The sequence below is a fragment of the Aythya marila genome (assembly GCF_965140915.1).
Source record: "Aythya marila genome assembly, chromosome: Z".
NCBI lineage: Eukaryota > Metazoa > Chordata > Aves > Anseriformes > Anatidae > Aythya > Aythya marila.
The window spans coordinates 88,704,383-88,775,878 of record NC_139080.1 but is presented as its reverse complement, the minus strand read 5'-3'; the positions used below and the strand labels follow the sequence as shown (position 1 = coordinate 88,775,878).

At 48.3% G+C, this 71,496-nt stretch overlaps 2 pseudogenes across 2 annotated transcripts in view; both read right to left on the bottom strand.

The window, feature by feature from the left end:
- LOC309890282 (delta-1-pyrroline-5-carboxylate synthase-like) overlaps window positions 1-3,266 on the bottom strand; it is an 18,066-nt pseudogene extending 14,800 nt beyond the window's left edge. The window contains exons 1-3 of the transcript in view: window positions 3,168-3,266; window positions 2,555-2,699; window positions 230-303 (exon numbers count right to left, since the gene is read on the bottom strand). The product of the transcript in view is annotated as a delta-1-pyrroline-5-carboxylate synthase-like (transcript). The remainder of the gene's footprint in view (window positions 1-229; window positions 304-2,554; window positions 2,700-3,167) is intronic.
- Window positions 3,267-39,333: 36,067 nt separating this feature from the next.
- Window positions 39,334-57,400, bottom strand: LOC309890281 (delta-1-pyrroline-5-carboxylate synthase-like; annotated as a pseudogene). The gene is made up of 11 exons: window positions 57,302-57,400; window positions 56,689-56,833; window positions 54,364-54,437; window positions 54,029-54,131; window positions 52,701-52,927; window positions 44,546-44,683; window positions 44,241-44,436; window positions 43,761-43,882; window positions 41,786-41,972; window positions 40,154-40,240; window positions 39,334-39,536 (listed from the first exon to the last, which is right to left on the bottom strand). The product of its transcript is annotated as a delta-1-pyrroline-5-carboxylate synthase-like (transcript).
- Between the last annotated feature and the right edge of the window lie 14,096 nt (window positions 57,401-71,496).

The window sequence follows — 71,496 nt, the reverse complement described above, 5'->3', positions numbered from 1 at the left end:
CTCTCTGAAAGAGAAAAGTGTCTGAACTGCATTCTTACACGAACTCCATGGTGTTTGACATCTGGCTCACTTCAGCTCATTCCTACTGACACATCTTCTCACTGGCTTGATGCCCTGAATACTTGGAGCCAGCTGATTTTTTCCAGGACCCGTTTGTGTTATAAACCTGTATTTTAAAACTTGCCACATGTTCACAGCCTTAAAGAGCGAGAACATACTGTTCTCTCACCTGCTCAGGCTGCAGAGCTGCCAGCGTCCTGCTACCGGCTCGAGACATTCCACCCTGCTGCTCTACTGTAGGGCCTGCCAAAACAAACACACACACGCAACCACAAGACATGCAGACAAAGGTGGAAGGAAATGAACACTAACCTTTCAACTTTCAACTCCTTACTCAAAGCAGAAAAACAGGTACGGTCTTAAGAGACATATCAAAGAAGTTTACTGTATGCCACAACAGGAAAATTTGTATCAGATACCAAAATGCTGCCACGGTCCCCGAGCATAGCCCTTTTCAAGGCATCACAGAGATTCAGTAAGATCATCCATGTCGTAGGGGACAAACAAGTATACAACCTGTATCAAGAAGACTTGACAAAGAGCAAAAGAATACAAGGACAGCTACATCTCAGGGAGTGGGAGGCTACTGCAAAAAAAGGAAGGCATCCTTTGAAAAAGTTTAATTACATAACTACTGAAAAGAGAAAAGATTGCAAAACAACCTGGGAATGTGCAAACAATACAGGAAGCCAAAACCAGCCTCAGCAACAGCTTGCACAATAGCTGCTCTCTCTCTGCTCTGTGTACGTTGAAGGGCTCCTACAGAGGAGAGGTTTTTTTCTTGGCACGGATGTCAAAGAATCCATCTCAAACTGAAATGATACAGAACAAGTTTTGAAACAGAAACTGAAGTAACAAGTCAAAAGGCTCAGGCAGCATTTCACTAAGGAGTTCTCAAGGAGCTCCTGGATAAGCTACGTTTTCACTTTTAACTCTTGAAATTGTCTGTAGAACAGATGACTTGGCATGTGACTAATATGCCCGGACTTCTATTCAAGAAGTGTCCTACAGAAATTGCCAGAGCAGGAATTCCCACGGTAAGGAAAATAACAGGAGGTATAGTGGGAAGCGTAAGAAAAGAACTAGGGGACACTTGATTAATAAGACTTAATGAAGGACTGTTAAAACAGCTTTTTAAAGCAAGGTCATACTTTATAATGTGGCGTGTATTTTTGTGTTCTTTGAACACAAAAGGGGTGTTGGACCACGTGACCTCTGGAGGTCCTTTCAACCTCAACCAGCCTGTGATTCCTTTGCAGCCACTATGCAACAAAATAGCAAGTACAATTCACAGCAGATAAACATGAAGCAACGCAGAGACAAAAGGGGAAATCAGGCCTTGGTAGTGCACATAATCCTACGAAAACATCACTTCAATGCTCATCAGCGTTGAACAGCAACTTCCCTGTTTAAGCTTTTGGAGAAGGCCTAGGAAAGGCAACAAAAACCATCCACAATCTAATCAAAACTCAAAGTTAGCCTTGCTATCTCATAAACTGAAGGTTCACTTGCATCTCGGACGCTACACAAACTTTTATTTTCGCTCACCTTGAAAAGGTCACAGTAGAATAAAAACCATTTCAGCCAAGAGAAACAGGGATCGACAGATCTTTGGAACAGTTTCTGTAGAAAAGGACTAAGAAAACACCTTTTTCATGTGAAAAAGCAATGAGAGAAAAGACAATGTCTCATCATAGAAGTTGAACAGAGATCGATCACCCACGTTCTCTTTCCATACAGAAGGTGGGGGCATCAAAAGCTAGCAGGAAGCAACTTTCACTCCTCCTGCCCACAAGCACACACAAAGTAAAGCAAGCAGTTCTTCACATAGTGCTAGCTCCAGAGTTTACACACAATACCTGGTTAAGGCTCGTGACTCCTGTGACCCATGAATGCTAAGTGTTTACCTCGGTCCAAAGGATATGGCCAATTTTTACAAGAAATCCATTTAGCATTTTTATACTCCAAGGCGTTTGCTTGTCTTACAGTGCAAGTCACGAGTATCACTCTATACTTGTTCTATTCTGCTAAGATCACAGATCTTTGGTCTGACTTTCTGCGGCCCTTGTTACATTGTCACAGCAACACACAGGCAGGAAAACATTGCTACATACAGTAACAAAAGACTGAGTCATAAGAAGAACCTAGGATAAAAAATGAAACCGCACACTATCTTAGTTCAGCACTACATTCTATATGCATGCTTTCAGCCTGAAATCATCAATAAGAGACGATAACCTCTAAGACTGAAAACAAGACAAATTCTACTTAGTTCTCTGAATGCAAGGCTGATGCAGCAAGTCATCAGCTGGAAGGAACCCAAGCAGAGGATTCAAGATGTTCCATTCCAACATTGAAACTTACCTTTCCAAAGCCGCTTGTCAAGCAGAGCATAGTTTCCCATTTGTTGAACAGGCAGGCCTAGCCAAATTTCAACCCTAAACTTCCAGGGAATCTCTACTGCTCCCAGCGTACATATTACTTCCGTACTCACCTGCAGGTCTTACCTGTGAAAACAAAGTTCCAACTTTCTTCCCTTCTACAATATCTGTGATGACATGACCCGAGATTTTCGGGTGGACTCCATTTGCAATCACTACAGAGGTGCCTCCTCGCAGGGCCCACAAAGCTGCTGTCACCTACAGTGAAGGAGAGAGCCAGTTCCCAAAAATGCACTTGTTAGTTGAATCCCCATCCTCCACAAGAATTCTTATGTTGGAAGAAGCCCTTAAGACCATCAAGTCCAAGCATCAACCTAATGCTACCACTAAATCATATCCCTAAGTGCTATGTCCACACGTCTCTTGAATACTTCTAAGGATGGGGACTCTACCACTTCCCCGGGCAGCCTGTTCTAATGCCTAACCACCCCTTCCATGAAGAAATGCTTATTTAGTACCCAGATATCTAGTGCTGCTCAATAGAGTTGTTCCTCCCTAGGGGTAGGGCTTGGCATTTCCCTCTCCTGAACTTCAAAAGGTTCCTGCCTGCCCCTATCTGCAGCCTGTCAAGGTTCCTCTGAATGCACCGCCCCCACCCCGCACAAGGGCCATTTCCACAGAAGCCACCAACCACCCGCCGCCTCGCCCCCTCCCTATCCAGCCCACCGTGGCGCGCCACCGACCACCAACCTCGTTGCGCCACCCCTCCTCGGCGTCCCGGCCTGCCCCGACAGCTTCTGCCCATGGCGCCGGCAAGCCCTGCATGCTGCTTCTGCCCTGGCTTCCTCCAAGCCAATCACACAGTGCTTCCGCCCTGATTGAAGACAGGCCCTGACATCACTTCCGCCCCAGGTTCCCAGCCAAGCACAGCGTGTCCCCACAGACACAGCAGAGCAAACACACAAACTAACATTGACATCCTACCCGTAAACATGCCGTAACAGTGACTCACCTGAGAAAGAACTGCGTGCAATAAAGGCACCTAGTACTACATTAGTTTATTCTAACAGATCCTACTAGCTGTCACCTCAAAAAGACGTGCGTACCGCTCTCTACTTGGAAACGCATCAGTCCGTCCGTAGACTCTGACCCACCTAAAGAGCCCTGCAACTGACTGAAGGAAAAACAAAGCACTTACCCCAAAGAGCAGCCCAGGCAGAAGGAGCTCTCTGATGGCATACCTGGGGCTCATATACCGTTTGGCCGCGCCCAGCACCCAAGCCCAATCACCTGGGAAAGGGAAGGGGCAAAGCACAAGAAAGTAGAAAGAGAGCACAGAAGGAGCAGCAGCTGTTGTTCTGTGGGCCTTTTTTTTTTTTTTTAAGTCTGATGGCACAATTTTGTGCAGCGCTGCCTGGGCACACATTTCAGATAGAGCTAATGAGCAGCTGAGGTAAAGGAGCTGGGAAGAGAGAGGTGTTGCAGCAGGTATGCTGTGGCTGTGAGGTGCCTCAGGGTGTGCTTTTTCTCTTGTTTCTACGGGTGCTTCTTTAGGCAGCTTGGAGTCTATGGATTTCTAGATTTTAAGTGCTTGGAATTCACTTAATAGAGGGATATTTAGCAGAGGTTGCTGGATCACTGGTTTTAGGGATGGTGGGATACACTTCTGGTTTTGAGTTATATTTTAATCACTTGTGTAACTCTCCAGAGAACTAAAAACAGCTTGATTACATGCTCCAAGAGGCTTGACCACGTAGGCACAGTATTACTAAGAGACTGAGCAGGGTCGTATCAGAGTTACCTTTTTTCATCTGTAAAGGGTCTGTGATTACCCCTGCCGGGCTGCTGTGTGTGCGTGGCTTTTTGGCATCTGTGGAGCTCAGTCGCTTTTGTGTGTGTATGTTCTTACTTTTTGTGGGTTTTTGTTTGTTTGTTTGTTTGTTGTTGTTGTTTTTGAGAGGCAAATAGTGCGTGTGCTGAGCGTGGTTGGCAGGAGGAGGTGGGGAGCTGTCTGGCAGGGAAGCTGTTCAGGACTGGTAGGTTTGGTTTCTAGGAGCATGCGGCATCCTTCCTGTGTGATGCGACTGATTCTTGGGCAGGAACGTTCCAGCTCGTGTGTCTTAAATAACGTAGCTTGTGTAGTGTGTGTTGTGTGGCCTGGGCAGAGTTTGCTTTGGCGCTGTGAGCCAAGAATCTCAGTTAAAGCTGGTGAGCAGCTGGAGTAACGGAGCTGGGAAGAGAGAGTATTGCAGCAGGTACACTCTGGCTGTGAGGTGCCTCAGGGTGTGCTTCTCTCTTGTCTCTGCAGGTGCTTCGTGCAGTCTTGGACAGGGAAGGGAAATCCCCATGTCACGGAGCAGTGAGGGAAGGTGAGAGTGTTTTCAGCCTGGTCATCTCTTATCCAAAGCGAACGGAAGACACTCAGGTGTTTCCCTCAGGGTCTGAGGTGAGGCTGTTTGGGATAGAGGAGCAGTGTGGCAGGTGGTTGTTTGCAAGCACAGTGGTCATTTTGTCCTTTTGTGTTCCCAGGTGGCATGGGTGATGCTGTCTACTCCTTCTGAGCTTGGACTTAATTTCCAGGTACAGAGGCAAGTGGACCGCTGTTTTGAAAGGATACAATTAAAGATGGAGTCGCTTGTGTTGATGAGGGATGGGTGCTAACGCTGGCAGCTGAAAGTTTGTCTTCTGGCTGTGTTTTCCTTTGTTCAGGCTGAAACTCAGTGTGCAGTCCAGGACGTCATGACCTGAGCTGCCTCTGGAGTGACTCTGGTGAGTGATGAACAGAGGTAGCAGTTGTTTTTGGGGTGCGGTTGTCACTGCAGTTATTTTCCTACATCCAATAGAGTAAAATTCCAGTTTGCCTTTTAGAGGTGCTTTAAGTGGCTTAAGAGAACAGGTGGAAGCATCTGCCACGTGGGGCAGGTAAGAGGCTGAGGTTAAGGAGGGGATGAGAGTAACTGTCCAAAGGCTGCTGTGGGTTTTGCTGCTGTGGTTGCTTTCTCCTCTGTTTATCAGGTGCCACAGGCAAGGTGGGCTGTGATAGCCCTTAGAACAGGAGCAAAGCAGGTCTCTGGAATGCTGCGTTGTTCCTGAGAAAGGTGTTGTAGAGGAAAAAGGTTGTCTTGCGTGGCGGTTCCTGATGGCGGTCTTCTTCCGTAGGGGAAGAGGTGCCTGAAGCCCCATGCTGTGTAGCCTGAGCACACCTCATTGAGGATGAAGCCTGCTTTCCAGCAGTTCCCAAAACTGTGTTGAGGCTGAAATGCTGTGTCTGTGTTTGGGTTGGGTTTCAAGTTTTCATGCTGTGTTAGGGATGGGTTTCAAGTCAGTGCAGCGGAGGGCCAGGACCCAGCGTCCTGTAGCGTGTTTTGACCCGTCAGCATGGCCTTTTGGTTCTCAGATAGCCTACTCAAGTATGTGATTTTTCCTGCAAGTGATAAAGTGATATTATTACATTGAATTGGTTTTCTTTGGCATGTTGTGCTGTGCTTTTTTTTTTTTTTTTTTTTTTTTTTTAATGCTCCTGGATTTTTCTTTCTATGTAAAGAAAGGTTTGAGCTAATTTCAGTTGAAAAAAATCCAGTTACTTGCTTGGTCATATTGTCCTTTCAAGATTAAAAGCTGCAGCCTAAGCATGCGGAACGTAGCTTCTAGAAACAGCCCGATTCTCTTGTCTGCACTCTGCTTGCTGTTGAGCTAAATCAGATTAAAAACAAACAAACGAACAAAAACACGCCAGCTGCTGCTTCTCCTTCTGCTCTCTTTCTACTTTCTTGTGCTTTGCCCCTTCCCTTTCCCAGGTGATTGGGCTTGGGTGCTGGGCGCGGCCAAACGGTATATGAGCCCCAGGTATGCCATCAGAGAGCTCCTTCTGCCTGGGCTGCTCTTTGGGGTAAGTGCTTTGTTTTTCCTTCAGTCAGTTGCAGGGCTCTTTAGGTGGGTCAGAGTCTACGGACGGACTGATGCGTTTCCAAGTAGAGAGCGGTACGCACATCTTTTTAAGGTAGCAACTAGTAGGATCTGGTAGAGTAAAGCAACTGATATAGTACTAGGTGCCTTTATTGCATGCAGTTCTTTCTCAGGTGAGTCACTGTTATGGCATGTTCATGGATAGGACAATAATGTTAGTTTGTGTGTTTGCTTAGTGGTTCTGGGTCCCTCAGGATTTTTGCAGGATTACGGGGCTTACTGTGAGTCTTTGCTTGTATGTCAAATACTATCAAAGTTACAACCTTGGTGGCAAAGTGAGGGAGCAGGGTTTAGGAGAAAGGTATTGTCGAAGCTCCCTGTGTAAGCATGTATCTGAAACCAGCAGCAGTAGGCATGTAAGGTGTAATCTTGTTCAGGGTTAGGGACAGTTTGTTATATTTCTGCAGCTTTTGCCTGTGGTTTTGCTGGCTGTTGAGTCTTTAGACCTTGCATCCTTCTAGATTTTAAGAGCTTGGAATTCACTTAGAAGAGGGATGCTTAGGAGGGGTTGCTGGCTAACTTGTTTTTGGGAAATCATGGGGTACGGTTCCTTTTTTTGGCGTTACATTTCAATCTTTAGGTATATCAAGCCATTTGTGTCACTGTCCAGAGGATTCACAAAGAGCTTCAGCGCGCATTGCAAGGGGCTCGACTGCATAAGCGCAGTAGTACGAAGAGACTGAGCAGGGTCACCTTTTTCATCTGTAAAGGATAAGTCTGTAATTACCCCTGCTGGGACTGCTGTGCATTCATGGCTTTTTGGCATTTGTGGACTTGAGGGTGTGTTTTTTTTTTTCTGGCTCTGGTCTCTGTGTTTGAGTCCTCTGCAAGAAGCTGTACTGTTTGCGTGTCCATCGTGGGCATGACCTTCTCTCTTTGTTTCTTGTAGCCCAGGGCATGGGCACGGAAACTTGAACGAAGCACGAGGGTGAGTGGACAGCAGTGTGGGCCCTGAGTTGGTCAGTGGACTGTGTTAGTCTGCTTTGCCTGTTGGGCAAACTACCTTGCGACAGCAGAGTACGTCTCCTGCCACGTTTCTGAGGCGCGCCAGACGTCAGCAGTTCTAGTTCCTGAAATGCTGGAGATGCATCTCTTTGGGGTGTTAGGTGGGCGAAGCGGTGATACTGGGCTGGGGAACACGGGTCTGGGGCTTCTTGGCTCTTGCGGTAGGGGATGAAAGAAGAGGAGTGGGTATAGACCGTTTTATGGATTGTCACGTTTGTCTGTTCTTTCTCCTTGATCTAAGCCCCGTGGGCTTGGCTTGGCACAGTGAATGGAAGCGCTGGGTGTGGGTTGGGAAGGTGAGTGGAGAAAAGTTGGAAAACAGGCATTGTTTTTGGTTTGGTAGTCTATTGGTCCACCTCTGGGTGACTCCTCTTTTCCAGGGATGAAGAAGGTACTGGGAACATCCTAGCTGGTCTCTGTGGTCCACACTGAGGATGGATTCTGAGCCCTGAGAATTAAGTTCAGGGGCAAATCTTGTGTGTTGGCAGGGGGAGGCAGGGAGTTGTCTAGGGGGTGTCTATCTGATTTCAGTAGCAGAGCAGGTCAGTTGACTACTGTTTTGTTTCTGAGGAGGGTGCTTCCCTGGAAGAAGTTTGGCTGGCGTGCTGGTGCCTGATGGCACTTTATTTCTGCAGGTGAAGAGGAGCCTTAGGCTTGAAGCAGTGTCCTGGCTAGCCTTTGTGTTCCTTGATGAGGATGGAACCTGCCTCCCAGCATTCCCAAGCTAAGCTGGGGGGGCAAGTGCTATGTTTGAGTTGGGGTTGTGAATGGACCCATAGGGCAAGGGTCTGTGCTTGTAAGTCATTGCAGCGGATGGGGCCTTTCAGGATTGATCAGGTCAGGCAGAGATGATGTGTGGGGAGTTCTGTCACGTACAGCGTGAACACGTGCCAGGCAGGGCAGTCCCAGCTTGTTGTCTGTGCTGTGCTGTTGCTCTTGGTGCTCGGCAGGCCCTGGGGAAGCCATCCTGAGAGTATTGAACACTTGACCTCATCGGAATAACGCTGATGTTCAACTGGGAGCTGAGCACCTCTTGTCTTGCAGTAGGAGCTTAAAGGGATCACTTCTTCCGTGCGTGTAACTTTTATTTTATATCGAATGTTTCCTGATATGATCATTATGTGTTACGCGCTCCTCAGGTTTTGATATCCTCATCGCCTTCTTCCACTGGACGGATTAGATGGGCAACTTGGTAGCCACACTAAAGGTCCTAAATGCTTGTTTCGTCATCAATTCTGTGATTCTGTGATCATAGGACTGATCCAAGCACTTCTTGTCTTGCAGTCACAGCTTAAAGAGCAGATGCATTTTGGGTCGTGTGCATATTTGGTTTCAGATTGTGTCTGTTTCCATCGTCACTGTTGTGGAAGTTATCTGGGCTTCACCAGGAGCTCAGGCTGGGGAATTCATTTCTGAAGCGTTATTCTTAAGGGGTTTGCACTGCCCATCCTTCCGGTCTCTTGTCTTAAAGGCAAGCATTCTATGCGTCCATCATCCCAGTTCTGGCGGTCACTTTCAGTCGCAGGTCATGGCATTTGAGTCTGTCCCTGGGGTAGCCACAGATCATCTGTTCTGACTCGCTGTCACTGTAGGGCTTCTCTCTGGGAGTTGTCATTCTGCCTGGTGTCATTCTGTTACGCTCCTAGATTTTTCTTTCTATGTAAAGAAAGGTTTGAGCTAATTCCAGCTGAAAAGAGTTTTTTGTTTGTTTGTTTTTATCTGAATAGAGTAAAACGATCTATTGATGCTTCCTTAGCTGGGCGTAGTGCCCAAGAATGGGGAGAGAATGAATGGCCTCCTGAAAGAATCATACAGCATTATGGACCAGCTACCTGGAACCTGAATGAGGTAGTATGGGGGCCCGAGAACCTATTTGTAATTTGAATTGAATAATTATGTTGCAAGCTGTCCTTGGAATTGTAACTATATATAGTTACAATATATATAATCGTAAACCATAAAATAGCTGAACTGGGAGCTGCAGGGTTGATGTGGGAATGTTGAGGTGAAACTCTGTGGTTTGTAGCACGCAGGAGGTCAAACGAATGTATTGAATGATCTTTGCTGGTCTAAAAGCACACCAATCCCAGCCATGTAAATCCCAGCTGAAGGTATAATAACATGGTAGAGTAGCATGGCTCTGCTCTGAGATGAGACATAATTTGTGGAAGCAGAGCCGAAAAGATGCTTGTGAGTAGATGAATTACTGATCGTTTTGACTCTAGGAATGGATGACTTCAAGGAGGGAGCTCCTTCAGATATCAAGACATTGCTCTCCGAAGTAAGACAAAGGTTTTGTCTGAGAAAAAGGGAACAAAAAGTTAACCATTCATGTGTTTGGGTTTCTGTGTGGTTTGTTGTTGTTTTTTTTTTTTTTTTTTTTTTTTTTATGCACATTTAAAATGAAGTGACTGTTTTTGTGCTGGTTACATGCGGTGTCTTTTATATCCATTTAAATTACGTTTACTCTGGGAAAATGTTAGGCAATAATGGAATAATGAAAGTTAAACTTGATTTTGTCATTACACCAGACTGAAGCATGATTTGAATCAAGTAATTGGAATTACAGTAGGCTAAAATTGCTGAAAAACGAGTTTGGAAAGTTGAAATGCATTTATTTGCTATTAAACCTTACTGAAAACATTTGGTTGTTTTCAGTTAAGAACTACTGGATTCATAAATGTAATACACAAATGAGAACATTTATGAAGTTTAATATTTAAACCATACCATTTTCAAAATACAGAATTGTTAATTTTATTGAACAAGTTTTCCAGTTTTCAAGCAGTGACCTTGCAAACAGTTCAGGTAATCGGTGACCCTTAAAAGCACAAGCCAGTGTTTTCAAAACAAAACAAATCTCCTACTTAAATATCTCTTTTCTAGTGATCTTCTAAGAGGTTAATTACTAACCACCGTTTGCTGCTTATGTTACCATCCTCATCCTCCATCCTTCACTCCTTATCTCTTCTTCTCTTAAACTTCACGTTGCCACTGTTGTTTTCAACCTTTCCTCTTGGATGGATGGAGCAACATGAAACAACTTTTCTAGCCAGAATAGAATAATTTCTGAATTTTATTTATGTGTTAGCATTCTTCATTCTGGTTGTGTCAGTGGTCCGCTGACTTAACTGACCAGCAGCCTGCATTCCCTGCCACCAGCCCCTAACCACCCCCCCAGAACAGAAGAACTGAGCAACCATTCTGGAAGGTTCTGGTGGTGAATGTTGTCATGAATATATGAATGTTCTTTACCCTCTTCCAGTCTTAATCCTATTTGTACTTTTTTTCCTTTTTTTTTTTAATAACCTCATTGGAAGAAGTAGCTCTATACATTTGTACGGGGTCACAGCGGCTGCTGCTCAGCAGGCATTGATCTATGGAGGATGGCACTGTTAGCCCACCGTGTTGCTGGAGGGCAGCCACTAAGCGATGACCTATGAACCAGGTCATCACCTACCAACCAGGTGATTGTGATGACCCATGGTGGCAGAGACCAAACTGTCCTTCAAGAAGGCCCCAGGCTCACTGCATCGTCCGGTGCTGAGGGGTCTTCATCTCCTCCCTCCCAGCTGGGCATGGTTGTCTTCTGCTGAGGTACCCCGGTACCACAGGGCACTGACCATAGCATCTGCCTGGGAGGGGAAGTACCCGTACTCTGAGATGGAGAACAGGAGCGTGCTCCTCCCCGATCTTCTTTCTGAGGACTTCACCTGGGACAGCCAGATCTCCAGGCTTATCGTGGGAGTGCTGTTCTTAGCGGATTTTTCAGGTGGGTTGGGCACGGTAGAGCCTCCCCGGAAACGAGCCATTGGGACACACCAGGCCCTCGGGGGCCCTGGCCCGTAGATGGCACAGCTATCTTGTCGCTCTTGAGGACTCCTGCTGTGATGGCTAAAGAGAGCACGGATTGGCTTCTCTTGCGATGCAGCGACTGACAGGCGCTTAGGCTTGGCAGCATGGGACTGGCTGCCAGGCCCTGTGGCCCACGTAGACATGTCCTGATTTCTGCCTGTTCTTCCTGCAGGTTTCACTTCTTTGTCAGAGAAGTGTGTCCAGCAGAGCGGCACAGACAGAGGTGCTGACGAGCTGGCACAAACACTCAATGACTACATGAGCGACGTTTTGGAGGGTAAGAGCCATGCTGCCAGGCTGTTGTATATGGGGCCCTGAGGTTGCTTGCGGAGGGCAGAGGCAGCCTTGCTGCACCAGCTGCTCCTGCCTCCTTGGAAGGGCTGTGGAGCTCACTGTGGCCTGGGGGGACAGTGGGAGCCGTGGGGCTCCCGTGGCAAGGGAGGAGCGCAGCAGGTCTCTTCTGCTGCCCACTGGGATGAGGGAGGCCCCAGTGGACTGCAGGCTGGCAGACGTGCCTCCAGGCAACAGGAAGGGCTGGAAGGACTTTGCAGGGAATTACAGGCCCGTCAGCCTGATGTCAGTATCAGGGCAGGTTACAGAGCTGTGTTTGGGATTTAGTATGAGACTAACGTTGGTATCACCCTGATGTTTTAATTGTTGCAGAGCAGTTCTTACACTAAGCCAAGGACTTCTCAGGTTCTTGCTCCGTCCTGCCAGCAGGCAGGCTGGGGTGAAGAAGAAGCTGGGAGGGGACAAACCCAGGACAGCTGACCCAAATTGGCCAAAGGGCTAATCCACACCATATGGCATCATGCTGAACAATTATATGGGGGGCTGGACGGGGTGGGGGGTCTGGCTGCTTAGGGATAGCCTGGGCATCAGTCAGCGGGTGCATTGTACATCACTTGTTTGTACACAGTATTATTAGTTTTCCTCTCCTGTCCCCTTTCTATTCCCTGTATCTTGCAGTTCACTCTCATTCCTTGTCAAGTTAGAACAGTTGGACCTTGGTGCTAATGACCTGGAATTACTGGTAGGTGAGGCATGGTGGGGAGGGAATATGGGTGGTTGGTAGGGGTAGCATCTGTACCTTTTTGGAAGTGTTTCTTGTTTTGTTTTGTCTGAAATGCAAAGAAGTAGACCCTCAGGTTGTTTGGGAAGATTCTGATCTGCCCAGGATGGCCTAGTCATTGTTCCCAGTGTAATGTTTTCTTTGCGTGTTGGCCCTGTTTCACTTTCTACTACCCTTATACACACCTTGCTCTGCTTTTTCCAAGCCCCTTTGCTCTGAGGCATTCTTTGTTGCTATCTAGCTGCCTAAAGATCTTTCCTTTCCAATGAAATTCTTGTCTGGTACTTTATTTCTCTGCTGTGTTTCACTGCCACCAGCTGTCGTTTTTCACTTCTGCTGGGCTGACTTTCTGCATTTCCCTTCGTAATTTATTTTCTCCTTTAGAAAGTACAGGACCATTCCATGTTGTTCCTGACAGTGATGTCAGCCTAGCATGTGGTGGGTGCCCTCTGGATCAGGGTGCCTCCATGGAGGGCTCTGAACCCAAGCCTAAACCTAAGTACGCTGAGAGCCAGTGCATAATCTTGAATTACAGCTCGTCTTGACACTGGGGGAAATCCAGTGATATTTACCTTTGCAGTTGTGGATCAAGTTGTTACTGAACCCTGTTCTTAATGTTCTGAAATGCTTTTTGGCAGAAAGCCAACTAAAATGGGAGACAGAAGAGATTTTGCAGCTTCCTATGCACAAAGCTGCAGCCTGCTTGTGAGAACAGTTGGCTGATGCTTGAACAGCACTCGAGTGGTGCTTTAACTCCTAAACCAAACACTCATCAGTGTGTGTTGTGTTTACAGGTAACAAAAGGAGCAATACTATGAACACGTCTACCGTTGCTGATAGCGCTGCTATATCATGTTGGGATTGTCAGTGTTAACCAAAAGCTTTTATTCATGTCCGGGAGGAGGGGGAGAAAGAAACATTTCTACTGTGGGTCCAGCATTTCCAAAACCTTGCTACTGGACAGTCCTTCCTGTTGTCTTCCATGTTTCCTGTTGGGAGCTTCCGCAGCCAGTATGCTAACCCAGACACTTCCAAACATATTTGCAGCAGTATTGTGGCACACCAAAATGTTAGTTTCATAAACCATTTGGTGAATGGTTGTAGGAGGTGTGAAAGCAGTAACATCGAGTTTTGCAGAGTTTTAGTGTGATTTGGAATATCCTAGAGCAGTTTCTCCCCTGGAAAGGACTGACACTGCTACTGCTGTGACACTGCTACTGCCCTGCTCTGTTACAGCCAGATAACTCTGGGAGTGCTACCAAACTTGTGCGAGCTTTGGTTAGACCAGAATGAAGTCCTGTACCCAGCTGCACACTGTAATAGCAGAGAAGTCCACATCAGATTCTGTGACGTTTTGTTCATGTCCAGCTTGGGCTCTAGTGGTCTGATAAAACATGTCATTTGAACTGATTCAATCTTGAGGTATGACACGTATTCCTCTGATTGTTAAATGTCATGCTCTGCATGAGTGCTTTTTCTTCGGTAGGGCCTACAGCGCAGAGAAACCCCTCATCCCAGTGAGCTGAAGGTTATGAAGAAAGTTGTTGAAGTTCCGTGCAATGAGGTACATGCTGCAAAACCTGGCACAGACCTGAATTCACCTAAGTCAGAAGCGAGCGCTGTTCACTAAGAAATGGATAACTGTACAGAACATGTTGCAGATGGGGGAAATGGAGAGGCAGTGTTTGTAAGCTGGGCAGAAAGAACTTAACTTTTGGGAAATGTGAGACTGGACTGAGCATGGATTGCTTGCATTTCATGAGTTATAAGCTACCTTGTGGTGTCTGCTAGGACCACTGAGACAGCACAAGATACAGCAAGGATACAGAAAAGGCCATAACGGGGAATGTGTGCCTCAATGCCGCTTCAGTCACAGAAGAGGGAGAGAAAAAGAAGGCTTTGGGAAATGGTGTCAAAAGCCTTGCTGAAGTCAAGGTAGACCACATCCACAGCCTTTCCCTCCTCCACTAAGCACGTCGCTTTGTCATAGAAGGAGATCAGGTTCGTCAAGGAGGACCTGCCTTTCATAAACCCATGCTGAGTGGGCCTGATCGCCTGGTTGCCCTGCAAGTGCTGCGTGAGGACTCTCAAGATAATCTGCTCCATGAGCTTCCCTGGCACTCAGGTCAAACTGACAGGCCTATAGTTCCCCGGGTCTGCCCTCCGGCCCTTCTTGTAGATGGGCGTCACGTTTGCTAGCTGCCAGTCAACTGGGACCTCCCCCGATAGCCAAGACTGCTGATAAATGATGGAAAGCGGCTTGGCCAGCTCCTCTGCCAGTTCTCTCAGTATCCTCGGGTGGATCCCATCCGGCCCCACTGACTTGCACACATCCAAGTGCCGTAGCAGGTCGCCAACCATTTCTTCATGGATAGTGAGGGCCACATTCTGCTCCCCATCCCCTTCCACCAGCTCAGGGTACTGGGTATCCAGAGAACGACCGATATTGCCGCTAAAGACTGAGGCAAAGCAGGCATTAAGCACCTCCGCCTTTTCCTCATCTTTTGTAACAAGGTTTCCCCCCGCATCCGGTAAAGGAAGTCCATTTTGCATTGATGGATTTAGCTACATATATGGTAAAATATCCTAATTATCTGGGATGTAGACGAGAACCTTATGAGCAGCAGATGTAAAAAGGAAGATATCGCTCAAGGCCAATGGGTGAGGGAAGGATGAACAACTTGTTGGCAGGAAACAAGGCAAAGACAAGCAAAAAAGGCCTAAACTGTCCAACAGAAGGTCAAAGTCCACAAAGGTCAAGAGAGCTTAACCTGCTCTTCCTCGTTGCCTTCATCCTGAAAGACCCCTGCCCACGACCACCAGGCTACATTGCGCAGGCGCAGCCGGAAGGAACTAAGGGCAGGCAGTATAGAAATGAGTACTTGGAAGAGGTCCGCCTTTTTGGGGAAATCAATGAATATGTATGAGAGCTCATGTAATATGTAACAGTATTCGTGTATAAAATTGTGAGAGACGAGCGGGCAGGCGCGCACCTTTTTCAGGGAAGCCATTCCCAGTGTGTCCGGTGCACCGCAATAAAGCGTACCTACTTTACAACCTTATGGTTGTGGAGTCTTTTCCGCGCGTCGGTTAGGGCTGTGCTTAGGGGAGAGAGAAAGCTCGGGCTCCCTTTGTAAGTGGAGCTGTGAAATGGCAGCTAAAGGAATTTGTGGACTATGAAAAGCCTTCTGTTGTGAGCACTGTTAACCGCCATCTAACAGTCACTCGCCTGAGGCGATCGGCTCTGGGGCAGATGTATTCCACAGTGGAGTGGGGATCACAGTGTGCAGCCATCAAAGTAGCTGAGGGAACCACCAGAAGCCGGCAGCCCTCACGAGGGCAGCTAATGAGGCTTTGCTGGAGCCAGGAGTGCCCCCCTAAGTCACACAAAGGCAGCCCCTGAGGACTGTGGCTCCTCACCTAAGGCTTGCTGGGCAGCACTTGACGGATGGGCATGAGGAGAAGCTAAAGAACATCATCGAGGGAAAGAAAAAGAGCATCATCACCAGCCTGGGAAGGGAGCCGCAGCCAGGGCAGGGGTCTGGCCCTGTGTCCGCGGTGGCGGGCTCTAGAGCCCAGGCCCTAGGGAACAGCCTGCTGGGGTCCCCGTGCGTGGTGTCCCTGGCTGCCTCCTGCCCTGGTGCCTCAGTGACTGCAGCGCTTCACCTGCCTGCTGGCCTTGGCTGCAGATGAGCAGCTCTGGGGGACCTCTGTCCTGCAGCCCCAGCAGCATGAAGTGCCAGAGCTGGTGGTTGCCCCACACCTCTGCCTGAGTACTGAACCCTCTGGCAGATGCCTTCCCCAGCTGCTGCACCTCCCCAGCAAGGGCCAGGTGCAGCACTGCTACCACTCCAGCCCCTGCGGCCACTCCAGCCCAGTACAGGCACCTGTGTGGTGCTTAGCTGCCAGCCGGGTTAAAGGATCGATGGGCCGAGTTCAATCTCGTGCCACTATACAAGGCTAAGTGCTGGCTCCTGCTCTTGGTTCACAGCAACCTAATGCAGCCGCCTAGGCCTGGGGAAGAGTGGCTGGAAGTGTGCCCAGCAGAAAAGGACGTGGGAATGCTGGTTGATGGCTGGCTGAACGTGAGCCAGCAGCGTGCCCAGGTGTCTCATCCTGGACGGCATGAGAACTAGCGTGGCCAGCAGGACTAGGCGGTGAGATCAGAGCACATGATGACACTAGTCACCCCAGGACTCTGAAAATGTGCCATTTCCAGTTCCAAAGCCAAAGTCGCAGGTGTTTTCTAATGTCTCCCTATGGGCAGGATTTTTGGATGTGCTCTAAATTGTGCTTGCTCTCTCTGTCTATTGGATGTGTGACCATGTTTTCAGAAGGACGGAAAATGCAATGTAGAGGCTTTTTTGCAAAGCACTTCCTGGCACTGAAAGAGATTTCAGCGTGAGGGAAAGGATGTAAATGTGATATGCCAAAAACTGCAGAAAGTGGGAGAGAGCATCTGCGCCTCACACACTCAGCGGTGTGGCCAGGGTAGTATTATCACAGGAAGGATTAATGATTAGCAAGAGATCACAAAAGAATTGGTAAGTTTTGATACCAACAAAAGAAGTTAGCTGTGATGGCAACACTTGGCAGGATACTAGGGTGCCATCGCCACATCTGCCTCCAAGCTGAAGGCTGACAGTGTTATTTACTTCTATGTGGCACTAGAGAACTTTCTAGATTGCTCAATAGCAACCAGAAGGCACCCTTGTGTGGAGATCACGTTCCTCACAGGCCAAACAACTCAAATTACAGAAGTTTCTCTGCAGACCCTGCAGACAGGGGCTTCTCCCTGTTCTAAAAGCTGTGGGGTCAGGGTAGAACAAGCAGGGAAAGTGGCCCAGAAGGTGTCCATGTCCATACTTTCCCAAAGTATATTCACCTTTTCAGACAATGAAGTGCTGTTAGAGCTCCTCCTTTTTGCCCTTATCAGTGGTCGCTCAGGAGGTTTCTGCTTCTTAGGTGCACAGCCAAAGTTCCAAGGGGCCACTTGGGCCTTCTCAAGGATTAGCAGTTTGCAGGCTGACTGGCAGTTGTGTCTGCCAGTGTTTTAGCAGACCTTTGCTGTCAGAATGTCTCCCAGGATTGCCAGGTCACATCCATGGCTGCTCTGGCCACTGAGTGGGAGAGGCAAGGCTCTGGTGTGCCCATGAAGACAAAGGGAGGTCCTTCAGGCACACTGGCGCTCTGGGACACGCCACAGAGCCACAGGGTGGTCCCAAGAGGGTGTGAGGGCACACAGGTGACGTGCGGAAAAGACTCCACAACCATAGGGTTGTAAAGTAGGTACACTTTATTGCGGTACACCAGGCGCACTTGGAATGGCTTCCCTGAAAAAGTGCACACCTGCCCGCTCCTCTCACAATTTTATACACGAATACTGTTACATATTACATGAGCTCTCATACATATTCATTGATTTCCCCAAAAGGCAGACCTCTTCCAAGTACTCATTTCCATACTCCCCGCCCTTAGCTCCTCCCGGTTGCACCTGCGCAGCGTAGCCTGGTGGTCGTGGGCAGAGGTCTTTCAGGTTGAACGCAGTGAGGAAGAGTAGGTTAAACTCTCTTTACCTTTCTGGACTTGGACCTGCTGCTGGACAGCATGTAGAAGTTTTTTGTTTATCTTTGCTTTCTTTCCTGCCAACAAGTTGTTCATCCTTCCCTAATGAGTTGTTCGTCCTTCCCTCACCCGTTGGCCTTGAGCAATATCTTCCTTTTTACATCTGCTGCTCATAAGGTTCTCATCTACATCCCTATAATTAGGATATTTTACCATATATGTAGCTAAATACTAATTTGGATAAGTTTTAGCATCTTCCCCATCTCACAGCGGCCTTGTGGCATCTGAGAGGAGTCAGGTGCCTGGGCCTCACGCCCTCCACCCTGGAGACAGCGTCCCCCTTCTGTCCTGGGTGACATCACAGCAGAGCCCTTTGTGACTCACCCCTGGGACAGCTACAACTACCCAGCACCAGCAGGGCAGCCCCACAGTGTCCACGAGGATTACAATGGGACAGTGCACGAGTTGTGCGGCTCCTTGCCAAAGGGGCACTGACGATTTTTCCCTGGCGGGGCTGCTATTACTTGTCCCCGAGATCCTGAACGCTGAGAAGGATAGCAGATCTGCTGCATATTCTACGTGGGAGACCCATGTGCTTCAGAGGGGTAAGTACGCAGGCACTGCTGGGCCCGTCCAGCCTGGCCCCAGGCTCCAGGCTCACCAGCAAGCTGGAGCCGGGGCTCCACCAGGGACGGGTGCCACAGCATGGCACTGCCATGCCACTGCCACAACTGAGGAAGCCAAGCGAGCGAGGGTCCCCAGCGGGCTGGACGAGACCAAAGTCAGCGAGTGCACGCTGTTCTGCAGCAGGAGCCCGTTTCCCTGGAACATCAGCAGAGGGGTACAGCTGGCAGGGGGCATGCCGGTTCCTGAAGGGCAGGGCAGCTGTGAGCCAGGAGCCAGCCCCAGCACAGCCTCCCCTGGCAGCAGGGGAGGCTCCCAGCGGGAGAAAGTGGAGGGGACCCAGCTCTTGCTGTGGGGACAGGCAGCAGAAGGCTGCTCACCTGGCAGGAGTGCTGCAGGACAGGGACCTTTCCTGCTCTGCTGCCAGCGGCAACCTTGAGGAAAGGGGGCATCAGTGCTCCGACCCAGGGCTTGCAGTCGGCAGGGCGGTGGGCACAGGGCTCAAGAAAGGACATGGCTCTTCCCTCTGCCTCCTGCCCCGCCTACAGCTCTGTCCATTCTTTTTTAATCAGATGATGCTTCTGCTGCCTCCGTCATGTCTCCGGAGCCCAAGGACGTGGAAGCCTGTGACTACTTCTGGGCTGTTCTCACTGGCACCAAAATGGTAACTGCAGACTTTGTCAGTGCGTGAGGCTCAGCCTGCTTCTCCCAGCTGGGGGCTGCCATGTTTGCTGCCCACACACAGGCTTTTGGAGGGCTGCTGGCTGTGCTGAGCTGCTGCCCTCCTGGCCCCTTGTGCCATCACTGCACCCCTGTGGTGCAGTGGCCCTGCTGGCCATGTCGCCGCCCTCTCACCCTCCCTATTTGTCTCTCTGCTCCCTGACTGTCAGGAAGAGGACTGGAAGCTGAAGTTTCTGGCCTCGATCCGCACCATCTGCAGCACCAGGATGGAGAGGACACACATGTACCTGCCCAGCGACGAGCTGGGAGTGGAGAAGAAGGTGAGGGGATACCCAGTGGGGCGGGGAGGGGGGAAGGGTGAGCTGTCCGGGCACCAGCCCAGCAGTCAGAACAGCACAGGGGTTTCTGCACACAGGGGAGGGTGGGACGGGCCTCTGTGGGAACAGAGCAGCCTGGCCTGTGCCCCCCTTAGCCCCCCGGTCTTGACGCCAATGCTGGTATAGTGCCAGCAATGCTCTGCCTGCCCTGCAGATCAGTGCCAGCCCCTGGCAGCTTCCCGTGTCCCATCCTGACCATGTTGTCTCTCTCCAGATGCAACTGCCTAAGTCTCCCTTCGACCACCTGCGCACTGTGATGCTCCTGGGCTGGCAAGCTGCGTATGCCATCAGTGAAAGGAGGTACCTGCCCCATACCCTGGCTCGGCCAGGGCCTCTCCACAGCATGGGCCTGACAGCAGCGGGCTTCCCCCACCCGGGCAGGACTTTGGTGCTCTGTCTTAGGGCCTCAGCTCTCCCCTGCACCAGATAGGAGGGCAGAGGGTGCCATGCCAGTAGAGCCAGCCGGCAGTGCCGGCAGGGGCTCTCCATTGTCTCCCTTCCCAGCTTTTTTCCCTGAAGGGAGAGAGGCAGGAGCTGGAAAGGGCTTTGTGCACTGCATGCCATGACTGCCCTCTATCCCTGGCTCAGCAGCACGGGAGAGGGAGAAGATGCCTCCACACAAGCCTTGCCCACCCAGTACGGGTCCCACCTGGTGACCCCAGGCCCTGACATCTACGGTCACCTTCCCAGGGCATCTGGGCACTGCTCCTAGTGCCAGCCTCCAACGGGCACCTTCTCTCCTCTCCTTGCAGCAAAGAGAACCTAGCACTGCTGTCACAGCACCTCGGCCCCTGCATCAACGCCATTGGCTCTCTTGCTTCAGAGACGGAGAGGGGCAAGTTGGATGCTTCACTTTATGCTGAGGTAAGCAGCGAGTGAGCTACAGAGAGCCTGCTGCCAGTCAGTTCCTGCGCACTTTTTCCTAGTTAGCTTTGGCTGCTGAAAGACCACGGGAGAAACAGAAAGACAACGGAGATCCTGAGACACCACTGGGCAGGTTGCTGGCACCACTGGGCAGCTGAGGCCTGCCTCAGGCAGCAGGCATTCAAGCCAGCTTCCCATGAGGAAGGACCAACAAAAAAGCACCACCCGCTCTGTCTTCCTTACAGATTCTGAAATCTCTGGACAACGTGCTGAAAGTGCTGGTGTGTACTTCATCGGACTACACTGCCACTATGCTGGAGATCATCTTGCAGGTCTGTCCCCAAGGCCGCGACGGGCTATACCCCTTTTCCAGGCTCTTCTCTTGTTCAGGAGAAGCCTGGGCACGCTGCGTAAACCCTGCCCGGCGCTTGGCAGAGCTGCCGCTACGGGAGCTGCCACTGCATCCCAAGGCAAACCAGCAGCTTTTCTCTTCTCAGGCCCTGCTGCCCCTCACAAGATCCGAGAAAGTGGCAAAGCGTCGGTATGCCGTGGGGAGGATTGCCAGTCTGAGCAAGGCCCTGATCCCCACTTCTCTGATGCAGGTAAGGAGCTGGTGGTTCAGGCAACCTCTAAGCACTCCCTCACCCCTTCCTGCTGTCTCAAGTGCACTAGCTCAGCCAAGCTGCCACTGTCCATCCTCTCAACCCCAGGACTCGTTCACAAACAGAGTGGGCACGGTCAGCGTTCGCACCTTCCAGACGAAGCCTGTGCCACTCCTGGGGCAGCTGATGGGGTGCCTCACCCTGTGCTGTGCCGAGGAGGACAAGAACATCAGCTGTGGGTCTGCAGAGGCTCTTCACGCCATCCACAGGATCGTGATGGTGCGACAGAGTAAGAGAGGCTGGGGTGGGCTAGCACCTTTCAGACACGAGGGCCCAGTCAAGACCAGGCATGGTGATACGCCGCTTTGTCCGCCCTCCCCAGCTAGAGGAAAGAGCAGCACATTCCTCCAAGGGTGGAGCAGGGGAGCAGCCGTGCTGCACCAACCCTAGGGGGCTCCCCCAGCCCCTATTGGAGCAGCAGGATGTCCCCTGGGGCAGTGGCTTAGTAGCACTCCTGAGAACCAGTGGACTGGAGAGCCTGTAGCAGTAGCAGCATCGTGGGGCTTCTCTCCTGCTTCAGAGCAGAAAGCCGGACCAAACTCTCTGGCCTTTCTGCAGACTGCGAGGCGGTTTGCCCTCCTCCCCCTTGCAACAGAAGACCCATTTCCTCCCTGGCATGTCTCCTGTCCCCACCCCCTACCCTCCACCCAACACAGAGTGCCCCTCTTTGACAGACACAGCGCCCTGCCACAATCAGAGCTCTGCTTGGTGTTCTCAGCTGTCTTCTCCAAGCAGCAGCTTCTGCATCATTCCTACCACTCACCCACTCTCTGTTTGCCTTGCTGCCCAGGCCACCTGATGACACCTACCTATCCGTATCTCTTGCTGGAGCGGGAATGCCCAAGCACCTTCCTGCCCAAGGACGCTGCTAACGAACCAACGGTAATGAGCCCCTCCCTTCCTGGGATTCTTGGCTGTGAGGTTGACAGGAGACCTGGATGAACCAGTGCCCCAAGAACTGCGGGCAGGAGGCAGGGTCCGTCACGGCCTCCCAGCAAGCCGGCTGCAGGGTCCCACCATATCTCAGCAGGGAGCAGCCAAAGGCTAATGTCAGTGGCCAGCGTCAGCACTGCAGGTCCAGCTGTCCTGGCCACCCACAAGGCCTGGCTGCCTACACACCACCAAGTGTGCCCTGACCCTGACCTCCACCACCTGCCTTCACCCTGCGGGGCAGTTCCCTCTCCGCAGCCACTGAGGCTACAGTCATCCCAGCCCAGGCCGGCCCTTGCAAGCCCACGCCAGTTCTTGCTCCTGCCTGTGCTGGGGGCACAGTGCCAGCACTGCCCTGGCTCTCTCTCCAGAGCTGCCCTCGCTGCTCAGCTGCAGCCCGCCACCAAGGCAGGCTGTGTGACATGTCTTCCCTCCTGCAGGTATTTGGCAGCTTCCTCTTCCCTGTCGAGAGGACGGACTTCATCCTCACCATCTTGGAGGGCATGACACACCCCAGGGTCTCTGACACAAAGGTGGTTGCTCGCATGTTGGATATGATCACAGACTCACAGATGGAGGAGGTTAGCAGTTTGCAGACAGATTGCCCTGTGCTGTTGCCCTCTCGGGGGCCGTTCTCCCTGGCCCGGGTCCAGGGCTTGGGAGTCCCCGACAGCCATTCGGGCTGGCAAAGAGCCACAGGAGGGAAGCATTTGCTGGTGGCAGCTGGGGCCATGGCTGTGCTCCGCTCCATTCTCCCTCGTCTCTCCTCCAGGTGCCACGGGTCATGCAGATCATCCATGACCGCCTGGCGTCGGTCAGCAAGGAATCACTCCTGGACATCCTGAAGAGGACCCTTTTCCAGATCACCTCCTTGCACCCTGAGCACGCGGTCCAGGGCCTGCTGGAGGTCTTCCCGTGGTGCGATAGGTACAGGGCCCCCCCACCCACCTCTGGCACAGCTCAGGACCCTCAGGGCCGGCACAGGCCAAGGGGCAGTGGCTGGGGTGGCCCCATCGACAGCATGCTTTGTCTCTGCAGGGTTGCCACGGCCATGTGGCAGACGATGGTCTCTGAGCCCTGCGTTGCAGAGGACGTGCTGAGAAAGCTGCTGATGCAACGCATAGGGCCTGGGCACGATGGCTTTGGCCCACACCACAACTGTGTCCGTTCCTGGGCTGTGAGTTCCTGGACCAGGCCTCGCTCACCCCCAGTGGGGCTGCACTCCCCTCCCCATCCCCTCCTCCCCTCTTCCTCTGTCCCCAAACGACAGCCTTCCCTGGGGCTCCCCAGTCAGGGGGGCTGGGAGCCAGAGCCCAGCAGGGCCACATGCACTGCTGGGGCCCCACTGCGCACAGGCACGCAGCCCACCCCTGCCCTGCCGCTCTCTGTCCTCCTCCCTCCCCGCCTGCTCCTGCCTTGCTGGGCAGCCCCGGGCAGGGCGGCTGCCTGGCCCAAGCAGGCTGCAAGGTTTGGCCCAGGGAGCTGAGGACAGCTGGCAAGACCCCCGGGGCCTGCTGGGCCCTTTGCTCTGGACACGAAAAGCTGGCTTGCCCATGCCACAAAGCAGAGACGAACCCAGGGAGCCGCTGGGGCTGGGCCCCAGGCCAGGCAGCCAGGCAGCGGGCTCTGGCCCGGTGCCTCCATCAGCTCAGAGCGACGCCTCACCCCCACCTCCCTCACCCCCCAACCCGCAAGCTCTGGCAGTGCTGCAGGGACACCTGTGCACTGAGAGCTGCACCTGACTGTTTTCTGCAGGTAACCAGTGCCATGAACAAGATCTTCCAGCTGCCCTCCAGCAAAAACATTGCGCACTCACTTTTCCACAAGCTCTACATTGCCGTGCTCTTCCAGATCTCCTTCATCCATGAGTGCACACTGCAGGACTTCAGCAGGAGCAGCAGTCAGATGGGGGAGTGCATGTGGCCTCCAGGCATCTTTCTCAGGTGCTCCATCCCCTCTGCCAGGTCTGTGCCCCAGGCCGGAGCCAGCGCTGGGGCGCCACATGTGACGCGCATTGTGCTCTGCATGCAGGACTGCGGTGATGACCATGAGAGCTCTTTTCCAACACGTGGGGGGTGCCACTTTGGTTGAAGACATCCAGACGCAGGGTGGCTGGTGCACGCTTTTAAGACATGAGACCTTCCACACAGGTGTTGCTGTGCTGACTAGGTGAGCGCCTCATCAGTTGTCCTTGTCTCCCCTGGCACTCTTCCCCCAGAGGTGGAGGGCCCCACGTGATCCCCTTCCTCGTGGCTGGTGAGGTGTCCCCAGGGGTCCGAGGGACAGCGTTGACCCTCAGTGCTGGTGACTGAGGGATCTCAGGAGAGACCGGCAGGGGAAGTGGCCTCTTTGATCTTTAAGGTCCCTTCCAACCCGAGCCATTCTACGATTCATTCTATGATTTCCATGCTGCTGCCTCTGAGAGCTCCTTGGTGAAGGGCTGCTCTTGCCCAGTGCAAGAGGAGGACTCGCAGGACCTGTCACCTTCCAATGCACTCCTTCCTCGGGGACCAGTGGTGCAGGAGAGTGCTGGGGCTGGCTCTGCAGGCAATGCCACAGCCTGCACTGGAGCTGTGTGGCAGAGCAGCCGGAAGGGTGGCCAGAGAGCGCGGGAAGGCTCAGTGGCCTGGGGATCCAAAGTGGTCAGGAAATGGCATCTGTTGGAAGGCCACAACTTGTGTGTAGGCAGGGCATCCCTCAGTGAATCGAGCACATCTGTGCTCGTCACCCTCCATGTTTGCAAAGGCAAGGTATGTGGTGAAGGGCGGGTGGCCTCTCCTCAAGTGGATGGCACCAGCTGCTGAAGCAGAGTGCAGAAATGCAAGCCTTGCCCTGGTCTGGCCCATGGGATAACAGCTAGCGCTGAAAGCACAGTCCCAAGGAGGTTTGTTTGCCCAGCTTGGTACTACCAATGCGTTCTTCCCCTGGCCAGGGCTCTGCGAAGCAAAGCACCGCTCTTCGGTGCCTCGGCGTTTGAAGAGGCAGTCATATGTCTCCGCCAGAGACAGAAGCACAAGGAGATCACCGCCATGGCTGTCTTCATGGAGGTAGGGCCTAGCAGCAAGCGGTGCCTCTCCAAGGTGCCTTGAAACTCTGGGCTCTCTGGCAGATTCAGCGTGCTGCCAGGAGTCCTGCCGGCTGGGCCAGGCTCTCACTGGGCTGCTGGGTGTCTTTCAGTTGCTGGACTGCGTAGACTTTGAGCAGCTTGTCAATGCCTGCATCCCAGACATTCTTCATTCACACCTGCGCAGTCAGTCCTCGGTGCTGCGTAGGATGGCGGTTACAAGCCTCGTCACGCTGTCTACGAGACCCAAGATGGTGAGTGGGGGCATCTGGGCCAAGTGGCGGCATCTGCCTGGGGCTGGGCTGCAGGTGCTGTTGCCCGCAGAGGCTTGCTTGGACTTTGCCAAGAATCGGGAGAGGCGGTAGTGGCTCCACTGCTCTCACTGCCTTCTTCATCAGCCCCTGAGCGCTTCTGGGCAGCCCCTGCCTGGACTGTGCAGCACGAGGCGAGCGGCACCAGTGTCCGCTCAAAGGCACCTCCTGCTGTGCCAGAAAGAGGTCAATGCCAGGCCCCAGGCCAGCCAGCGCAAGGCTGCCTCAGCTGCAGGAGCACTCTACCCAGAGCAGTCATCCTGCTGAGGTTGGGAAGATGAGGCCCCGCACGGGGCCAGGCTGACACAAGTGGCTACTTCTGCAACCCAAGGCAGCAGCCTTCTGTCTGAAGGGGCCTCAGCACGCTCCTGGAGACAGACCTCTGCTCTGGGCTGTGCCTGCTGTAAGCAAAGGGCTTCTGCCAGGATGGTCTTCGGTGTTTCTGAAACAGAACTGCTGTGTTTCATGTAGGCAGTAACTCTGCAAGACCTGCTGCCAGAGGTCGTGCAGCAACTGCAGGATGCCAACAGCGACATCAGTATGAAGGCCGTGACTGTCCTCCGCAACACTCTGCGCCTAGCAGATGGGCAAGTGGCTGGCCCCATCGCTCTGCAGCTGCCTGACAGGCTCCTGCCCCTCTTTGAAAACGTAAGTCTGGTGGGCAAGCAGGAGGTTTGGCTAGCGTGGCCACGGGGCACGTGAATGTGGCCTGGGGGTGGTGCGTCCCTCTCCGCGTGTCTCACTGGCCTGCGGATTCTTCGCCCACCACGATCCCTGGGCACGGGCTGGAAACGTTTTGCTTGGTGCTTCTTGGGCTCTCCTGCTGGGGCAGCCCCTCCCTGTGCAGAGCCCTGCAGATGTGTGCTCCACAATGGCAACTTCTCCTCGGCCCCTTGCTGCCCATGGCCGCTTCTCCCCTTGCCATGTGTCCCCTTGCCAGCCCCAGGGTGGACCATCTGCAACCCACTGCCTTGCCCTTCCTGTGTCTTGAGCCATTTTGCACTGCCCACACACTTGGCCTACCTGCCACAGCTCACTGCAGAGTGAGAGCCAGGAGCGTGTGTCTCCCTGTCTGCCACACCGACCCCTTGCTCACTGTGAGCTCGGAAGAGCCTGGACTGAGGTCCTCCCTTGTTCTGTCTCACCAGGAGTCCAGCTGCATGAGAGAGCTCTCCATCCTTCTCTGCAAGGATGCCATGGAGGTTGCAGAGGGCACCCATAAGATGGAGATGAAGAAGCAAGTGCAGAGCACCATCCTCCCCCTCTTCTTCCACCTGCATGACCAGGACCAGCGTGTGGCTGAGGTGGGGACACTAAGCTGAGCATTCACTTGAGGGGGCAACACCCCTCAGGAGGGCCTGAGCATTAGGGGCATGGGCTGTTAGCAAGGCTCCCTCTGAATGTGCCTCACCTCAGGGCCAAAGCTCCCGAATCCAAAAGAAAGGTGCAGAGCCCCTCTGTGCCTGCACCAGGCCCACCACAGCCATTTTGCCCCTACTACACCTCCGCCTGCACAGAGGGCCAGAGCGGAGGGGCCTCTCCCTGCCCCACATCCAGCCCCGCATGCAGCCCTCCACAGAAAAGCCCACTGGGAGGCTTCCTGCAGCCCCAGAGCTGTCAGGGGCCAAGAAGGTGGGCACGGACATTTTCCAGACCTGCCCTGCCTGCTCCCAGCTGTGCTCAGCAGTGCTGCGTAGCCACAGATACCTAGGCACTAGAGTTTTCACGGGCATCCCAGCTGTGCCTGCAGGTGTCTGAGGCCAGTGGTGAGGTGCCCAACAGTTGTCGACCCCATGTTATGCACAGGGACCCGCCAGATGCCTAGGCTGAATGCTCCTTTGCTCTCTTGGGCATGAGCACCCTGGAGCCGCCAGCGTGCTCACTGCAGAAACCCTGGCCTGCAGGCTGCCCTGGGCCACGCAGAAGGGTGCAGCCCCTGCCAGGGGTTGCAGGAGCCAGCATGGCTGCCAGCCTGGGAAGGGAGCCGCAGCCAGGGCAGGGGTCTGGCCCTGTGTCCGCGGTGGCGGGCTCTGGAGCCCAGGCCCTAGGGAACAGCCTGCTGGGGTCCCCGTGCGTGGCGTCCCTGGCTGCCTCCTGCCCTGGTGCCTCAGTGACTGCAGCGCTTCACCTGCCTGCTGGCCTTGGCTGCAGATGAGCAGCTCTGGGGGACTTCTGTCCTGCAGCCCCAGCAGCATGAAGTGCCGGAGCTGGTGGTTGCCCCACACCTCTGCCTGAGTACTGAACCCTCTGGCAGATGCCTTCCCCAGCTGCTGCACCTCCCCAGCAAGGGCCAGAAAAGCCCCCAAGCCTCGCCAAGGTGCAGGACAACCAGGGCCTGTCCAATGCGCAGTGGTTTCATCTCCCACTCTCTGCTGCTCTGCAGGCCTCTCGGGAAGCCCTCCTTGGTGCTGCCAAGCTCCTGAAGTGGAAGCAGCTCAGGAACCTGCTGGAGACAGCGCAGCCACAGAGGATTGGCAAGTGCCTGGTAAGGACAACTGCCCGAGGGCTCCCAAAACCTGGCCCAGACAAGGCCTGCCAGCCCTGGCCCAGGGTGCAGGGTGGCTACCCTTGCCTCTAGCCACTGCATCAGGCTATCCCAGCAGGGGAAGCCAGTCCCACGTACAGGGCTGGCCTGGCCAAGGGGCAAGGCTGCACCAGCCCCATCCACATGTACTATTCTCTTCCAGCTGGTGGGGCACAGCAGCAGAGTGGATGACTACCTGTGCCAGAGCCTGCCATACCTGTGGAGCCCCCAGGAGCCCCTGCAAGAGGCGGCCATCAGGTTCATTGGTGAGTCACAACCCCATGGGCCCTCTGTGCCCCACAGCAGCTTGGCCGCAGCCCCAGCTGCTGCCGAATCAGCCACGTGGCTGCAGAGCACTGCCAGCTCAGAGTGGGTCTGGAGTGCCTGTGGGGGCTCCCTGCTGCCCTCGGCCACCCCCTGCCCAAGCAGTGGTTGCTGGTGGGAAGCTTAGCGAGTGCCTCGCAGCCTCCTTGGGTGGTGTCACACTTGGGCACACATGGCCAAGCCGGCAGGGATGTTGAGGGGGGAACTGTGTCTGGGGCGAGCTGGCCAGCGGGATCTGTGACGGGCTGTGTGTACCTAGGGCTTGCCGGGCAGCACTTGGTGGATGGGCGCAAGGAGAAGCTAGAGAACATCATCGAGGGTGAGTGAGGGCAGTGGGGTATCAGCACGAACTGGCTGGGAGGAGAAAAGACCCTGGGCAGTGAGCTGCGACCCCTGCCCCAGCTGAGGAGGTGGGGTGGGCTTGGCAGGAGGGGTTCCTGGGCGTGCTTCCCAGTGATACAGGCTCTGAGCTGCCCTCTGTTCCTTTCCATGTCAGCCCTGAGAAGCATGGAGGGCTACAGCAGCCCTTCAGTCTCCTCCCTGGTGACTGAAACCATCCTGGTCCTGAGAACTTCCTCCACATTCAGCCTGCAAGCACTACGTTACCGGCTCCGGAGGGTGTGGGAGAGGAGGCCCCGTGTCCCGAGAGCTGGCTGGCTATGCTGCTGCAGCTGTGCTCAGTGCTGAGCCCAGCTCCAGCCCTCGGGCCCCGCCGAGTAACCTCTCTGCTGGACTTTCCCCAAAGAAACAGCCCTCTTTCTTCACTGCTTGAACGTGTCATTTTTTTGTGTGAAAACTGAATGGTTAGAAAACTCCACGGCACCAAGCTGCTCTGCTAGGCTGTGAAACCAAGAGGAAGGAAAGCTTTTGCTTCCCTGGCCACAGCGTGTTAGAGCAACCCACTGCCTTGTCCTTCCTGGGCGTCGGGCCATTTTGCTAGGAACAGCGCGATTTTAGAGTGAGCCTGATGGTACGGAACTGAGAGATTACATGGCCAGCCCTGAGTCTAACTGACAACCTACTCATGTCCTCTGGATGAACTTTGCTCATTATAATCTCACTACAGTGCCAAAATACACCTCCATCCCCAAGGCTACCCGCCTCCAAGGTGCAACTACCTCTCACTGAGCACACGCTCTGAATTTCCCTGAGCAAAAACAAAAGCCAGGAAAATGTATACCAGTCACAACAAAGGCGCATATGACTTGAGTCGCTCACTACCTAAAAGCAGGAACATAGTAAAAAAAAGGGCTCAAGAGAGGAAAATGTTGGGGAAGACACCACCACAGACAAGTAGGGAGGACGTCGCTGACTCCTGGCATCAGCCGAAGGCTGCCGTGCTGAACCTCTCTTCCCCCCTACAGGGATGCCTACAGGGTGAGGTCTGAACCCTCAGTTACAGCGAGTGCTTCCCTGGGAAACCTAACATTCTCTATAGAGTTGTTCCACAAGTTAACGTATATGTAGCTGGTTGTGTTAGTCATATTCTTGGTATTTGCACGTGCTTTGCAGACAGAGTCTTCATCAGCGGCAATCCAAAAGAACCTGTGCTCGTGTTGCTCCAATAAACTACACCAGTCATTTACTAGACTGAAAGTGTATTACACGATATGTGCACCCATGATCACGATAATTTAGTCTATTGAATACAACTGGATTTATAGTTCCAAACAGGGCATCGCTCAGAATCCAAACCCAGCCACCCCCAGCCCCTCTGATATCTGAGGACAAGTTGGAACGCAAGGGGGTTTAGGTCCTGCCAAACTTCCTTATCCTTTAACACAACATGCTTTACTAAACGTCCGCTACAGTGGAGCAAATTACTAATGTTCCGGCAGATTCTATCACCTCAGCGCTACAGGAGGTCACATCCTTATCAGCAGGGGTAGTTCAGAACCATGAGGGGTTAGACTGCATAGTAGCATCCCATGGAGCAGTAGGTACACGGCTGCGTTGGAGCTGCTTGCTTCTACGTAGGTGAAAATCAGGTGATCGCCAGTGATGCTGTTATCTCAAATCCTTTGTGCCCCATGCTGGCTGCCCAGTGGGCAGCTGAGCACCACACAGCTGCTCTCTCACTCCGTCCTTGCACCGGGAGTGGGGAGAGAGCTGGAGGGGCCAAAGTGAGCAAAGTCATGCATTGAGGTAGCGCCCAAAGAGAGCGGGCTGGCTTCTGCTGGGATGTCAGCCATTGCTGTGATGAGCACTGAGCCTGGGCCAGGGAAGGCGCTGCAGCTGACATGCGGGACAACGGAGGGATCAGAAGTAGCCAGTGTGGGTTTCTGAAGGGCTGGTCCTGGGTCTTTGTGCCTAAAGGCAAGACTCCGCAGAACCACCAGCAGGGGACAGGTATCAAGTCAGGGATTACTTGAACAAACTCAGCCACCATAAACAGAAATGGAGGTGGGTGCTCTGACCAGCTCCCCAAACACAAGTAGCGGTATGCCATGACACCCCAGGATCGCAACCCTATGGTTGTGGAGTCTTTTCTGCGCATGAGTTTGGCGAGCCAGGCAGGAGGACTCTGTTCGGCTGCAGGATCGACTGTGGAGCAGACCTCCTAGGCGCGCCCCGAGCCCCTTTTTCTCTCTCAGAGGAGCTCCTCTCCCAGCCGCTCACTGCAGGGATACAGGAAGTTCCTGTGGTTGCGGGCAAACGGTACACCTTAATTAAGGTAAGCCAATTGGCCGGGGAGGTCGATAAGCCGCATAGAGATGTCTAGCATGCAACACGAACCCTGAAGGCGTCTTGGGAGGTGGCCGGTAGAGTGGCCAAACGGAGGTGGCCGATAGAGCGGCCAAAAGGGGTTTTGAGTAGAAGCTGCCATACCCTGGTTCTAGGAACCACAAGGAACATCCTGAAGATCATAGAAGAGACGGGAGGAGGGTAGGCGAGCTTTAATGGTAACTGGCATAATGTTTGCAGCTGCTGGGGAATAATTCTAACTGGAATAATAACTGTATGTTGTATATGTAAAGGCCCGGGCATTTTTGTTAAAGTGTTCTTTTAAACATATGTTAATATGTGAATATGTAAATATAATATAAGAACTGCCATTGAGGTGTATGCCTAAGGGAACGAAATTTGCCCAGGCATATTATCTGCTCGTCGGGTTTAAATGTCCTCAGTGTAATTGTCTACAGGCAGTTAATTTACAGTGGTCTGATTTTACTTGTGTATCTCTATATATTGTGGATTTTGGAGGGATTGGGATTGACTAGTAACGAGCTCCTAGGAAAATGGTGGAATATTAACTGCTATAGATTAGAATGGGAAAAGGTCAAAGCAAAGAAATCCCGCGGAAAAGCCCCCTAGAATGTATACTAACACATTGGAGGGATATAATGGGAAGAGGGGGGACAGAGAGTAAAAGAACTGTTATCAAATATTGTAATCAGTGGTGGCCACTTTATAAACTAGAGGATGGAGAGGAGTGGCCCCACAATGGAACTATTAATCATAACACCGTATTACGGTCAATATGTCCTTCATTACAGTCAATAAAGTCCTTTGAGGAGAGAAGGAAAATAGGATGAAATGTAGTATACAGATATGTTGTTTCAGCATCTTAGAGAGAAAAGGAGCGGATTTAATTGGCCCTTGACTGAGCCTTTGGTGTTGGCATTAGAAAAGTACAGGCTGGAGAAAGATAAAGGAAGTGATAAAAGGGTTGTTGAAGGTGTTAAAGGTGTTTAAAGTTGAATGAGCAGGGAAAGAGGATGTAGGAATTTTAAAAGCTCTGTCTCAGCCCCAGGCTGAGATCTCAAAATCACAGGTGTTAGCCCTCTGGGGCAAAGGGATCATGATGGGTCCCAGAGAGAGTTGTTATGGAAACAGAAAAGCAGTTAACTCTTAAAACAACCTGAGTTCATGTGCAAGCTCAGATTGCCAATGGGACCGCTCAGGGAACTGTTGACAATTGCATTCCCCTGACCGACCCCACTGAGACCCTAATCATCCCGAAAATTATGAAGTTAAGTTAATACTCGAATCTGTTTGAATTGGGAATTGAGAATATGCTTCCAACAAGGTCCAAAAGAAACCCCCATGGAATTTTTGGACCAACTTTAAAATGTAATGGAAAAAAAAATAAATAAAAAAAATTCGGACCCAGATCTCTCGGATTCAGAGAACAAACTGACTAGCCTTTTCCTAGGGTAATCAGCCCCTGATTTTGGCAGAAATAACGGGGACCTGGGGAATCTACCCTAACGGATCCTCCACTGGTTATAATGAAGATAGGGGAGAAACGGAAGTGAAATTTCTTATTGGTATGGGGGCAACATATTCAGTTCTAAATCAAGCATTAATGGCTTTAGGGAATGATTATGTTAGGGTAAAAGGTGCAACCAATCAACCTGAAAAGGCTTATTTTTGTCAACCTTTGAAGTACAAGTTAGGGAAACAATGGGGCATACACAGATTTTTATATATGCCTAACTCCCCAAGGGCACTCTTAGGTAGAGATTTATTAGAGCAATTAGGAGCAGTAATAAAATTTGAAAAAGGGGAGATTACTCTGGAGGTAAAGGATCAACAATATATACAGGTAATGAGTTTAGCCCTAGTCAACCTGCCAATGGAAGGACAAGTTAATGAAGAAGTCGTAAACCAGGTATACCCAGGCGTATGGGCTACTGATGAACCTGGGAGAGCTAAAAATGCCCCACGTGTTGAGATTCGACTCAAGGAGGGAAAGCAGCCAGTGAGGATCGAGCAGTACGCTCTAAAGCAGGAAGATAGGGAAGGAATTTGACCAATAATAAAAGTGTAAGTAGGATTGTTGAGGGAATGTGAATCCAATTTTAATACCCCTATATTACCTGTCCACAAGCTGGATGAGTCATATAGGGTGGTCCAGGATCTACGGGCAATAAATAACTGTATTAACACCAGAACTAGCCTGGTTTACAGTTTTTGACTTAAAGGATGCCTTCTTTTGCCTCCCTCTCCATGAAGCCAGCCAGAAAAGATTTGCATTTGAATGGGAAAACCCCAAGAGTGGGCGTAGGACCCAACTCACCTGGACGGTGTTACTCCAAGGCTTCAAGAATAGCCCCACAATAGTTGGAAATCGGTTAGCGAAAGATCTTGAATCCTGGGAGGCCCCACCAGGAGAAGGGAAATTGCTGCAATATGTTGATGATATTCTGACTGCTACTAGAACAAGGGACACCTGCCTGACTTGGGCGGTGAATCTGCCAGACTTTCTCGGACTCCAAGGGTACAGGGTATCTAAGAAAAAGGCCCGAGTAGTACAACAACAGGTAACCTATTTGGGATATGAAATCAGTGCTGGGGAAAGGACCTTGAGACAGGCTCGAAAAGAGGCAATATTCCAAACTCCAAGACCACAAACAGTGAAGGAACTATGGACCTTTTTGGGTATGAGCGGGTGGTGCCATCTATGGATTTAGAATTACGGACTGCTTGTTAAACCCCTGTATGCACTCACGACTACTGAACAGAAATGCCTTCAATGGAACAAGGAAGCAATACAAGCTTTCAAGCTACTGAAGAAGGCCCTGATGTCAGCTCCAACTTTGGGACTCCCAGATGTGAGTACGCCATTTTACCTTTTTTCCCACGAGAAGCAGGGGATTGCCCTGGGAATATTAGCACAAGACCTGGGCCCATACCGTAGGGCAGTTGCTTATTTCTCCAAACGATTGGACACAACTGCAAAGGGATGGTCTGGATGTTTGTGAGCGGTTGCGGCCATAGTACTAAACATCCAGGAGGCCCAAAAATTTACCTTGGGCCAGAAAATAACCGTGTTAGCATCCCATACGGTATCTGCAGTACTGGAAGCAAAAGGTGGACATTAGCTCTCCCCACAAAGAGTTTTGAAATATCAGGCTACAGTGGTGGAACAGGATGATGTGGAAATTGTAGTCACCAACATTGTCAATCCAGCTTCTTTTCTCAGTGGGAACACAAGGGACCCAGTGCATCACAACTGTCTGGAAACCATCAAAGCAGTATATTCGTGCCATCCAGATCTGAAAGACAATCCTATGGAAGACACAGAAAACTGGTTCACTTATGGGAGCAGCTAAGTCGTAAGTGGCAAACGACACAATGGTTATGCAGCTACCACTTGTAAAGAGGCAGTAGAATCCGGGCCTTTACCTGCGAACACCTCTGCACAAAAGGTGGAAATAATTGATCTGACCCGAGCCTTGGAATTGGCCCAAGACAAAATCAAAAACATCTATACAGACTCAAAATATGCCTTTGGGGTTGTACATGCGTATTGAGTGATCTGGAAGGAGAGGGGATTACTGAATTTGCATGGCAAAAATATCAAGCATGCAAAAGTAATCTTGAAGTTGTTGGAAGCACTTCAACTCCCTGAGAAAGTGGCAATCGTGCACATCAGAGCACACCAAAAAGCAAACTCAGAATTGGAAAAAGGAAATGAGCTGGCAGACAGAGAGGCAAAACATGCAGCCAAAAGGGAGGTAAAAACAGAAGGGGCCCTGATCCCCAGTGGGCAAATCTCCCTAGAAGGTAAGCCCAAATATACCAAGGAAGATCAGAAATTAATTACTGATCTAGCAGGTTCCTATAATGAGGAAGGGTGGGCTCTTACCCCAAGGGAAAATGATTATTCCCTCTTATATGATATGGCCCTTGATAAGAGAGGAACATAGAAAGAGGCACTGGGGGACTGAAGCCTTATATAAACATTGGATCAGAGAAATTGTAGCAAGGAACTACTGCGAGACAACTGACTCAGCAGTGTGACCTTTGGCTCCAGACTAATCCCAAAACTACTCCAAAATTAGGGATAGGCCAAATTGGAAAAGGTAATGGGCCTGGACAACAATGGCAGATTGAGTTTTTGGAACTGCCAAGAAAAGGGGGGTACCGATACATGTTGGTATTAACTGACACCTTTTCAGGTTGGCCAGAGGCGTTTCCTACCAGAACAGCCAAGGCTAGGGAGGTGGTAAGAATACTAATACAGGAAATAATACCACGTTTTGGGGTACCAGCTACTATATCCTCTGACAGGATATTCATTTCATTTCAAGAATAGTGCAACATATCAGCCGCCATCTAGGTATAGATTGATAACTTCATACCCCATATCGCCCTCAGTCAAGTGGCCAGGTAGAAAAGACGAACCACTTGATCAAACAACAGATTGTAAAGTTGGGACAGGAAGCGAATCTGGCCTGGCCTCAGTCTCTTCCTTTGGCTCTCTTATGCATATGAACAAGGCCAAGAGCAAAGGAGGGACTGAGCCCTTTTGAAATCCTGTATGGACAACCCTATGGAATACAGAAGGCGATGTCCGCACAAGCAGGAGACAAAATTATGACATCCTATATGGTGGCATTAGGGAAACAATTAGACAAAATTGGAAAATATGTAGCTGGAACCCGGAGTAGCATTTTGGATAGACCTATACACAATGTACAACCTGGAGATTATACATCTATATATGTAAAGTCTCTTGCAGAAAAAAACTTTGGAACCCCAATGGGAAGGACCCTTTCAGGTGCTGCTTACATCATACACCGCAGTAAAAATTAATGAACAACCTGCTTGGATTCACCACATGGGAATCAAGAAGTCAACGCAAGGTCCATGGACACTTGAAACGATGGGACCCAATAAGTTGAAATTGAAAAGGCAACACGTATGGACTTTGGACATTGCTTGTAACTATTGTATCAGCTCAAGCATGGAAGGAAAACTCGAATGTAAACATACCTGAAAGAGTCGCCCGATCTTTAAATTTATCTGACTGTTGGATATGTACTGCACTTCCGAGGGGCAATATGGAAATCCCGCTATATGGGATACCCTCCAGAAATTGGAACAATGCATTATATAGACTAATCAGACGTGGTCCGCTCAATGTTGGGGAGTGGAAAGGGTAAATTATACCCTCCCTGAGGGACCGAAATTTGCTTTACAAGCACGGGAAACGTTACTGTTAAAAGTCGGTGTATGGCGGTCAATGATGGCAGCGAACAAAAGATCTTGCGTGATCTGGGGCTTAGTTTTGGTCGGGAACCCGACTGTTCAAAAACTGTAAATGCAGGGGGATATAATCTAGCCAATTTAAGGTCATTTTGTAATATTACTATCCAAGTAGCATACAACCCTGATAAGGAGTCTGGAGTGGATGGATCTTTGGAAAGTGGGTGAAAATTAGGTATAGGGTATTGGTGGCTATGTGGTGATGGGAGGGCAAGGAAGAATTTACCACCTAATTGGAAGTATTATATATGGAGTGGTAATTCATGTCAAGAAAATGGTTGATATTAATAAAGAAGGGGAAGATTTGGGAGGGTGGCCATGGGGGTTGGAAAGCCCCACACTAGACACTAACACCACCCTAACACTAGACTCTTCTCGATGAGGCCATCAGGAATGTAAAAGAGTTTAGAGGGAACAGAGAAGGGTGATTCAGGAGACTGCATGCAGTCTCGGGTTTCTTGTTCTCCAGCCATTGAGGCATGGAAGTTTCTGGGTGTTTACTGTTACTGTTATTTGCAAAGTTGTTTGACCAATGAAAAGTTGTTTTGAAAAGAACTGCTGTGGAGAGAAGGGTATAGGAGGGGAGCCTGCCCTCAAGATAAAAAAAAAAAAAACAAAAAGGAAGGCAACACGATGTGACGAAGTTATGTCATCAATAAAGAAGCAGAAAGAAGGAATGAAAAGGAGCAGGTTGGCAGAATGGAGACCAGGACGAGAACAGGCACTTTTCTCAGCCGTTCTTCTTGCCATCTCAGGAGTCGGGAGCACTTGGAACAGTCCTTCCCACTCACGTTGCAGCTTCGATTCTTTCCACATTTGCATCAAAACACAGTCTCCTGCTCCGAATGGATGGATCAGGACTTCCAACGCCTCCAACATTACATGCTGTCGCAGTAGGAGATATCCGTGTGCTGACTCTAAGGAACGGGATGGGGCACAGAGTGGAGTGGAGACACCACGGACAGGCTCTGTGACGAGAGGGGGACCTGATGCTCTTGTGCGCACTGTGACCGATAAGCTGCATGATCGCTACCCTGAGCTAATGGCCTGTCATGTTTTTGAGAAAGCGTTGTACTCTAGTGAGAGAACTGGTGTTTCTCTACAAGCAGCAATCCCCATGCTTTTGCTTCAGCTTTGAATATTGAAAGAACAATATGATCAAGCAAGTAACCAAACTCCCAGCTTTTTCAGCTGGAAGTAGCTCAACCTTTCTTTTACACAGGAAGAAAAATCTAGGAGCATAACAGATTACACACCAAAAACAAAAACATGTAAATAAACAATGTAATAATATCACTCGCAGAAAAAAGAAAAAAAAAAAAAAAAAAAAAAAACAACACGGACAGGCGGCGACTCCCCTTCTCCTGGGGGGCAAGACATCAAGCGGTGTCCATCTGTCCCTGCATGGGAAATGGATGCTGGAAGTGGGCTTCTCACTATCGCTGCTTTGGGTAGTTGTGGAGTAATTGCCTTAACCGTTCCCTCATTAATGGAAATGGTTAACCCAACGAAAGTTAGAACAAATGATGGGGATTCTCCCCTCTGAACACAGGCCAAGAGAGCTGGAGTTGTTCATCACGGAGAAGAAAAAGCTCCAGGGAGAGCTAATTGCCGCCTTTCAGTGCCTAAAGGTGGCTTATAAAAAAAGTTGGAGAGCAACTTTTTGCTCAGACAGATAATGACAGGGCAAGGAAGTTTCCAAACTAAAAGAGAAAGAGGGGAGTTAGATTAGATGTTATGAGACCAGGGGAAAGGATAGAGGAAGACAGACACTGAGAAGGGCAGAGGAATCAAAAAAGATCAAGAGACGAGTGGGACAGAGGAAGGAGTAACAGCGGTAGCTGGACAGAGGAATTGCAGGGAACGCTACTGCAGGCGTGCAGTACTGGGTGCTGCAGTATCAGTGCTTTTATCATTGATGGGCAGTACCAGTTGTGGTTGCAGTGCAAGCAGTTGTCACAAAGTCTCAGGAGAGCATAGAAGCACAAGAGGAGCGTGGGGCATAATGGCTTTCTCAGGGTTGCAGAGTAGAGTGCAATGGTCCTAAATGGGTGAGTGCGGTAACATGGCTACCCAGCAGACACCCAGATGCCCGGATAGGTCCTGTGTGCCACTATGTTGGCTCCTGAGTACCACGCACACGCCAGCAGTCAACAAAGCATGCAGAGGCAAGTTAGCAGCAAGAAACGGATGCACAGGAGAGAATGTCCCTGTGCAGGCTGCACCCATCCCACTCCCTGCCCTGCCAGCATTTGCAGTGTGGCACCATTCCACTCCCTCCCCATGCACCTTGACACTCCAACCACCCTGACCTATGGAGGGCTTCCCTGAGCCCTGGCTGCAGCATGCACACGTGAGTTCCTTTGTTCCAGTACGCAAAAGGCAGCATTTATTCAGAGCTTCTTTTAAACTTCAAGGTAGTATTGCATCTGGATGACGGGTTTGGAGGGATTACATTTCACAGAAAACCCATGAGAAATAAATGTCTGGTGGACAGAGGTAACAAAATTCACACCGTATACAGTTGCGCTATTTATCTACAGTTGTCAAAAATACAAAGAAATTAGATAAAAAAGGTTGCTTGGTCAAAACATTAATGAAATATACGTTCCAAACGCATAGGAATCACAGAGTGATCAGACAAAGACAGTAAGTGTCTTAAAGCTTTAGAGCTTTCAAGAGCTGCTGTGGTCACGTGACTAAAGGAAAGCTACCGAGTTTGTTCACCAAGACAGGTGTTCAGATTAAAGACAGGGAAAAAAATTTACACTCTACCACCAGGCATCTTTGCTGGAGGGGACCAAGGGCATGAACAGAACGCAGCAGATATTTCAACTTTTCCTTACGGTATCTGTATGTTTTAAAGAAACCTCTCTGGCAAAAGCAAGGTCAGTTTGCAGATACTATCTAAGGAAACAGTAAGAGACAGCAACAAATAATGCGTGTCACGGATGGGATCACTTCATATTCATTGTACTGCACAATGACCAAGAACAATGATCTCAGAGCTGAAAAGCAAATCTCTTTCCCCAAAGAGTACCCTGAAGCCTGAACGTCTTCAATAAACATTTTATTGATGAGTTTTCTCAATGTACTCGGTATTTCTCTGAGGGAGAGGTAGGCTCTCATGGGGCTACTTCATGCTCCCGTGCTCTGAGAAGTCAGAAACAACATGATTGTCCCCTGTCAGTAACCACTTTGTAGTTCAGAGTCCTTCAATTCCCACTGGTTCGCGTGCATGGATACGAGAAGTACTAATTCCAACTTCATCACCTGTAGAAAACACACAAGGTAAAGGTAGTTGATCCTCAGAAGATATTCAACTTTGTACTATATAGCCCTGCATCTTTATGTAGAAGCAGTCATTCACCTCCCTTCCTTCACTCCTCCCCAAGTGTCAGAAGTTATTTTTACCTGTTCTGATCAGAGGAGCTTTATTCTAAATTGGAATGTTTATACTTCTGTCAGTTTCAGCTTCACTTTTAGAGAGAAAGAAGCCAGAAAGCTACGTGTGTCTTACATACATCGTACATTTGTTTGAGGGTTTACCCTTTGAACAATAAGAACTAAGTTAGTCAGGATTCCATTCTTATATCCTTTTTTGTTTTTCTTTTTCCTCTTCTTAAACAGACTATTGCGTGATCTTATAAAACCCTAAACACAATTTTTTAACACACAGAGCACTGCATGTTCAAGCCTGCTACAGCGATTTCTAGTAGTTTCTACCTCAGGAATTAATGTTTCCCTTGTCTTCTGCACTTCCTAGTATGTGCACCTGTTTACTTAGGTAACTGATACTCAGTTTTGTTCCAGTCTTTCCTTCCTCCCACACTGCTGAGGGAGCAAACGGCTTTGTGGTGCTTAGCTGCCTGCACACCACAGGCACATACAGAGTACAAATCTCTATCCATCAGAGAATCGGTTACTGGCATTCCAAGCACTGTCCACATGCTGGAGGAAGAACTCCACTGTTTTCTCTGAAAAAGAGGCAGAGAAGAAAATAGGATACAGTACAGAGTGATCATGCAGTCCAATAGGCACAGCCTCATACCGTGAAGAGATACAAGAACAGAACTTTCACCTGCAACATTATCAGACAGTATTTAACAGCCTGGATTAAAGCATGTTCATACACACCTTCTTCGTAATATGTTTATCACATAGACACAACTATAAATATTACAAGAAGCTTGCAAAGACAAGAAGTGAAAAGACGTCTAATTCTTACTACAGCCTAGACCTCGCAAACAGGGATAGTTGTATGACTGGGAAGAAGTGACAGCAGCCCCGAGCTACATTTTGCAGTCAGACAGTTAAACTACATGTTCAGCTCTACATTAGCTCAACGGATACATGGAACTGTTCTATAAAGAACATGGAAAGTCCTATCATAATGGAATTAATGGAAATTAATAGAAAGTCCTATATTAAGTTTATACTGAAAATAGTATTTGGGAAAGAGAATGCCGAAACACCACATGAAGTCAGCTAACTAACCCAGTTCAACACAGAACATGCGAGACTGGAGCAACCTCAAGCAGAGTTGTACGAGCCTTAGTACTCTGGAGGATGCCTTTCTCTGTAAGGCTGTAAGCTGCAAGTCAGTTGCCCAGAGCAATGGGACGAATGCTAAAGATGAACTCTATCTCCAGTACACACCCAAGTAAATCACTAGTGCACCAGGTAGTGGCTTACAGTATCAAATGCATGCCTTTCGGTGCTACTCGTTTAATTTCTGCAGAAGGTACAGAAACAGATGCCTGCTTGAATCTCACACTGATGAGCCACAAATCAAAATGACCTTACTGTAGCTGACTCTCAGAAGTTTTAGCCTTGTATGGAGAGTCATCCTTTGGCTGGGAGCAGTTCTAGCTACGTTTTGAAGTGGCAGAGTGTTCAAACCTCATGCAGAGGAGTGGAAGAAGCACAGAGTGGCGCATAGGAACAGAAGTTCGCGGCATCAAAGGAGCAAGAAACTGGGAACTGAGATACATGCAGCTTTTACGCTACAGATGCGGAACTGGGAAATAGAGGACTGGGAGAGATGGAGAAAAACACTTGTGGTCCTTGTTTGCAAGGCTTAAAAGCAACCTGGGAAGACAAAACGTATATAGTCTGATCTTTCTTACAGCCCATATTCCCTCTATAGAAGCTCACCTCTTCCTCCTTCGGAGGCCTAAAGACGTCTCCAGGATTCAGGAGATGTTTCTGCAAAACTGTCTGATGTGGTAAGTCTGTACAATACAGGAACACAAAGCAATCTGCCTGACAAGAGCATGCGTTGACTTGTCGTTGGCCAGTTGCTCAAACACATGCCTTCACCTCCTGGAATAAGGGCACACAACATGTTTTCCTTGAATTAAACACAACTACAGATAGATTTAGCTCATAGGGTTCCAGCTGATTATGCTCACTACAGAACCAAGATAAGAGAAACTACTGCAATGTAAGTAGTTATGCTAATAACAAGATCCCACAGTGAAACCAAAGCAGAAGCTTAAGGGAACAGATTGGTCACAAACCATTCTCCGTGACGGTAACATCCAGGTGAGAACTTCCATACTTGTGGATATGTTCGACACCCTCTTGTACACTGTCCACAACCTCAATGCAGCTCTCCAGATCCCCATATTCGTCGTGGAGAGGTTTCACTTCTGAGGGGTTGAACGTCAAGTAAGAGGCAAACTTTGGGCCAGCATGAATCTTCACCTGCAATACCAGAAGTATTTTGTGCTGTAGATTGTACCAATGCGTAACAGGCAAAAAGTGCAGCTTGTTGTTCTGGGTATAGCTAGGATAGAGTTAATTTTTTTCATAGCAGTCCCTATACTGCTACATTTTGGATTTTTGCCTTAAACAAACCACTGTTTTGGCTGTTGCTAAACAGTGCTCACACAGTTCCAAGGCTTTCTCTTCTCCCCCCACAGTGAGAAGGTCGAGGGTCTGCTAAAAGTTAGGAGAGCACATAACCACAACCGATTCAAACTTAACCAAAGGGATAGCCTATGCCATATAATGTCAAAGTCAGCAATATAAAATGAGGGGAGGGGAGTTTCGAGGAAGGCAGATATTTCCAGGTTTGCAAGTCTCCCCTACAAAAGACCTTACCTGTTTTTATCCTTTTCTTTTGTAAACTGACACCAGCCCTCTCCAAAGTGTATGTTTCAGACACAAAAGAGTTACTGGGCCCAAAACAAGGCAAGGACTTTCAGTTATTTTACGATCCTGATGAAGAAGATCTAATGCATCGTCAATCTCTGAATTTAATCGTAGCAGCTAAGACACCTTAACAATGAGTGGGAGGAGTGGAGGAGCAGGTGCTGATCTCTTCTCTCAGGTGACAGCGACAGGACCCAAGGGAATGGCATAGAGCTGTGACAGGGGAGGGTCAGGCTGGATGTTAGGGAAAGGTTCTGCACCAAGAGGTGGCAGGGCACTGGAACAGGCTCCCAGGACAGTGGTCACAGCACTGAGCCTGCTGGAATTCAAGAAGTGTTTGGGCAACGCTCCAAGATGCATGGTCTGATTTCTGGGTGGTCCTGTGTGGAGCTAGGGGTTGAACTTGGTAGTCCTCATGGGTCCTTTGCAACTCAGGGTATTCTATGAAAAAAAAAAAAAAAAACACAAAACAAAACACAACCAAACCAGACATTAAAAAAAAAAAAAAAAAACAAAGACAAAAAGAAAACACAAGCGAGTGAGGACTTGCTCCTGACTAGCTATCTGGCAAGCTTCTCTTAATATGACTTTAACATTATCGGAACATGACCTATTTTCCATGTTTTCCTGCATCAATCACTGCTTGTATACACTATTTGCCAAATGGAAATGCTATGTGAAAAATCCATGTTTTAAGTGTAATTTAAGTACTTCACAAATATTTCTCTCGTGATGCATCTCTGCTACAAAACATTACGCATGTCAAAGCAATTATGTAGGACAGTGGCCTTTGTTCCTGTGGAACAGTGGGAGGGGGAAATAATGGGCGGGAAAATGGGTGGGAATAAAGGCAAGCGAGACAAAATGTTCAAAATATGTGGATGAAGCAGATTAGAGGAGGAGAAACATAAAATGGGAAACGACTGACGTAAGAAGGTAAGTTAATAGATTTAATCAGAATAGTATTTGGGTCCGGGAGGTTGCCAGCCAGGAAGTCAGAATTAAGAGTAGTAGAGAAAGGGTTGGGGAAATGCTCTTCCAAGGCAGAGAATGATTTTTTTCTATGTAAAAGGAAGTAGTTGTATCCCAGCAATGGCATGCAGCCACCCCAAAGAAGCTGCTCGCAGATCATTTCTATGCAAAAGCTTGGGGTTGCATGGAGAAGCCAAGAAAGCTCTCCGAAAAGAGTACAAAGGTGTACAAAGAGACATGTGGGTAACGTAAGTGTTATGTTATCATAAAACTACATAGGGCTATGTCAGCAAGACCAAGGGCTCCTAAAATGAACAACAAGTAAATAAAACAAAACAAAAGCCAACACAAGTATAAATGACTAACCTGTTCTACTCTCAACGTGTCTATGATCTGATCAAACAACGGGGTTCTCAGCAGGTCTCAGTGAATTAGGAGTGTTTCCCGAGCATCACAGGCAGCAGTATATTCACACTTTGAGTCTCTGACTGAGGTTTAAGAGTAAACAAATGGTTACGTAACATTTATGACAAAGAATTTGAAGAGCATGTGAATTATTATTACGTATGGTTATAATAATATATTAATATATATATTATTATAATAATATATAATAATTATAATAATAATATAATAATAATATTTTATATTAATATAATTAATATATTAATAATATATAATAATAAATTATTATAATAATATATTAATATATATATTACTATAATATAATAATAATATATTAATATAATAATATAATAATAATAATAATATTATAACCATACCACATATTCCAAATGTGTAGTTCAGTTACACTCATGGTATCCAAGTCACCCTCTCACAGCTTACTTATTCATGTGGCCTTCTCCACGCTGGCATCTGTGTCCACATACACATGACAGATCCATTCACCGTGTCCCATCACTGGAATTCCCTTAGCAGCTTTCTGGATAGTCCTGACTAGCTGGGATGAACCATGTGGAATGATTAGATCTACCAGCTTCTCCAAATGGCAGACATCTTCCACTTCCTTGCTTGTATTCACACGTGAAAGTTGTGACACAAACAGTCAATGGCCTGAATTCTCAAGCTCTGCCTGTGCTTCTTCTACATGCTACAGCACAAAAGTTGTTGCTTTAATTCTAGACACTTACTACTTGCACTGCATCTTTGACTCCATGAATGGAGAGTGCTTCTTGAGTCAGATGATGAAGGATTTGATTGCTGTATGCTGCCTCTTTCCCTCCTTTTATTAGCAAGCCATTTCCGCTAGCTATGGCCAAAGAAGACACCTGTCAGAAGGGAATTAAAACAACAACAACAACAACAACAACAACAAAGTGATCTGACTCCTCTGGGAGAATAACATCTGCAAAATAGAGTAAGAACAGGATTTTGCATTCTGCTGACTTACTCAATATTAATATACAGCACCAAGAATTTTTTCCGAGTCAGAACGTGTAACTCCAGTAATGAAGTATCTTAACGTTTCAGAAACAAACTTGAGCTTCAGGGTACTACTGGCAAAGGGAGACTGCAGTAAGTCAAAGGAAACCCTGAACATAGGCTCTGGCACAAATTCGCTAGCTGTATAAAACTATTTCAGATGCAAGAACTCTTATCCCTAATCATTCTGGCTGGAAGTAGCTAATGAGCTCTTCCTACGACGAACATTTTACTTGTGCTCTCTTATACAGAAGCCTTTTGTTTAATCACGCTGATTTTACGTTTATAACCAGAAGGTGTCCTTGCCTATAGCAGGGGGGAGTAGATGACCTTCAAGTTCCCTTCCAGCACAAATCATTCTATGATTCTATGACACCTCCCACTAGACCAGATTGCTCAAAGCCCCATCCAACTTGGCCTTAAATACTTCCAGGGATGGGGCATTCACAACTTCCCCAAGCAGCCTGTTCCAGTGCCTCACCACCCATAGTAAAGAATTTCTTCCTTTATTCTAATCTACATCTACCCTTTTAGTTTAAAGCCATTACTCCTTGTCCTGTCATTACACTCCCTGACAAAAAGTCCCTCCCCAGCTTACCCGAAGCCTGCTTCAGGTACTAGAGGGCCACTATAAGGTCTCCTCAGAGCCCTCTCTTCTCTAGGCTAAGCAACCCCAGTTCTCTCAGCCTGTCTTCATAGGAGAGGTCCTCCAGCCCTCGTCAACTTCGTGGCCCTGCTCTGGACCTGCTCTAACACATTTATTTCTTATGTTGGAGTCCCCAGAGCTGAATGCAGCACTGCAGGTGGGGCCTCACAGGAGTGGAGTAGAGAACGAGAATCACCTCCCTGGACCTTCTGGTCATACTTTTGATGTGGCTCACAATACGGCTGGCTTTCTGGTTTGCAACTGCACATCGCTGGCTCATGTAGAGCTTTTCATCCATCAACACTCCCAAGTCCTTCTCTGCAGGGCTGCTCCCAATCCACTCATCAACCAGCCTGCATTCATTCTTGGGAGTGCCTTGATGACGGTGGTGAACCTTGCACTTAGCCTTCTTGAACTTCACGAGGTTCTCATGTGCCAACCCCTTAAGCATGTCAAGGTCAACTCAGACCAACTCCTTTTCCCTACTAGTGTCCTCTGGGTAAAAAACAGTCACCGTGTTTGATATTCTACCTCATCCTGCTGTCCACAATTTGAAAAGAATACTGAAAAAATAAGGAATACTTCAGAAAGATCCTTGTCAATTAGTGGAACCTTGCTGTACCCAGATACTGTGTGTCTTTAACATACAAAACTAGACATTAAAATGCAATTTGATTGTATCTGGTTAAGAATCTGACTCTCCAAAGATCAGCATCACAAAGGAAAGCTGCAGAGACAAGCTTATTTAAATAAATTTAAAAAATCCAATCTGTAATGGGTTTGAAAACAGTTTGTTCCCTTTAGATAGTAATAGAGCACGGCTATACTTCAGAACAATTGGATTTCTTGAAATCTGTAAGAAGCAGTCTGTGAAATATGATCTCAGAACTTCGCCTTGTAAGTATTAGAGACAAACATGCTATTGTATATTGTTATAAATGACTGAGTCCCGCATAGGGTTACAATCAAAGTTTACAATTTATTAAAGGAACAGAGGTAAGCAAACAGCACTGGGTGCGCTGGGAGTCTCTGCTCCACGAAGACGCACACCAGTTAAATCAGGCGGCTGGTTTTTATGCTCCTAGGCTAATACATATTCATCACCACTTTTGGAAAAGGCAGGGGTATTATAATTAGTTTCCCGGAACCCGAACCATCCCACGGATGCATGCGTATCAGTCTCCAGTGGTCCCTCTGAGGGTCGCTCATACTGAAGGCTCGTAGTCTTCCTCACAAGTTTTGTCCTTCGGTCGTTCTTCAGCTTCCCCCCACCCTCCCCTTATTTAGTAGTCTCTGGGCCAGATGCCAGAAAGTCGTGTCTCATGCAATAGTCAGCAGTTATCTCAAAAAACTCCCCCCTATTCTCTTATCTCCCAGACCCGAGTCTCAAGGTTTACCCTTCAAACCCTCTATCAACACAAACTGCTAGACCATTCTTTTGCAAGATACAAGAACTATATACACTAACCACTCTGTTTCTCTTGGACTTGTGGTTATTTATACAAGGGGATGTAAGACAGAAGGTCACATTTCATTATGAGGCCCTAGCATTGTTCCATATTGACACGAATCAGATGAACATATTTCACAGTCCCCCATCTCTTTTTTCATGGTATTGATCCGTGTTTTCCTTTCCAATCGAGTCAATACTTGCCAAATTGGTATCAATTTTGGATATTCTTTTCTTTTTATTATCGTCAGGCAATGGGTTTTCTCTTCTCCCTGGTTCTGGGTCAACAGTGTGAGAAACTCCGTAGCCAGTAATTAGGCTCAGGCGAGGATCTCAGCGAAGAAGTAATTTGTTCGCGATTGCAATGGCGGGCGCCCCACAAGCAGGAGAGCGCACCTACTAGTTCCAAAACACAGTTTATATACTTTTTGATGACAGGACCCTCCCCTGTTTCCCCACTGACTGGGTAATCCAGGTTCGCCATCTATCCGATGCTTCACAAACAATGCATGGCCTTCACTTGCCGGCCTGTTAAATTTCAGATTTCTTTTGACATTTTTACTGCTTGGAGAGGTAATGTTTCTTCACTTGTCTGACTTGACACCGTGATTTTCACCTAATTGTCCTAAGAAGTCTGGTTGTCTGCATTTTACAAGGTCGCCTGCTAAGTTTTCTTATCACTGTAAGCATATCTCAGTACCACATTCCTGCCCTCTAAACAACGTAACTCTGCAAAAACAACATTCCTATTCCCACAACAGGTACTGCAGATATTTGCATTCCTTGTATAACTGGAGTGTATCAGCCTGGTAATAGAAGGTATTAAACATGGGATTATTAACAATTCTCCACATATCCCCAATACAACCATCCTCATTTTAGCAAAACAATCACTGCCCGTAAAGCCCCCTCCCATAATCTTCTTAGATCGATTCCATTCCAAGTTTGAACTGGGACGTGTGCAATCTTCTTCATTTCTTTTACAAGTTCATTTACAGCTTTTCTTTCTGTTGTGGTTTAACCCAGCTGGCAGCTAAACACCACACGGCCATTCACTCACCTCACTCCCTCCCTCTCTGGGATGGGAGAGAGAAATGGGAAAGTGAAGCCTGTGAGGTGAGATAAAGACAAGAAAATAACAATAATAAATAATCATAAATAATAATAATGACAATGACAATAATGATGATAGTTCTACTACTACTCATGTGTATGAAACAAGTGATGCACAATGCAATTGCTCACCACCGCTGATGCCCAGCTGTCTGATGCCCAGCCTAACCCCGAGCAGTCCAGCCCTCCTCCCAGCTCTTGCTGCACCCCCAGCCTGCTCGCTGGCAGGACAGTGAGAAGCTGAAACGTCCTTGGCTTGGTGTAAGCACGGCTCTGCAACAATTAAAACATCAGCATGTTATCAGCGCTCTTCTCATCCTAAACCAAAACGTAGCATTCTACCAGCTACTAGGAAGAAACACCTTCATCATTAATCTCTAAACAGCAATTACTAAGGTTAGATTTTCCACAGACTTCTTCTTGTGCTAGTAAATAATCCAAAGCTAAGCGATTTTGATACATAAGTAGATAAGTAGTCCTCATCTTGGTATTTTGCTTTGCAATTAAGCCAAGTGCACCTCCGGTTTTATTTACAACTATTTCCATTACAGCTTGTAACCTAGTTATTCTATTAAGCATATATATTGGGGTCCTATAGCCCCAGGATCCGTCTTCTGCCCATGTAGCTGGATCATAATAGGCAAGACGCCTTCAATCAAGGGGTTGGGCCCACTTTCAGGGTCAATTTGGGCTTGTGATACCGTTCAGCCTGCCGGGGTGATCCAGCTCCTGGAAAACGAATCACAATTTTATATGGGTTTAAAAAGAAAAGTTCTTACGTTATTTTCTCGGGACAACCTCACCTTAGTGTGGGAGAAGTCCGGTCGAGGCCCTCTCACTCGGCAGTCAATACCCATCGCCTCCCTCGGTAGACCATACACACTGCAGTGGAGGGTCCTGCCCCGGTCTTGCCTTCTCCCTTTCCTCCCTTTAGGCTTGTCCCCTTTATTTGGCGTCCTTAATTCATGCAGAGCCTCATTGCCAGAATATGAGTTCTTCTTTAGCTTTAGTTTCAGTTCCCCAGGAGTGGACTCAACCCTCCAGGTTTCGGTAGTTACTGGTCCTTTTATTCTGGATCTGTGGATCCAACCCCTTTCCGCTGTTCTCACAGCTGTTTCAGTAGTAAGTAAAACTTACTACTTACAGTCCCTCCCATCGGGGGCTCAATGATTCTTCCCTCCAGGTTTTTATTAAGACCTTGTCTCCTGGTTGTATCTTATGAACAGCAAATCCTAAAGGTGGTGTTTGAGCCATCATTCCAATTTCTCTTAGCTCTTGTAACCTCCTTCCAATGGTAATTACGTATTTCTGGATGCTACGCTCCTCAACTACATTTTTCCTAGAGGCATCCCTTGAGAATAAGGCATACCATATAACATTTCATATGGCGATAATCCGCTCTCACTGTGTGGTTTAGTTCTTATGTTTAAAAGTGCCAATGGTAAGCATTTCATCCAGGGCATTTGTGTCTCGATCATTAATTTAGCCAAGTGTTGTTTTAGTGTTTGATTCAATCTTTCTACTTTCCCTGAGCTTTGTGGGTGCCACGGAGTATGGTATTCCCACTGAATACCTAATGATTGACATAATAATTTTATTATTTTAGAAGCAAAGTGTGTGCCCTGATCAAAATCAATGTACTGGATTATCCCATATTTAGGTATCAGGTGTTCTAATAGAGCTTTTACCACCATTTGTGCCATAGCTCGAGCTACGGGATAAGCTTCTACCCATTGTGTTAAATGATCTGCTATTTCCCATAGATATTTTATCCTCCCTACCTTGGGCAATTCAGTGAAATCAACTTGTACTTTCTCAAAAGGCCTGTAAGCTGTTTTTCTCCCTCCCGTGGCTGCTTGTCAAAACACTTTCTTATTTATCTTCTGACAAGTTAAGCAACGTTGCGTAATTTGTTTTGCTATTAAAAAAAAAAAAAAAAAAACACACAGCTTCCTGCTGAGGCAGAACTATTAACATTCCTACATCCTCCTTCCCTGCTCATTCAACTTCAAAGGGCTCTGTTAAATACTACATGCCACACCTTTAACACCGGGGACAACTCTTTTAACGCTTCCTTTATCTTTCTCCAGCCTGTACTTTTCTCACACCAACACCAAAGGCTCAGTCAAGAGCCAATTAATTCCACTCCTTTTCTCTCCAAGATGCTGAAACAACGTATCAGTATACTACACTTCATCCTATTTTCCTTCTCTCCTCAAAAACATGAATTGCCAGATAGTGTTATAGTCGACTGATCCATAAAGTGGCCATTTAGCTTATATAGTGGCCACCACTGATTGCAATACTTAGTGAAAGTCCTCTTCCTTTCTGCGCTCCCAGTTCTAACAATATCCTTTGAATGTGCCAGCGTGCACCCAAGGAGGCTTTCTTTAAAACATCTTTGTTTTGGATATTACTCATTCCTTTGATTTTCCATTCCCTTTTATTTATTTATTACTATTCCTTATTAGTTACTGTCCTTTGTTTCAATTTCCACGCAAACCTTTTTACTGTGGGTTTTTACTATCTTTTCCTAATCTTCTTCCCAAATGTCCCAGTTCTCCGGGATTAAATGCCTCTTCCCGCATACAAACTTTACTATTTCAGGTTATTAAGGAGCCCCGTTCCATGTTCCAATCATAAATCCATGGAACTTCAGGAAAAGAGCTGAAGCACTCAGCCTTTCATCTTCTAGACAAACATTACCACCTTTTCCACAAAATTTACATTTCAACAGGACCGAATTTCGAGCCAAATGCCAAGTTTTCTCATGCACTTTGTTAATAAGCCCATACAAAACAAGGAATCACTCCTGTGTATCCGTCAATAAATACCATTTAAAAAGGCATTGACACCTAAATAAATTCACTCTCCCCCTTCTTACCAAATTGCCAGGGCTCAAGCCCAAACCACCACAGAAAGGACTCTCTCCGTTCTACCGCTTTGATAATCAGTCAGCCCCCTCCACCTCTCCAGTACTTGGCAAACTGACCAAACGCCACAGCAAATACACCAACACTTCTAAACTGTTAGTTACTTAGATAACGCTCCCGCCTTTTTTTCTTGTCACACTCAAAGCATGTAAGAGCAAAAATAGGATCACAAGATACACTGCCAGGCCCACATATTGGGCACCACCAATCAAAACTTGGTGAAAACAGCACTTCTTTTTGGTCTGTCACGCACTTCGTTCGTCTCCGGCCGCTCCCCTCACGGAGAATACGGAACCGCGGATCGGAACTCCGCACTCGCTTCGCAGCTCACTAGAAGGTAAACTGTTAGTCTGCAATTGTTTCACCTTTACTGCAACTCAAGACTGAACTCTGAGCACTGACTCAATTCCGTGTATGCTATCTCCAGCTAGCTATCAGGCACACACTACTCCATGGAGAAGTCAAATTTCCTCGGTAATTGCTTACCCAAACCAGTATGAGATGCAATAGTAAACTATGGAGGAAGCAACCTCTCCTCTGCACTCAGAGTCCATCCTACTATCAGCTACAGCATGGGAGAGAAACCATATTATTCAGATGCAGAGGTATCAAGGATGATCCTCTGAAGTTACATCGGAGAACTTGAGGATGGGGGCTGGCAGGAAGAAAAGTAACAAGACAAGACATCCTAAGTCTGTAAAAAAAGAAAAAAAAAAAAAAAGAAAGGTGGGGGGGGGAGGGGGGGGTTGAGGGTGGGAAGCCAGTAAGAATCAGCCTGATAAAACAAATGAGATAAAGAAGAGGAGAATGGGAGAGTTTGGCTAGGCAAGGCAAGACACCCAGGAGGCAAAGGCTGGAGTCTAGGAAGGCAGACTAGAATTTGGCAAGGAAACATACTGGTTTTCTATGAAGAACAGAGCGAGCAGCAAGGAAGCAATAATGGCAGAAAGGGAGACTACTGCCTTTTCCTTTCACATGAACTTTGCCTAGAGCAGACTCCCCTTCAGTATGGAACGAGGACAAACACTCACAAAATTCAGTTGTGAAGCTGCCCTTCGGCAGTCTCTTTTTAAGTGCCCATACCCATCCCTTGCTCCTCAAATACTTGCTCATATGTTAGAGAAACGCTCAATCAGTCTTGCTAAAGATACCGGCAGTAAGAGCCTAGACTTAGCTTTTACACGCTTGTGGAAAGATATCATTCTGCCTCAGTGCAAACATGCAGTATCAGTATGGGACAGACCACTCAGAGCCTAGAACTTCTACTTCGTGCTGATCTTGTCAGCATATATTCTTAACAGTTGCAGTTTGTTATTAACGACCTATATTAAACATTTGATGTTTAATCGTAGCCTGCAATTCAGCTGTAGTCAGCATGGACAGAAAAGTGCTCATTGGTAGGAGCCTTGTAAGTTGCAAGTTAAGCAGGGAAGCTATGTGATAAGACACGGGCAGAAATTGCACCACCTGAATGTAAGCTAACTCCTTCTCTACGTTGGGTATCAAAAACCAACGCGGAATAACTCTCAGCATTGCAGAAGCAAGTCCCAAGAAGACTGTAGTTTTCTGTAGGAAAAAAAAAAAAATGGGATGACAGCAGAATTCATTTCAGAAGAATACAAGCAGAAGTCTTTTGAGGCAAGACTTCTTGCAGCCTTCCAATAACTCACCAGTAGAAATACACTTTTGTTATCAAAGATCTCTCTGCCCTCCTCACATACCTGTGGAAGACAGTCAGTCTGGACGGGACTCAAAAAAATCGCAAGAAAGACCCCAACAGGCACTGTCACCTGCTCCAACTCTAGATCTTTTGCTATGCGTGCTCTCCGAACTATGCTGCCGACGCTGTCCTGTGAAGATGCTGCAATCTGACAGAGCCCAACAGCCAAGCTGTTCAGCTTTGATGTAGACAGACTGAGACGTTTCAACAAAGGAAGTGCCAATCTTCCTAGAAGAAAGAAAAAATTGCGCTCAAGATAGATTTATCTGGCTAGTTTCAAGAAAAAGTGACCTAATGGTCAAACCAGGAAAAAAAGCCGCTGTTTCCCACGCCGCAGCAAGAAACCTACCTAAGATGAACAATGTAAAGCATTAAGTTTAGTAGCTACAATCAAACTGCTCCAATTTGACAACGCTTTCACCTACCATCACATATACACCTAATACGATATGAATGATTTGTATATGAAGTAACATCCGCAAAGACAAAGTTTGTCCTATTTCTAGTACCGTTACACAACCGTGTACCTGAATTTCTTACCAATTTCTACCCTTGCAATATTCCTGGAAGGTTTGCGCAGTAATTGCCTCTTTCTATTTCACAGATAGAAATCCCAAAGAGCAAAGGAACGCATAGCATTTCAGATTGGGCAAGAGCTGCCGGAGTTTTCTAGTCTGAACACGTTCAGGTAGGAAGTTTACTCAGAAATGTCCCTCCAGGCATTCTCCTCAGTACAAAATGGTTGCCGTATGCCTTTTACTGAACTTCACAACTTGTGATGCGCCAGTTCCACACATTTTCTAACCCAAGACCAGCTTCCTCACGCACCACTCTTACACAAAAGAATGGATTTAGTCTGTGCTGCCTGAACTGTACTTTCCTCAGTCAGAAGGTAAGGTGGTTCTTTCTGGAAAGCATCATTTTTAAGTAACAACCTTCCCCACAGGGGCCAAACATTACGTTAACCAGCCCAGGAGAATATTCATGCTATTTCATGCATGATGATAACAGGGAAGATCCTTGCTAGATTTAATTTCTAAAGTGAGCCTCCTTTGGCAAAAGAAAACACTGTTCTATTTTTAGTTTTTTAAACAATGCTGTGGGTTGCTGCTTTCAAAGGCCTCTCTCTCCATCTTCTCTGATAGAGACAGCTCTTACGGAAGCTGCAGCTGCTTACACTGACAAGCTCTCAAAGTCCTGGGTTCCCTAATCTGTGACGGCCATAATATCCAATTGCAGGTGACAGACTACTCTTGTTCTGCTCCTTTCCTTTGAGGCCCAGAAAAGCTCATGACAACAGGTGTTCCATGAAAGGACCCGTAATATTACCTTTATTTTCAGCTTCTTCTAAGTCCTTTTTGTTTGCCAAGAGAATTTCTTCTCTCTGATCAGTTAATAAGTCACCGAGATGATAAAAAAAATAAATAAATCTCTGCTCTCTGAAAGAGAAAAGTGTCTGAACTGCATTCTTACACGAACTCCATGGTGTTTGACATCTGGCTCACTTCAGCTCATTCCTACTGACACATCTTCTCACTGGCTTGATGCCCTGAATACTTGGAGCCAGCTGATTTTTTCCAGGACCCGTTTGTGTTATAAACCTGTATTTTAAAACTTGCCACATGTTCACAGCCTTAAAGAGCGAGAACATACTGTTCTCTCACCTGCTCAGGCTGCAGAGCTGCCAGCGTCCTGCTACCGGCTCGAGACATTCCACCCTGCTGCTCTACTGTAGGGCCTGCCAAAACAAACACACACACGCAACCACAAGACATGCAGACAAAGGTGGAAGGAAATGAACACTAACCTTTCAACTTTCAACTCCTTACTCAAAGCAGAAAAACAGGTACGGTCTTAAGAGACATATCAAAGAAGTTTACTGTATGCCACAACAGGAAAATTTGTATCAGATACCAAAATGCTGCCACGGTCCCCGAGCATAGCCCTTTTCAAGGCATCACAGAGATTCAGTAAGATCATCCATGTCGTAGGGGACAAACAAGTATACAACCTGTAACAAGAAGACTTGACAAAGAGCAAAAGAATACAAGGACAGCTACATCTCAGGGAGTGGGAGGCTACTGCAAAAAAAGGAAGGCATCCTTTGAAAAAGTTTAATTACATAACTACTGAAAAGAGAAAAGATTGCAAAACAACCTGGGAATGTGCAAACAATACAGGAAGCCAAAACCAGCCTCAGCAACAGCTTGCACAATAGCTGCTCTCTCTCTGCTCTGTGTACGTTGAAGGGCTCCTACAGAGGAGAGGTTTTTTTCTTGGCACGGATGTCAAAGAATCCATCTCAAACTGAAATGATACAGAACAAGTTTTGAAACAGAAACTGAAGTAACAAGTCAAAAGGCTCAGGCAGCATTTCACTAAGGAGTTCTCAAGGAGCTCCTGGATAAGCTACGTTTTCACTTTTAACTCTTGAAATTGTCTGTAGAACAGATGACTTGGCATGTGACTAATATGCCCGGACTTCTATTCAAGAAGTGTCCTACAGAAATTGCCAGAGCAGGAATTCCCACGGTAAGGAAAATAACAGGAGGTATAGTGGGAAGCGTAAGAAAAGAACTAGGGGACACTTGATTAATAAGACTTAATGAAGGACTGTTAAAACAGCTTTTTAAAGCAAGGTCATACTTTATAATGTGGCGTGTATTTTTGTGTTCTTTGAACACAAAAGGGGTGTTGGACCACGTGACCTCTGGAGGTCCTTTCAACCTCAACCAGCCTGTGATTCCTTTGCAGCCACTATGCAACAAAATAGCAAGTACAATTCACAGCAGATAAACATGAAGCAACGCAGAGACAAAAGGGGAAATCAGGCCTTGGTAGTGCACATAATCCTACGAAAACATCACTTCAATGCTCATCAGCGTTGAACAGCAACTTCCCTGTTTAAGCTTTTGGAGAAGGCCTAGGAAAGGCAACAAAAACCATCCACAATCTAATCAAAACTCAAAGTTAGCCTTGCTATCTCATAAACTGAAGGTTCACTTGCATCTCGGACGCTACACAAACTTTTATTTTCGCTCACCTTGAAAAGGTCACAGTAGAATAAAAACCGTTTCAGCCAAGAGAAACAGGGATCGACAGATCTTTGGAACAGTTTCTGTAGAAAAGGACTAAGAAAACACCTTTTTCATGTGAAAAAGCAATGAGGGAAAAGACAATGTCTCATCATAGAAGTTGAACAGAGATCGATCACCCACGTTCTCTTTCCATACAGAAGGTGGGGGCATCAAAAGCTAGCAGGAAGCAACTTTCACTCCTCCTGCCCACAAGCACACACAAAGTAAAGCAAGCAGTTCTTCACATAGTGCTAGCTCCAGAGTTTACACACAATACCTGGTTAAGGCTCGTGACTCCTGTGACCCATGGATGCTAAGTGTTTACCTCGGTCCAAAGGATATGGCCAATTTTTACAAGAAATCCATTTAGCATTTTTATACTCCAAGGCGTTTGCTTGTCTTACAGTGCAAGTCACGAGTATCACTCTATACTTGTTCTATTCTGCTAAGATCACAGATCTTTGGTCTGACTTTCTGCGGCCCTTGTTACATTGTCACAGCAACACACAGGCAGGAAAACATTGCTACATACAGTAACAAAAGACTGAGTCATAAGAAGAACCTAGGATAAAAAATGAAACCGCACACTATCTTAGTTCAGCACTACATTCTATATGCATGCTTTCAGCCTGAAATCATCAATAAGAGACGATAACCTCTAAGACTGAAAACAAGACAAATTCTACTTAGTTCTCTGAATGCAAGGCTGATGCAGCAAGTCATCAGCTGGAAGGAACCCAAGCAGAGGATTCAAGATGTTCCATTCCAACATTGAAACTTACCTTTCCAAAGCTGCTTGTCAAGCAGAGCATAGTTTCCCATTTGTTGAACAGGCAGGCCTAGCCAAATTTCAACCCTAAACTTCCAGGGAATCTCTACTGCTCCCAGCGTACATATTACTTCCGTACTCACCTGCAGGTCTTACCTGTGAAAACAAAGTTCCAACTTTCTTCCCTTCTACAATATCTGTGATGACATGACCCGAGATTTTCGGGTGGACTCCATTTGCAATCACTACAGAGGTGCCTCCTCGCAGGACCCACAAAGCTGCTGTCACCTACAGTGAAGGAGAGAGCCAGTTCCCAAAAATGCACTTGTTAGTTGAATCCCCATCCTCCACAAGAATTCTTATGTTGGAAGAAGCCCTTAAGACCATCAAGTCCAAGCATCAACCTAATGCTACCACTAAATCATATCCCTAAGTGCTATGTCCACACGTCTCTTGAATACTTCTAAGGATGGGGACTCTACCACTTCCCCGGGCAGCCTGTTCTAATGCCTAACCACCCCTTCCATGAAGAAATGCTTATTTAGTACCCAGATATCTAGTGCTGCTCAATAGAGTTGTTCCTCCCTAGGGGTAGGGCTTGGCATTTCCCTCTCCTGAACTTCAAAAGGTTCCTGCCTGCCCCTATCTGCAGCCTGTCAAGGTTCCTCTGAATGCACCGCCCCCACCCCGCACAAGGGCCATTTCCACAGAAGCCACCAACCACCCGCCGCCTCGCCCCCTCCCTATCCAGCCCACCGTGGCGCGCCACCGACCACCAACCTCGTTGCGCCACCCCTCCTCGGCGTCCCGGCCTGCCCCGACAGCTTCTGCCCATGGCGCCGGCAAGCCCTGCATGCTGCTTCTGCCCTGGCTTCCTCCAAGCCAATCACACAGTGCTTCCTCCCTGATTGAAGACAGGCCCTGACATCACTTCCGCCCCAGGTTCCCAGCCAAGCACAGCGTGTCCCCACAGACACAGCAGAGCAAACACACAAACTAACATTGACATCCTACCCGTAAACATGCCGTAACAGTGACTCACCTGAGAAAGAACTGCATGCAATAAAGGCACCTAGTACTACATTAGTTTATTCTAACAGATCCTACTAGCTGTCACCTCAAAAAGACGTGCGTACCGCTCTCTACTTGGAAACGCATCAGTCCGTCCGTAGACTCTGACCCACCTAAAGAGCCCTGCAACTGACTGAAGGAAAAACAAAGCACTTACCCCAAAGAGCAGCCCAGGCAGAAGGAGCTCTCTGATGGCATACCTGGGGCTCATATACCGTTTGGCCGCGCCCAGCACCCAAGCCCAATCACCTGGGAAAGGGAAGGGGCAAAGCACAAGAAAGTAGAAAGAGAGCACAGAAGGAGCAGCAGCTGGCGTGTTTTTGTTCGTTTGTTTGTTTTTAATCTGATTTAGCTCAACAGCAAGCAGAGTGCAGACAAGAGAATCGGGCTGTTTCTAGAAGCAACGTTCCGCATGCTTAGGCTGCAGCTTTTAATCTTGAAAGGACAATATGACCAAGCAAGTAACTGGATTTTTTTCAACTGAAATTAGCTCAAACCTTTCTTTACATAGAAAGAAAAATCCAGGAGCATTAAAAAAAAAAAAAAAAAAAAAAAAAAAAAAAAAAAGCACAACATGCCAAAGAAAAACAATTCAATGTAATAATATCACTTTATCACTTGCAGGAAAAATCACATACTTGAGTAGGCTATCTGAGAACCAAAAGGCCATGCTGACGGGTCAAAACACGCTACAGGACGCTGGGTCCTGGCCCTCCGCTGCACCGACTTGAAACCCATCCCTAACACAGCATGAAAACTTGAAACCCAACCCAAACACAGACACAGCATTTCAGCCTCAACACAGTTTTGGGAACTGCTGGAAAGCAGGCTTCATCCTCAATGAGGTGTGCTCAGGCTACACAGCATGGGGCTTCAGGCACCTCTTCCCCTACGGAAGAAGACCGCCATCAGGAACCGCCACGCAAGACAACCTTTTTCCTCTACAACACCTTTCTCAGGAACAACGCAGCATTCCAGAGACCTGCTTTGCTCCTGTTCTAAGGGCTATCACAGCCCACCTTGCCTGTGGCACCTGATAAACAGAGGAGAAAGCAACCACAGCAGCAAAACCTACAGCAGCCTTTGGACAGTTACTCTCATCCCCTCCTTAACCTCAGCCTCTTACCTGCCCCACGTGGCAGATGCTTCCACCTGTTCTCTTAAGCCACTTAAAGCACCTCTAAAAGGCAAACTGGAATTTTACTCTATTGGATGTAGGAAAATAACTGCAGTGACAACCGCACCCCAAAAACAACTGCTACCTCTGTTCATCACTCACCAGAGTCACTCCAGAGGCAGCTCAGGTCATGACGTCCTGGACTGCACACTGAGTTTCAGCCTGAACAAAGGAAAACACAGCCAGAAGATAAACTTTCAGCTGCCAGCGTTAGCACCCATCCCTCATCAACACAAGCGACTCCATCTTTAATTGTATCCTTTCAAAACAGCGGTCCACTTGCCTCTGTACCTGGAAATTAAGTCCAAGCTCAGAAGGAGTAGACAGCATCACCCATGCCACCTGGGAACACAAAAGGACAAAATGACCACTGTGCTTGCAAACAACCACCTGCCACACTGCTCCTCTATCCCAAACAGCCTCACCTCAGACCCTGAGGGAAACACCTGAGTGTCTTCCGTTCGCTTTGGATAAGGGATGACCAGGCTGAAAACACTCTCACCTTCCCTCACTGCTCTGTGACATGGGGATTTCCCTTCCCTGTCCAAGACTGCACGAAGCACCTGCAGAGACAAGAGAGAAGCACACCCTGAGGCACCTCACAGCCAGAGTGTACCTGCTGCAATACTCTCTCTTCCCAGCTCTGTTACTCCAGCTGCTCACCAGCTTTAACTGAGATTCTTGGCTCACAGCGCCAAAGCAAACTCTGCCCAGGCCACACAACACACACTACACAAGCTACGTTATTTAAGACACACGAGCTGGAACGTTCCTGCCCAAGAATCAGTCGCATCACACAGGAAGGATGCCGCATGCTCCTAGAAACCAAACCTACCAGTCCTGAACAGCTTCCCTGCCAGACAGCTCCCCACCTCCTCCTGCCAACCACGCTCAGCACACGCACTATTTGCCTCTCAAAAACAACAACAACAAACAAACAAACAAACAAAAACCCACAAAAAGTAAGAACATACACACACAAAAGCGACTGAGCTCCACAGATGCCAAAAAGCCACGCACACACAGCAGCCCGGCAGGGGTAATCACAGATCCTTTACAGATGAAAAAAGGTAACTCTGATACGACCCTGCTTAGTCTCTTAGTAATACTGTGCCTACGTGGTCAAGCCTCTTGGAGCATGTAATCAAGCTGTTTTTAGTTCTCTGGAGAGTTACACAAGTGATTAAAATATAACTCAAAACCAGAAGTGTATCCCACCATCCCTAAAACCAGTGATCCAGCAACCTCTGCTAAATATCCCTCTATTAAGTGAATTCCAAGCACTTAAAATCTAGAAATCCATAGACTCCAAGCTGCCTAAAGAAGCACCCGTAGAAACAAGAGAAAAAGCACACCCTGAGGCACCTCACAGCCACAGCATACCTGCTGCAACACCTCTCTCTTCCCAGCTCCTTTACCTCAGCTGCTCATTAGCTCTATCTGAAATGTGTGCCCAGGCAGCGCTGCACAAAATTGTGCCATCAGACTTAAAAAAAAAAAAAAAAAAGGCCCACAGAACAACAGCTGCTGCTCCTTCTGTGCTCTCTTTCTACTTTCTTGTGCTTTGCCCCTTCCCTTTCCCAGGTGATTGGGCTTGGGTGCTGGGCGCGGCCAAACGGTATATGAGCCCCAGGTATGCCATCAGAGAGCTCCTTCTGCCTGGGCTGCTCTTTGGGGTAAGTGCTTTGTTTTTCCTTCAGTCAGTTGCAGGGCTCTTTAGGTGGGTCAGAGTCTACGGACGGACTGATGCGTTTCCAAGTAGAGAGCGGTACGCACATCTTTTTAAGGTAGCAACTAGTAGGATCTGGTAGAGTAAAGCAACTGATATAGTACTAGGTGCCTTTATTGCATGCAGTTCTTTCTCAGGTGAGTCACTGTTATGGCATGTTCATGGATAGGACAATAATGTTAGTTTGTGTGTTTGCTTAGTGGTTCTGGGTCCCTCAGGATTTTTGCAGGATTACGGGGCTTACTGTGAGTCTTTGCCTGTATGTCAAATACTATCAAAGTTACAACCTTGGTGGCAAAGTGAGGGAGCAGGGTTTAGGAGAAAGGTATTGTCGAAGCTCCCTGTGTAAGCATGTATCTGAAACCAGCAGCAGTAGGCATGTAAGGTGTAATCTTGTTCAGGGTTAGGGACAGTTTGTTATATTTCTGCAGCTTTTGCCTGTGGTTTTGCTGGCTGTTGAGTCTTTAGACCTTGCATCCTTCTAGATTTTAAGAGCTTGGAATTCACTTAGAAGAGGGATGCTTAGGAGGGGTTGCTGGCTAACTTGTTTTTGGGAAATCATGGGGCGTTACATTTCAATCTTTAGATATATCAAGCCATTTGTGTCACTGTCCAGAGGATTCACAAAGAGCTTCAGCACGCATTGCAAGGGGCTCGACTGCATAAGCGCAGTAGTACGAAGAGACTGAGCAGGGTCACCTTTTTCATCTGTAAAGGATAAGTCTGTAATTACCCCTGCTGGGACTGCTGTGCATTCATGGCTTTTTGGCATTTGTGGACTTGAGGGTGTGTTTTTTTTTTTCTGGCTCTGGTCTCTGTGTTTGAGTCCTCTGCAAGAAGCTGTACTGTTTGCGTGTCCATCGTGGGCATGACCTTCTCTCTTTGTTTCTTGTAGCCCAGGGCATGGGCACGGAAACTTGAACGAAGCACGAGGGTGAGTGGACAGCAGTGTGGGCCCTGAGTTGGTCAGTGGACTGTGTTAGTCTGCTTTGCCTGTTGGGCAAACTACCTTGCGACAGCAGAGTACGTCTCCTGCCACGTTTCTGAGGCGCGCCAGACGTCAGCAGTTCTAGTTCCTGAAATGCTGGAGATGCATCTCTTTGGGGTGTTAGGTGGGCGAAGCGGTGATGCTGGGCTGGGGAACACGGGTCTGGGGCTTCTTGGCTCTTGCGGTAGGGGATGAAAGAAGAGGAGTGGGTATAGACCGTTTTATGGATTGTCACGTTTGTCTGTCCTTTCTCCTTGATCTAAGCCCCGTGGGCTTGGCTTGGCACAGTGAATGGAAGCGCTGGGTGTGGGTTGGGAAGGTGAGTGGAGAAAAGTTGGAAAACGGGCATTGTTTTTGGTTTGGTAGTCTATTGGTCCACCTCTGGGTGACTCCTCTTTTCCAGGGATGAAGAAGGTACTGGGAACATCCTAGCTGGTCTCTGTGGTCCACATTGAGGGTGGATTTTGAGCCCTGAGAATTAAGTTCAGGGGCAAATCTCGGGTGTTGGCAGGGGGAGGCAGGGAGTTGTCTAGGGGGTGTCTATCTGATTTCAGTAGCAGAGCAGGTCAGTTGACTACTGTTTTGTTTCTGAGGAGGGTGCTTCCCTGGAAGAAGTTTGGCTGGCGTGCTGGTGCCTGATGGCACTTTATTTCTGCAGCTGAAGAGGAGCCTTAGGCTTGAAGCAGTGTCCTGGCTAGCCTTTGTGTTCCTTGGTGAGGATGGAACCTGCCTCCCAGCATTCCCAAGCTAAGCTGGGGGGGCAAGTGCTATGTTTGAGTTGGGGTTGTGAATGGACCCATAGGGCAAGGGTCTGTGCTTGTAAGTCATTGCAGCGGATGGGGCCTTTCAGGATTGATCAGGTCAGGCAGAGATGATGTGTGGGGAGTTCTGTCACGTACAGCGTGAACACGTGCCAGGCAGGGCAGTCCCAGCTTGTTGTCTGTGCTGTGCTGTTGCTCTTGGTGCTCGGCAGGCCCTGGGGAAGCCATCCTGAGGGTATTGAACACTTGACCTCATCGGAATAACGCTGATGTTCAACTGGGAGCTGAGCACCTCTTGTCTTGCAGTAGGAGCTTAAAGGGATCACTTCTTCCGTGCGTGTAACTTTTATTTTGTATCGAATGTTTCCTGATATGATCATTATGTGTTACGCGCTCCTCAGGTTTTGATATCCTCATCGCCTTCTTCCACTGGACAGATTAGATGGGCAACTTGGTAGCCACACTAAAGGTCCTAAATGCTTGTTTCGTCATCAATTCTGTGATTCTGTGATCATAGGGCTGATCCAAGCACTTCTTGTCTTGCAGTCACAGCTTAAAGAGCAGATGCGTTTTGGGTCTTGTGCATATTTGGTTTCAGATTGTGTCTGTTTCCATCGTCACTGTTGTGGAAGTTATCTGGGCTTCACCAGGAGCTCAGGCTGGGGAATTCATTTCTGAAGCGTTATTCTTAAGGGGTTTGCACTGCCCATCCTTCCGGTCTCTTGTCTTAAAGGCAAGCATTCTATGCGTCCATCATCCCAGTTCTGGCGGTCACTTTCAGTCGCAGGTCATGGCATTTGAGTCTGTCCCTGGGGTAGCCACAGATCATCTGTTCTGACTCGCTGTCACTGTAGGGCTTCCCTCTGGGAGTTGTCATTCTGCCTGGTGTCATTCTGTTACGCTCCTAGATTTTTCTTTCTATGTAAAGAAAGGTTTGAGCTAATTCCAGCTGAAAAGAGTTTTTTGTTTGTTTGTTTTTATCTGAATAGAGTAAAACGATCTATTGATGCTTCCTTAGCTGGGCGTAGTGCCCAAGAATGGGGAGAGAATGAATGGCCTCCTGAAAGAATCATACAGCATTATGGACCAGCTACCTGGAACCTGAATGAGGTAGTATGGGGGCCCGAGAACCTATTTGTAATTTGAATTGAATAATTATGTTGCAAGCTGTCCTTGGAATTGTAACTATATATAGTTACAATATATATAATCGTAAACCATAAAATAGCTGAACTGGGAGCTGCAGGGTTGATGTGGGAATGTTGAGGTGAAACTCTGTGGTTTGTAGCACGCAGGAGGTCAAACGAATGTATTGAATGATCTTTGCTGGTCTAAAAGCACACCAATCCCAGCCATGTAAATCCCAGCTGAAGGTATAATAACATGGTAGAGTAGCATGGCTCTGCTCTGAGATGAGACATAATTTGTGGAAGCAGAGCCGAAAAGATGCTTGTGAGTAGATGAATTACTGATCGTTTTGACTCTAGGAATGGATGACTTCAAGGAGGGAGCTCCTTCAGATATCAAGACATTGCTCTCCGAAGTAAGACAAAGGTTTTGTCTGAGAAAAAGGGAACAAAAAGTTAACCATTCATGTGTTTGGGTTTCTGTGTGGTTTGTTGTTGTTTTTTTTTTTTTTTTTTTTATGCACATTTAAAATGAAGTGACTGTTTTTGTGCTGGTTACATGCGGTGTCTTTTATATCCATTTAAATTACGTTTACTCTGGGAAAATGGTAGGCAATAATGGAATAATGAAAGTTAAACTTGATTTTGTCATTACACCAGACTGAAGCATGATTTGAATCAAGTAATTGGAATTACAGTAGGCTAAAATTGCTGAAAAACGAGTTTGGAAAGTTGAAATGCATTTATTTGCTATTAAACCTTACTGAAAACATTTGGTTGTTTTCAGTTAAGAACTACTGGATTCATAAATGTAATACACAAATGAGAACATTTATGAAGTTTAATATTTAAACCATACCATTTTCAAAATACAGAATTGTTAATTTTATTGAACAAGTTTTCCAGTTTTCAAGCAGTGACCTTGCAAACAGTTCAGGTAATCGGTGACCCTTAAAAGCACAAGCCAGTGTTTTCAAAACAAAACAAATCTCCTACTTAAATATCTCTTTTCTAGTGATCTTCTAAGAGGTTAATTACTAACCACCGTTTGCTGCTTATGTTACCATCCTCATCCTCCATCCTTCACTCCTTATCTCTTCTTCTCTTAAACTTCACGTTGCCACTGTTTTCAACCTTTCCTCTTGGATGGATGGAGCAACATGAAACAACTTTTCTAGCCAGAATAGAATAATTTCTGAATTTTATTTATGTGTTAGCATTCTTCATTCTGGTTGTGTCAGTGGTCCGCTGACTTAACTGACCAGCAGCCTGCATTCCCTGCCACCAGCCCCTAACCACCCCCCCAGAACAGAAGAACTGAGCAACCATTCTGGAAGGTTCTGGTGGTGAATGTTGTCATGAATATATGAATGTTCTTTACCCTCTTCCAGTCTTAATCCTATTTGTACTTTTTTTCCTTTTTTTTTTTTTTTAATAACCTCATTGGAAGAAGTAGCTCTATACATTTGTACGGGGTCACAGCGGCTGCTGCTCAGCAGGCATTGATCTATGGAGGATGGCACTGTTAGCCCACCGTGTTGCTGGAGGGCAGCCACTAAGCGATGACCTATGAACCAGGTCATCACCTACCAACCAGGTGATTGTGATGACCCATGGTGGCAGAGACCAAACTGTCCTTCAAGAAGGCCCCAGGCTCACTGCATCGTCCGGTGCTGAGGGGTCTTCATCTCCTCCCTCCCAGCTGGGCATGGTTGTCTTCTGCTGAGGTACCCCGGTACCACAGGGCACTGACCATAGCATCTGCCTGGGAGGGGAAGTACCCGTACTCTGAGATGGAGAACAGGAGCGTGCTCCTCCCCGATCTTCTTTCTGAGGACTTCACCTGGGACAGCCAGATCCCCAGGCTTATCGTGGGAGTGCTGTTCTTAGCGGATTTTTCAGGTGGGTTGGGCACGGTAGAGCCTCCCCGGAAACGAGCCATTGGGACACACCAGGCCCTCGGGGGCCCTGGCCCGTAGATGGCACAGCTATCTTGTCGCTCTTGAGGACTCCTGCTGTGATGGCTAAAGAGAGCACGGATTGGCTTCTCTTGCGATGCAGCGACTGACAGGCGCTTAGGCTTGGCAGCATGGGACTGGCTGCCAGGCCCTGTGGCCCACGTAGACATGTCCTGATTTCTGCCTGTTCTTCCTGCAGGTTTCACTTCTTTGTCAGAGAAGTGTGTCCAGCAGAGCGGCACAGACAGAGGTGCTGACGAGCTGGCACAAACACTCAATGACTACATGAGCGACGTTTTGGAGGGTAAGAGCCATGCTGCCAGGCTGTTGTATATGGGGCCCTGAGGTTGCTTGCGGAGGGCAGAGGCAGCCTTGCTGCACCAGCTGCTCCTGCCTCCTTGGAAGGGCTGTGGAGCTCACTGTGGCCTGGGGGGACAGTGGGAGCCGTGGGGCTCCCGTGGCAAGGGAGGAGCGCAGCAGGTCTCTTCTGCTGCCCACTGGGATGAGGGAGGCCCCAGTGGACTGCAGGCTGGCAGACGTGCCTCCAGGCAACAGGAAGGGCTGGAAGGACTTTGCAGGGAATTACAGGCCCGTCAGCCTGATGTCAGTATCAGGGCAGGTTACAGAGCTGTGTTTGGGATTTAGTATGAGACTAACGTTGGTATCACCCTGATGTTTTAATTGTTGCAGAGCAGTTCTTACACTAAGCCAAGGACTTCTCAGGTTCTTGCTCCGTCCTGCCAGCAGGCAGGCTGGGGTGAAGAAGAAGCTGGGAGGGGACAAACCCAGGACAGCTGACCCAAATTGGCCAAAGGGCTAATCCACACCATATGGCATCATGCTGAACAATTATATGGGGGGCTGGACGGGGTGGGGGGTCTGGCTGCTTAGGGATAGCCTGGGCATCAGTCAGCGGGTGCATTGTACATCACTTGTTTGTACACAGTATTATTAGTTTTCCTCTCCTGTCCCCTTTCTATTCCCTGTATCTTGCAGTTCACTCTCATTCCTTGTCAAGTTAGAACAGTTGGACCTTGGTGCTAATGACCTGGAATTACTGGTAGGTGAGGCATGGTGGGGAGGGAATATGGGTGGTTGGTAGGGGTAGCATCTGTACCTTTTTGGAAGTGTTTCTTGTTTTGTTTTGTCTGAAATGCAAAGAAGTAGACCCTCAGGTTGTTTGGGAAGATTCTGATCTGCCCAGGATGGCCTAGTCATTGTTCCCAGTGTAATGTTTTCTTTGCGTGTTGGCCCTGTTTCACTTTCTACTACCCTTATACACACCTTGCTCTGCTTTTTCCAAGCCCCTTTGCTCTGAGGCATTCTTTGTTGCTATCTAGCTGCCTAAAGATCTTTCCTTTCCAATGAAATTCTTGTCTGGTACTTTATTTCTCTGCTGTGTTTCACTGCCACCAGCTGTCGTTTTTCACTTCTGCTGGGCTGACTTTCTGCATTTCCCTTCGTAATTTATTTTCTCCTTTAGAAAGTACAGGACCATTCCATGTTGTTCCTGACAGTGATGTCAGCCTAGCATGTGGTGGGTGCCCTCTGGATCAGGGTGCCTCCATGGAGGGCTCTGAACCCAAGCCTAAACCTAAGTACGCTGAGAGCCAGTGCATAATCTTGAATTACAGCTCGTCTTGACACTGGGGGAAATCCAGTGATATTTACCTTTGCAGTTGTGGATCAAGTTGTTACTGAACCCTGTTCTTAATGTTCTGAAATGCTTTTTGGCAGAAAGCCAACTAAAATGGGAGACAGAAGAGATTTTGCAGCTTCCTATGCACAAAGCTGCAGCCTGCTTGTGAGAACAGTTGGCTGATGCTTGAACAGCACTCGAGTGGTGCTTTAACTCCTAAACCAAACACTCATCAGTGTGTGTTGTGTTTACAGGTAACAAAAGGAGCAATACTATGAACACGTCTACCGTTGCTGATAGCGCTGCTATATCATGTTGGGATTGTCAGTGTTAACCAAAAGCTTTTATTCATGTCCGGGAGGAGGGGGAGAAAGAAACATTTCTACTGTGGGTCCAGCATTTCCAAAACCTTGCTACTGGACAGTCCTTCCTGTTGTCTTCCATGTTTCCTGTTGGGAGCTTCCGCAGCCAGTATGCTAACCCAGACACTTCCAAACATATTTGCAGCAGTATTGTGGCACACCAAAATGTTAGTTTCATAAACCATTTGGTGAATGGTTGTAGGAGGTGTGAAAGCAGTAACATCGAGTTTTGCAGAGTTTTAGAATATTATTTATTTATTTAGGATATTATTTATTAGAATATTAGGATATTATATTAGAATATTATTTATTTATTTAGGATATTATTTGGAATATCCTAGAGCAGTTTCTCCCCTGGAAAGGACTGACACTGCTACTGCTGTGACACTGCTACTGCCCTGCTCTGTTACAGCCAGATAACTCTGGGAGTGCTACCAAACTTGTGCGAGCTTTGGTTAGACCAGAATGAAGTCCTGTACCCAGCTGCACACTGTAATAGCAGAGAAGTCCACATCAGATTCTGTGACGTTTTGTTCATGTCCAGCTTGGGCTCTAGTGGTCTGATAAAACATGTCATTTGAACTGATTCAATCTTGAGGTATGACACGTATTCCTCTGATTGTTAAATGTCATGCTCTGCATGAGTGCTTTTTCTTCGGTAGGGCCTACAGCGCAGAGAAACCCCTCATCCCAGTGAGCTGAAGGTTATGAAGAAAGTTGTTGAAGTTCCGTGCAATGAGGTACATGCTGCAAAACCTGGCACAGACCTGAATTCACCTAAGTCAGAAGCGAGCGCTGTTCACTAAGAAATGGATAACTGTACAGAACATGTTGCAGATGGGGGAAATGGAGAGGCAGTGTTTGTAAGCTGGGCAGAAAGAACTTAACTTTTGGGAAATGTGAGACTGGACTGAGCATGGATTGCTTGCATTTCATGAGTTATAAGCTACCTTGTGGTGTCTGCTAGGACCACTGAGACAGCACAAGATACAGCAAGGATACAGAAAAGGCCATAACGGGGAATGTGTGCCTCAATGCCGCTTCAGTCACAGAAGAGGGAGAGAAAAAGAAGGCTTTGGGAAATGGTGTCAAAAGCCTTGCTGAAGTCAAGGTAGACCACATCCACAGCCTTTCCCTCCTCCACTAAGCACGTCGCTTTGTCATAGAAGGAGATCAGGTTCGTCAAGGAGGACCTGCCTTTCATAAACCCATGCTGAGTGGGCCTGATCGCCTGGTTGCCCTGCAAGTGCTGCGTGAGGACTCTCAAGATAATCTGCTCCATGAGCTTCCCTGGCACTCAGGTCAAACTGACAGGCCTATAGTTCCCCGGGTCTGCCCTCCGGCCCTTCTTGTAGATGGGCGTCACGTTTGCTAGCTGCCAGTCAACTGGGACCTCCCCCGATAGCCAAGACTGCTGATAAATGATGGAAAGCGGCTTGGCCAGCTCCTCTGCCAGTTCTCTCAGTATCCTCGGGTGGATCCCATCCGGCCCCACTGACTTGCACACATCCAAGTGCCGTAGCAGGTCGCCAACCATTTCTTCATGGATAGTGAGGGCCACATTCTGCTCCCCATCCCCTTCCACCAGCTCAGGGTACTGGGTATCCAGAGAACGACCGATATTGCCGCTAAAGACTGAGGCAAAGCAGGCATTAAGCACCTCCGCCTTTTCCTCATCTTTTGTAACAAGGTTTCCCCCCGCATCCGGTAAAGGAAGTCCATTTTGCATTGATGGATTTAGCTACATATATGGTAAAATATCCTAATTATCTGGGATGTAGACGAGAACCTTATGAGCAGCAGATGTAAAAAGGAAGATATCGCTCAAGGCCAATGGGTGAGGGAAGGATGAACAACTTGTTGGCAGGAAACAAGGCAAAGACAAGCAAAAAAGGCCTAAACTGTCCAACAGAAGGTCAAAGTCCACAAAGGTCAAGAGAGCTTAACCTGCTCTTCCTCGTTGCCTTCATCCTGAAAGACCCCTGCCCACGACCACCAGGCTACATTGCGCAGGCGCAGCCGGAAGGAACTCAGGGCAGGCAGTATAGAAATGAGTACTTGGAAGAGGTCCGCCTTTTTGGGGAAATCAATGAATATGTATGAGAGCTCATGTAATATGTAACAGTATTCGTGTATAAAATTGTGAGAGACGAGCGGGCAGGCGCGCACCTTTTTCAGGGAAGCCATTCCCAGTGTGTCCGGTGCACCGCAATAAAGCGTACCTACTTTACAACCTTATGGTTGTGGAGTCTTTTCCGCGCGTCGGTTAGGGCTGTGCTTAGGGGAGAGAGAAAGCTCGGGCTCCCTTTGTAAGTGGAGCTGTGAAATGGCAGCTAAAGGAATTTGTGGACTATGAAAAGCCTTCTGTTGTGAGCACTGTTAACCGCCATCTAACAGTCACTCGCCTGAGGCGATCGGCTCTGGGGCAGATGTATTCCACAGTGGAGTGGGGATCACAGTGTGCAGCCATCAAAGTAGCTGAGGGAACCACCAGAAGCCGGCAGCCCTCACGAGGGCAGCTAATGAGGCTTTGCTGGAGCCAGGAGTGCCCCCCTAAGTCACACAAAGGCAGCCCCTGAGGACTGTGGCTCCTCACCTAAGGCTTGCTGGGCAGCACTTGACGGATGGGCATGAGGAGAAGCTAAAGAACATCATCGAGGGAAAGAAAAAGAGCATCATCACCAGCCTGGGAAGGGAGCCGCAGCCAGGGCAGGGGTCTGGCCCTGTGTCCGCAGTGGCGGGCTCTAGAGCCCAGGCCCTAGGGAACAGCCTGCTGGGGTCCCCGTGCGTGGTGTCCCTGGCTGCCTCCTGCCCTGGTGCCTCAGTGACTGCAGCGCTTCACCTGCCTGCTGGCCTTGGCTGCAGATGAGCAGCTCTGGGGGACCTCTGTCCTGCAGCCCCAGCAGCATGAAGTGCCAGAGCTGGTGGTTGCCCCACACCTCTGCCTGAGTACTGAACCCTCTGGCAGATGCCTTCCCCAGCTGCTGCACCTCCCCAGCAAGGGCCAGGTGCAGCACTGCTACCACTCCAGCCCCTGCGGCCACTCCAGCCCAGTACAGGCACCTGTGTGGTGCTTAGCTGCCAGCCGGGTTAAAGGATCGATGGGCCGAGTTCAATCTCGTGCCACTATACAAGGCTAAGTGCTGGCTCCTGCTCTTGGTTCACAGCAACCTAATGCAGCCGCCTAGGCCTGGGGAAGAGTGGCTGGAAGTGTGCCCAGCAGAAAAGGACGTGGGAATGCTGGTTGATGGCTGGCTGAACGTGAGCCAGCAGCGTGCCCAGGTGTCTCATCCTGGACGGCATGAGAACTAGCGTGGCCAGCAGGACTAGGCGGTGAGATCAGAGCACATGATGACACTAGTCACCCCAGGACTCTGAAAATGTGCCATTTCCAGTTCCAAAGCCAAAGTCGCAGGTGTTTTCTAATGTCTCCCTATGGGCAGGATTTTTGGATGTGCTCTAAATTGTGCTCGCTCTCTCTGTCTATTGGATGTGTGACCATGTTTTCAGAAGGACGGAAAATGCAATGTAGAGGCTTTTTTGCAAAGCACTTCCTGGCACTGAAAGAGATTTCAGCGTGAGGGAAAGGATGTAAATGTGATATGCCAAAAACTGCAGAAAGTGGGAGAGAGCATCTGTGCCTCACACACTCAGCGGTGTGGCCAGGGTAGTATTATCACAGGAAGGATTAATGATTAGCAAGAGATCACAAAAGAATTGGTAAGTTTTGATACCAACAAAAGAAGTTAGCTGTGATGGCAACACTTGGCAGGATACTAGGGTGCCATCGCCACATCTGCCTCCAAGCTGAAGGCTGACAGTGTTATTTACTCCTATGTGGCACTAGAGAACTTTCTAGATTGCTCAATAGCAACCAGAAGGCACCCTTGTGTGGAGATCACGTTCCTCACAGGCCAAACAACTCAAATTATACAAGTTTCTCTGCAGACCCTGCAGACAGGGGCTTCTCCCTGTTCTAAAAGCTGTGGGGTCAGGGTAGAACAAGCAGGGAAAGTGGCCCAGAAGGTGTCCATGTCCATACTTTCCCAAAGTATATTCACCTTTTCAGACAATAAAGTGCTGTTAGAGCTCCTCCTTTTTGCCCTTATCAGTGGTCGCTCAGGAGGTTTCTGCTTCTT